Consider the following 55,392-nt stretch of genomic DNA (forward strand, 5'->3'; position numbering starts at 1 on the left):
AGTATTTGCTTTAGGTTGGGGGGTTGTCTGTAAGCGAGGACAGGTCTGTCTCCCAAGATCTGTGAGAGTAAAGGATCATCTTTCAGGATAGGTTGTAGATCTCTGATGATGCGCTGGAGAGGTTTTAGTTGGGGGCTGAAGGTGACAGCTAGTGGTGTTCTGTTATTTTCTTTGTTGGCCCTGTCTTGTAGGAGGTGACTTCTGGGTACTCGTCTGGCTCTGTCAATCTGTTTTTTCACTTCAGCAGGTGGGTATTGTAGTTTTAAGAATGCTTGATAGAGATCTTGTAGGTGCTTGTCTCTATCTGAGGGATTGGAGCAAATACGGTTATATCTTAGAGCTTGGCTGTAGACAATGGATCGTGTGGTGTGTCCTGGATGGAAGCTGGAGGCATGTAGGTAAGTGTAGCGGTCAGTAGGTTTCCGGTACAGGGTGGTATTTATGTGACCATCGTTTATTAGCACAGTAGTGTCCAGGAAATGGACCGCTTGTGTGGATTGATCTAGGCTGAGGTTGATGGTGGGATGGAAATTATTGAAATCATGGTGGAATTCCTCAAGGGCTTCTTTTCCATGGGTCCAGATGATGAAGATGTCATCAATGTAGCGCAAGTAGAGTAGGGGCGTTAGGGGACGAGAGCTAAGGAAGCGTTGTTCTAAGTCAGCCATAAAAATGTTGGCATACTGTGGGGCCATGCGGGTACCCATCGCAGTGCCGCTGACTTGAAGGTATATATTGTCCCCAAATGTGAAATAGTTGTGGGTGAGGACAAAGTCACAGAGTTCAGCCACCAGGTTAGCTGTGACATTATCGGGGATACTGTTCCTGATAGCTTGTAGTCCATCTGTGTGTGGAATATTGGTGTAGAGGGCTTCTACGTCCATAGTGGCCAGGATGGTGTTTTCTGGAAGATCACCGATGGATTGTAGTTTCCTCAGGAAGTCAGTAGTATCTCGAAGATAGCTAGGAGTGCTGGTAGCGTAGGGTCTGAGGAGAGAGTCCACATAACCAGACAAGCCTGATGTTAGGGTGCCAATGCCTGAGATGATGGGGCGTCCAGGATTTCCAGGTTTATGGATCTTGGGTAGCAAATAGAATGTCCCTGGTCGGGGTTCTAGGCATGTGTCTGTACGGATTTGTTCCTGTGCTTTGTCAGGGAGTTTTTTTAGCAGATGGTGTAGTTTCTTTAGGTAATCCTCAGTGGGATCAGAGGATAATGGCCTGTAGAATGTGGTGTTAGAGAGCTGTCTAGCAGCCTCTTGGTCATATTCCAATTTATTCATGATGACGACAGCACCTCCTTTGTCAGCCTTTTTGATAATGATGTCAGGGTTGTTTCTGAGGCTGTAGATGGCGTTGTGTTCAGCATGGCTGAGGTTATGGGGCAAGTGATGTTGCTTATCCACAATTTCAGCCTTTGCACGTTGACGGAAGCAATCTATGTAGAAATCCAGTCTGTTGTTTCGGCCGTCCGGAGGAGTCCACGCAGAATCCTTTTGTTTGTAGTGCTGGTAGGGGGGATTCTGTGGGTTAGTATGCTGTTCAGAGGTATGTTGGAAATATTCTTTGAGTCGGAGACGTCGAAAGTAGGATTCTAGGTCACCGCAGAACTGTATCATGTTCGTGGGTCTGGAGGGACAAAAGGAGAGGCCCCGAGATAGGACAGACTCTTCTGCTGGGCTAAGAGTATAGCTGGAAAGGTTAACAATATTGCTGGGTGGGTTAAGGGAACTACTGTTGTGGCTCCTTGTGGCATGTAGCAGTTTAGATAGTTTAGTGTCCTTTTTCCTTTGTAGAGAGGCAAAGTTTGTCTTGTAAATGGCTTGTCTAGTTTTTGTAAAGTCTATCCATGAGGAAGTTTGTGTGGAAGGTTGGTTTCTTATGAGAGTATCCAGTTTTGAGAGCTCATTCTTAATCTTTCCCTGTTTGCTGTATAGGATGCTGATCAGGTGGTTTCGCAGTTTCTTTGAGAGTGTGTGACATAGTCTCTCAAAAACCAGTGGGAGAACACTTTAACCTGTCTGGCCATTCTTTGACAGACCTGCGGGTGGCTATCTTAAAACAGAAAAACTTCAAAAACAGACTCCAACGAGAGACTGCTGAGCTGGAATTGATATGCAAACTAGACACAATCAACTCAGGGTTAAATAGGGATTGGGAATGGCTGAGCCATTACAAACATTGAATCTATCTCCCCTTGTAAGTATTCTCACACTTGCTTCTTATCAAACTGTCTGTACTGGGCTATCTTGATTATCACTTCAAAAGTTTTTTTTCTCTTACTTAATTGGCCTCTCAGAGTTGGTAAGACAACTCCCACCTGTTCATGCTCTCTGTATGTGTGTATATATATCTCCTCAATATATGTTTCACTCTATATGCATCCGAAGAAGTGGGTTGTAGCCCACGAAAGCTTATGCTCTAATAAATTTGTTAGTGTCTAAGGTGCCACAAGTACTCCTGTTATTTTTCCTCATTTTTGTGTAGTTTCCCCTTCTGAAGTTAAATGTTACTGTGGTGTGCTTCTTTGGTATTTATTCCCCTCGCAAGGATGTTAATTTAATTATATTATGGTGCTATCACTGAATGGTTCAGCTATAGTAAAACATACCAAGAACGATCATTCATGGGAGTTAGCAAGTGGTCACTTGTTAGAGGTGGTCTCTCTTCAAAGGTTTGCTGTAAAATGGGCATTTATACTATGTACTCAAAGGCTACAATTGGTAGCCATGTTTCAGGTTTAATTTGAATTGCCTTTTAAATGAACATTATATACACTATACGATACAGTACTGTACTATGGGTTTATTAATACAGTAGTACAGTACAGAAAAGTACACAGTTTCTCAAATGGGGGTTCCTGACCCAAAAGAGGGTTGCAAGCCTATTGTAGGGGGTCACGGTATTGCCACTCTTACTTCTGCGCTGCCTTCAGAGCTGGGCAGCTGGAGAGCGGCAGTTGCTGGCTGGGTGCCCAGTTCTGAAAGTAGCACTGCCACCAGCAGAAGCAGCACAGAAGTACGGAAGATTGATTTCTCCTACAGGTTTGTTTTTATGGATGGGAGTAAGAAAATGTGGTCGCTGGTTGCAGATGACAGGTAGTTATTCTTCAGTTAAATTATAGGGGGGAAAACGTTCCGTGGCCTCTGTAAGTAGTTGCTCATGAAAGGTGGTCTCTCTTCAGAGGTGGCTGCTAAGGCAGCCTGTATATTCTGACTGTATATTTACCTCTTGGACCAGATTCTGTGCTCCACTTAGGACTAAATCAAGAATTGCCTCTCCCTTTGTGGGTTCCAGGACCAGCTGTTCCAAGCAGCAGTTATTAATAGTGTCTAGAAACTTTATCTCCGCATCCCATCCTGGGATGACATGTACCCAGTCAAATATGGGGATAGTTGAAATCCCCCATTATTACTGAGGGTTTTTTAAAATTTTTATAGCCTCTCTAACCTCCCTGAGCATTTCACAATCACCATCCTGGTCAGGTGGTCGGTAGTATATTCCTACTACTATACTCGTATTATTCAAGCATGGAATTTCTATCCATAGAGATTCTATGGTACAGTTTGAGTCATTTAAGATTTTTACTATATTTGACTGGATGCTTTCTTCACGTATAGTGCCACTCCCACACCAGCACGACCTACTCTGTCATTCCTATATATTTTTTACCCTGGTATTACCATAGCCCATTGATATCTCATCCTTCTACCAAGTTTCTATGATGCCTAGTATATCAATATCCTCATTTAATACTAGGCCCTCAAATTCACCCATCTTAGTATTTAGACTTCTAGCATTTGTACACAAGCACTTATAAATTTTGTCACTTTTTAGTTGTCTGTCCTCCATGTGATGTAACTGAATGGGACTCTTTCATTTGACTGTTTCTCTTCAGTTCTCCCTGTACTTTATCAACTTATATCCTCTCCTCTCTAATAGAATACAGAGAATCCCCTTTAATAAATCTGCCCCTAAGGGATGTCTCTCTCTGAACCATGTGCTCCTCCGCACCTGTCACCTTTCATAGAATCATAGAATATCAGGGTTGGAAAGGACCTCAGGAGGTCATCTAGTGCAACCCCCTGCTCAAAGCAGGACCAATTCCCAACTAAATCATCCCAGCCAGAGCTTTGTCAAGCCTGACCTTAAAAACCTCTAAGGAAGGAGATTCCACCACCTCCCTAGGTAACCCATTCCAGTGCTTCACCACCCTCCTAGTGAAAAAGTTTTCCTTTCCCCCAGCCCTTAGTTTAAAAACACCTTTACGACCTTTTTAATTTTACATGCCAGAAATCTGGTTCCATTTTGGTTTAGGTGGAGCCCATCCTTCTTGTATACGCTCCCCCTTTCCCAAAAGGTTCCCCATTTCCTAATAAATCAAAATCCCTCCTCCCTACACCATTGTCTCATCCATGCATTGAGACCAACCAGTTCTGCCTGTCTAACTGGCCCTGCGCGAGGAACTGGAAGCTTTTCAGAGAATGCTCCCATGGAGGTCCTGGACTTCAATCTCTTACCTACCAGCCTAAATTTGGCCTCCAGGACCTCTCTCCTATCCCTCCCTATGTCATTGGCACTTACATGTACCACGACCACTGGCTCCTCCCCAGCACTGCACATAAATCTGTCTAGATGTCTTGAGAGATCTGCAACCTTTGCACCTGGCTGGCAGTTCACCATGTGGTTCTCCCAGTCATCACAAACCCAGTTATCTGTATTTCTAAAGAGCAAATTCCCCCATAACTATTACCTGTCTCTTCCTAATAACTGGAGTTCCCTCCCCTGGAGGGGTGTCCTCAGTGTGAGAGGGTACCATGGCATTACTGGGAAGAAGAGTACCAACTATGGGGTCATTGCCTTCTGCTCCAGCTTGATGTTCTCCTTCCCTGAGACTTTCATCCTCCTCAACAGCACAGAGGCTGTCAGACTGGGGATGAACCCGCTCTACTGGGTCCCGGAAAGTCTCCTCTATGTACCTCTCTGTGTCCCTCAGCTCCTCCAGTTCAGCTCCTCTGGTCTCCAGAGCCTGTACTCTGTCTCTGAGAGCCATGAGCTGCTTGCACCGAATGCACACATACGCCACCTGCCCACAAGGCAGGTAATTGTATATGCTGCAGTCAGTGCTATAACCTGAATATCCCCCACTCTGCTGCTGGACTTCTGTCTGCATTCCTTTACTCCTGCAGCCTTTTTTGGGGAGTGGAATGGGGGGGTTGTTGGCCTCAATTTAGAGAATGTTAGGTGTATCTCTCTCTAAACTCCCTTGCAAACTGCCTTGTTCACTAGTTCCTCTGGTCGCTTAGTGGCTGGCTATTTAGACCCGTTCTCCCTAAGAAGACCTGCCCCCTGGTTAATGGATCCTAAAAGGATGAAGGATCAAAGCCTCCTTAAGAAGGTCTCAGCCTTCCCAAGCAGACCACTAGGCACAGCACACGGCCCCCAAACAGACCATATTATACTTTAGTCAAGCAACATGCACACAAATAAACAAACTCACCACAAGATCACGTAGTTGCTCCTCCGTCACCTGGAGAATTCCCTTGCAAAACTCCCATTTGCTGCTCCTGTCCGCTAGCTCCCACTGAATCTTGTGCATGTTCCTGATAAGATGCTATTATATTAATTAACAAAGAAATATATATTTGCTTTTACACAATAATCAAATTCATCCATATGCCAATGAGAGAGATTTAAAACCAGTTATATGCATAAACTCACTTTCCTTAATAATATACAGTTTAAATAACAGTTAGACCTGGCCCAGCTAGGTTTTTATGCCTCTATACTTAATTGCATACTCAATTGTCTGTGTATCGTAGGTTAAAGTATAGTTGACCAGTCTGTAATTTATAAAGCACTTTGTCTTTTCTTCTTCTGATGCCCAGGGAACTTCTTCACTGCACACTGATATATTCTGGTGGCTCCAGTCTGTGGTATGCACCCTTAAACTGCTTATGCTGGTTAATATAACTAACATAATGAATGAGAGATGGGGAATGTATCACTTGATGACTACATGTTCTGTTCATTCCCTCTGGGGCACCTAGCATTGGTCACTGTTGGAAGACAGGATACTGGGCTAGATGGACCTTTGGTCTGACCCAGTATGGCCATTCTTATGTTCTTAATATGATAGACTTCTCCACATTTCTTTGTTTCCAGTAACCCAAATTTATACACAGATGAGCTCCGTTTGTTCACAATGCGATGGGGACCAAGCTATTGATGAAACAAGTTATGCTTTGGCATAGACTATGACAGATGCAGGGCCTAGTTTTCTATTCTTTTATTATTTTTCTTTTACTCATTTGTTAAAATAATTTTTGCTGTTTGTTTTGAGTTTCCCAATTCTTTAGCACAAATATACCTGTTTTAGATGCTTTTGCAGTTTTTGCATAAAGACATTATTTCTTACTTCCTTAACATGTGCATTACTAGTTTTCCATAATAAATATAGTGCTTGATGCTAAGACAGTGATCACAATGTTCTGTGAGATTAATTGCGCTCCTCCCCACCTACCACCAAGACACTCTTAACAAGTTAGCAACAGAATTTTTACCCAAGGTTCTTAGAGTTAATTTGTATGTTATAGCAATTAAACTTTGTTAATTATTTTAAAGCACAAACTTTTATAACAATACATTGTTAAACACAGCACAAAACAAAATAGTATAAAAATTAAAGCAAAATGAAGTTTAAATGAAGGTTTATATAACCCTTGAGGTTAATAAATTCTTATGACATTTGCTTGTGCTTGGGAGACAAAGACAGAAATCTGCTGAAATTTATTTGGTTAACTTTAACATTGTGCAACATAATGAGACAATATATATTGTTATAGCTTAAACACTTTGGTTATAAAATAATTTAACTATATTTTAATATTTAATAAAGGTGCAACCAAATTTATAACAAAAAAGTTATGATCTTATTAAATGTTGTTTTTGCATTGAGGCCTTTTCCCCCGTTTTAAAACATTTTATTTGTTTGCCGTTGAATTATTCTTTGAGACAGAAATATATGTACATATACTTATAAACTGACCCCATTTTGAACTTTGCAGAAAAAATGAAGTGGTATTATGAAGTGCAACCATAATATCAAAATAGTGTGGTACCACTAATGTTAAAAACATATATTTTTATAATTATGCGTGCAAAATTGATTTTGTTGCAACAAAACTGAAAAATATAGTAAAATAAAAGCAAGAAGTCACATGATCCACAAAACATAACACATAGGACAACATATGACACATAGGATTACTTACAATTAAAGACAAATGGTGCCAAAATTGTTATTTTTAAATATACAAGATGAAGCATTAAGAGTTAAAAAAGTTACTATGGCAAGGTATGCTACAAAACAAAAAGTTAAAAGAATTAAACAATTAGGCAGGTTGTTTTTTTTTTATTAAAAAACTTTTAATAAGAATTGATTAAAATCCCTATTTTATTTGCCCACTCAGTTGTATTAATTTAGTTAACTTAAGGCAACTTACATTACTTTACAATACTTTTACCTTAAGAATACTACTATACAGAAATAAGAAAAATCCATGTATATATTAATTAGTTAGTGTCTAGTTAAAAGAAAAAAGAGCAGTTTTAGGATCAAAAGCAAGTTAGCATTCTGTTGCTTGGCAACCATATCTTCTTTAGCTATTGATTTCCAGAAGGGTTAAAATTATTCATTTTACTGAATTTATTTAAAGTAAAGCTTTCACCTTTGGCATTTTGGTAATCTGTTTCTTTTAGTTTCTCGGTCTCTTTCTGCAATAGGGGTTTCTGTAATAACTATCACTTTTTAAATTGCAGGAAGGGAAGAAGTCACAGAATCGATATAGGAAAGGAAGTAGGCACAAGCCAAGGGAAATTAATTAATTCTGTGAGAAGCATGTCACATGCGTCTGACGAAGTGGGTATTCACCCACGAAAGCTTATGCTCCAATACGTCTGTTAGTCTATAAGGTGTCACAGGACTCTTTGTCGCTTTTTTACAGATCCAGACTAACACGGCTACCCCTCTGATACTTAATTCTGTGAGGGCATTCCAAAGCACAGACAGCAGCAGCGAGTTCAGCAAACTGAGCCATGTGAAGAATATAAAAGGAAAGGGGAGGATTTGACAGAGAAAGGACATAAAGAAAAAACTAGAACTGAAAGTAAAAATATTAGAGAGAGAAGGTTATGTCATCGGCTGGGAGAGGAGTGGTTCTGTGCATTTGGGAGGGGAGGGGGGAAGGAGGGCTGGGAGCCAGGACCTCTGGTTTTTATCCTGGCTCTGGGAGGAGTGTGGGGATTGCTACCTGTCCCTGCAAAACCTGTATTTGTTCCCCTAGTGCCTGCTGCTTTTGTCTGCACTCCAAATTGTTTACAGTAGTGCCCTTTCTTGCTTCGGTTAATAGATTGTGTGTCACTGTATAAACACCCATTTCTTTGTCTTCTCCCTTTTTTGCTTTTTCCCTCCATCTCCAATTTAAACAGATTACATACATGACTCCATGGATCACTTTTTGGATTGCCTTTAATGTGACCAAATCACTGCCATGGTCTGTTATGTACTGTATGATAACATGCTTTAAAACGTCCTGTTTCTCCCTTTCATTTGCTATGGCTTATATTTTTATATTTCTACTCGGTGTTTTAGCACAACATAGTGTTCTGTTGCAAATAGTGGCCACTTTAGCCTTTGCTTTATCTGGGTATTTTGCACAGAAAACATTTTACTTATAATTAATCTTTAAATATTCTTAAAATATGGCTTTATTATGGCACAGAAAGTAGTTTTTGCTTTCCATAATCTTTGTTAACCAGTTATTTGCCAAAGTAACACTTAATATAATTTCCCCCCGACTTGGCAAGGACTCCCAAAGTCCAACGTCTAGGAAACTGATACTCCAAATCCAACTGGCTAGCTCATGACCTCAGGACAAACGGGTTTGACTAATGCTTGGCTAATGTCCCCTGGCCTGGTTTGCCAAATTATTGATTAATGGTCTAACCAATTGATTTGACTACACTTATGGTTCATTATTAAGGGCTTGTCTGCACTTAAAATGCTACAGCTGCACCACTGTAATGCTTCAGTCCAGACACTATCTCAATGGGCGGGGTTCACCCATCAGCATAGGTAATCCACCTCCCAGAGAGCCAGTAGCTAAGGCAATGGATCAACTTAGATCAACTTAACAACGCCATACAAGGGAGTGGATTTTCCACCACCACCCCCGCCCGACTGACACAGTTAAACCAACCTAATCCTCCTGAGTAAACCAGGCCTAAGAATGTTCAAGGGACCAACTAAACAAGCCTAGCCAAATTTATTGCCTAAAGACAAAACAGCATAATATGAAGAAGAAACATACATACCCTCCTTCTGGGAAGCAATTCTTATCTCGCAGCATGTTCACCTTTCACAGAAGGTGTGCTTCAAAGATATGCCCTCAAACCCACTTCTATTTATAGTGTGATTGTTACAAGCTAAATGACCCATGTACGTCCAGTTAAAGTTTAAATGTAACCCACTAGTTTGTGCCAGCTTTGTCCTTGGTACCTCCCTATACTTTCCCATATCTTGTTCTGAATATTACATTCCAAGTGTTGATGAGCCAGGAAAGTACTCCCTAACTGCACTTGGTACAAGGTATTTATGCAGCTTTGCTTTGACAGGTTTCCTATTTTCTAATGCCAAAGCTGACTTCAGCTTTGCAGTGTTGTGGGATACTTGACATAGGTGAACAGAACTGTGGGAAGAGCATAATACAATCAGTTAACATAACTTCCCATCACCCATATACATAATGTATGTTATATTAATACCATGCACATAATACCTAGTAATGTAGTGTATGAGAAGCCAAAACAGATGTACTAGCTAACAAAATGATGACTCTAAAAAGGCAGAATGTGGACAGTGACATCGATCCTATTTTTGTTTTTAAAGATAGTCATGTCTTTTTGAGGAAAAAATAAAATTTAATATGAACCCCTCCTCGTACCATAAAAACCTTTCAGCATGTACAATTGTTTATTATTTTATACACATTTAAAATAAATGCCTATGCTCAAAGCGTGGAGAGCAACACCACATCTGTACTTAGCTTCAGGGGATTGACTAAAATGTTTGTTTTTTAAATTAAAATATAGAGACCATCATGTGCCACGAGCCAGTGAATTCAGAGGGCAAGACTAGCCCCTACCATTTACAGCTACAATCTTCATCTGTTTGGATTTACAGTCTGACAGCTAAAGTCACAAGCTATGCTGGGTCTGCTGGCTTCCTGCAAAAGAGTCTATACACTGTTCTTCACCCGCTCATAGATCCCATTCTCGTCAATGATCAACGGCGCATGAAATTCTTTGTTTTCCACATACTTTTCCAGACCCTAAAAGGAGAAAAATAGCTGCTGTTAAGAACCAGGTGACAACAGCCCAGTGGATTTAGCAGCATTAAGAATGGCTCTACCTGCCAACGGACAAGAGCTAGATACTTAACCAAGTGGGGTGAGCAAATTAAAGTGACGTGCCAGAGCAGAAAGCTTGGTTAAATAGTTAATGCTCTGGGCCCATCCGCATGACAACCTTTAACTGCAATATTGCAACCATCCTCTTAACCAGTTATAAGATACAAGGTTCTGTTTTGTCTGAAGGAGTGGCTCTCAGCCTTTCCAGACTACTGTACCCCTTCAGGACTCTGATTTGTCTTGCATACCCCAAGTTTCACCTCACTTAAAACTACTTGCTTACAAAAATCAGACAAAAACACAGACGTGTCACAGCACACTATTACTGACAAATTGCTTACTTTCTCATTTTTACCATATAATTATGAAATAAATCAACTGGAATATAAACATTGTACTTACACTGAAATGTATAGTATACAGAGCAGCAGAAACAAGTCACTGTCTGTATGACATTTTAGTTTGTACTGATTTCGCTAGTGCTTTTTCTGTAACCTGTTGTAAAACTAGGCAAATATCTAAATGAGTTGATGTACCTTCTGGAACACTGCTGCATACCTCCACGGGTACATGTACCCCTGGTTGAGAACCACTGGTCTAAACAGCAGGGCTCCTGCCATCACAGCTCTGGGAGCGTGTCCCATCTACCATGCTGCCCAAGAGTGGTTTTTCAGTGAGTTCTGGAGAAGTTTGGGCAGCTCTGACAAAGCGCTCCGAAGACATGTATGCAGAGCAGCATCTGCAGCAAGGTATTCTGGGATGTCCTCCTGCACAAGAAGGAACGGCCAAGCCAGAACATGGCTGGGGGCGGTCCCCATTTGCTCTGTCCCCAGTTGACCATATGGTACCAGTTACAGAAAGAAAACGTGTCAACCTGGGCCACCTTGCTGCCACGGTTCCTAGCCAAGTTTGGCCAATGCTGATTAGAGCAAGCCATGGCAGTAACCGGTTACCAGCTTGGTTAAAAGGCAGTGTGGACAGGACATAAGAGGTAAGTTGTACTGAACTGATGAGCATGTAATGCCAGCAGTCAAAGGGACTGCATTGCGTCCTGTGGACTGAATTGGTTCTTTCCAATAAATGCCAGCTTCAGATTCGCTGAGCTGGTCTTAATGAAACTCAAAGCAAGGGCTCTAAGCTGCACAGAGAATCCAGCAATACTCCCTTCAGCTACTGATGTGTGGCCTACATAAGAGCCAGCACCATCATGTACTGTAAGGTGTTGCAGAATTTTGATGCATCCAGTTTCAGTGGGACACACCAGTGACTGTAAGACTGTTCCGATAGCTGCAAACTAACTGCCATATTCACTAAGTAATAGCTGAAGGGGTGATATTTCCAGAAGGCCAAAGCACAGCTGCTTGCTCAGCAGATACAGAATGCAGATCCACTAGGCATGGGCAAAGTCAGGCCCTGACTAGACAAACACTCCACCTCCAGAGCATCAAGGATGTACCTTGCCTAACTCAGTAAAGCCTAGGTAACCTCACCGAGAAATTCTCGGTGTCTCTAATAAGCCAACTCTACCCCTCACTCCCTCCCCCTTCAATTACAGAATCTGCATAACCCCTCAGTCACCCGAAAACCTCATTAAGCTAGTTTACAAATGCATTTTCAGTTAGAAAGAAAGGGCGGGGGGAATAATACTTACTTCTCCACCATAGGAGATGAGAGGAGAGATTTCACACTGAATGGGCAAGTCGTTAGCATCCTTCAAACTAAGGCAGAAAGAGAAAAGTTGCGTTAAGAAACAGATGCTTCTAGTTGTGGTGACTATCAGTAAGAGCCCTGGAGAATTCAGCCCTTAAACACCAGCAGCCTTCAAGGTGCAAGCAGCTGCACTTTGTATATGCAGACTGTGTGTGTACACTAGCCCCTGATGCCAATGCAAGGGGCGAACACAGTATACTGAGGAACGAACATGGCTTGTACTCATGCACAGCCTTCCAATGCCTGGCTCATTCACAGATTCATCAAGCCTCAGCTGTGCATGCAGGATTAATGCTTGCTAAGCCTGAGACAGAGGCAGTGACTGATTGGGGAAGACCCAGTGAAGTGACATAGTGTGACCCTGTTCTCTTGTTCCCCATGATCAGCCCCTCCCCCATGTTATATCAGACTGCTTGTCTGTAAGGGTGCATGAGCTGTAGCCGTTTCAGGATGCCTCAGACTGTCTCTGGGGCATGCAGGGACTCCGGTCTAACATCAAGGTTTTTCTTAGTCTTAATTCAGAAGCTGGAGGTGTGTTTTATGCTTGTAAGTGGTGCATGTGCTGTTTGCTTTTTCTGACTGCAGCAATTGTTAGCAAAACTTTTTAGATGCAGCTCACCTTTTTTAACATGAAATTTCTACCAGGAAGCCACACGAGATGGAGAACTTCCCAAGCAGATATTTTGAAAGGCTTTAAAAAGTACTGATCTCCTGTCCACTGCTGTCCCATATTTAGTCACCATTGAGTGGTTCTCAGATCTAGTTTGCTCAATTTGTAAGTTTCTGTAAGTATCACCCCTGTACTTGAGGACCAGATACTACTTAGCATGAGTCAGGTGGTAGAAATGCAGTCCTCAAGCAGGCCCACATAGGGCTTGTCTACAGTTAAAATGCTACAGCGGCACAGCTGCACCACTGTAGTGCTTCAGTGTACACATTACTTACCCCAATGGAAGCTGTTCTCCCATTGGCATCAGTAATCCACCTCCCTGAGAAGCGGTAGCTAGGTCGACTTCCATCCACCTAGTGCTGTTTACACAGGGACTTCGGTCAGCTTAACACTGCTGCTCAGCCATGTGGATTTTTCACAGCCCTGAGCAATGTAGTTATGCCAACCAAATTTCCTAGTGTAGACCAGACCTAAATCAGTGAGGCTACTTCCAGAGCTAAGAGCTGCTCAACATGAGTTCGATGGCTGTGTTCTTTCTGTTTTGTGTTGAACAATGCTAATGCTGGCAGTGGCAGTCGTTACCTGATGCAGTGCAAGGGGGACAGAATCCTACTCTCTCTGGGAGGCAGCATGATCTGGGACTCAGGACACCTGGGTTCTATCCCGAGCTGTGCCACTGGCCTGGTGGGTGACCTGGGGCAGTCCCATCACATGTCTGTGCCCGTCTCCTGCCCCCCTTTGTTGTCTGGTTAGACTAAGACCTGCAGTAGGGCTTGGGCTGGCTCATTAAGTTTGTACAGCACCTAGCACAATGGGTCCCCGATCTCAGCTGTGGTCTTCCAACTGTTTCTGTAATACAAATATCAACTTGTACTGGTTCTGCAGGGCGGACGGTATCAAAAAGGGGTTCATATGAGAATTAAGTGGATTCTGGGTGATAGGAAACACGAGCAGTAGCCAAACTAAGATCTCTGGGAAGGGACTGATTTTTGGTGTTTGTATAGTACCTAGATCACATGGGTGTACCTTCTGGATTCTACTACAGTACAAACAGAAGGAGACCTCTCTTTAACCATACCCCATGTCAAAGCACAGCCAAGAGAGCCTCAGGAAATCTGTTTCTGTGACACTAGAACTCACGGCATCTCAGGACAGAAGTAGAGGAGGAAATATGCTGGAGAGGTTGGGGGAAGGGGAAAAAGGATGTGGTCGCTATGTGTGAAGGGCCGGGACATAAGCATGTCAGACTCAGCAATTCCACTCTTTATGTGGCCGGGCACGTGTAGGGCTATGCTGATTATTAAATGAGACCTCAGGAAGATCTAGCATATCTAGCAGTGTTCACTGTTGTGGCACCCTCTCCCATGCCTTACCTGTTAGGCGGGAATGGAAAAGTTTGAATTCAAGCTGCTGGACAAGTTGACCACAAGGTACTAGAGCACTCTCAGTGTGTTGCTCTGATGAAAGGTGAAGGGGTTGGATGTTTTCCCTTCGTTTACTGATTTTATCTTGCCCAGCTTCACAGTGACTGACGTCCTTATCACCTGACATAGATCAAGCAGTTAAAGAGGGGAGAGGTGTGTCTTTCTCTCTGCCCAGTTCTTAGCTCCCAAACACTCCATCTTCACCCGAGGGAATTCTGCGCCAAAAAATTAAAAATTCTGCACACAATATTTAAAAATTCTGCATATTTTGTGTGTCAAAATAACACAATAAAATCACATCATTTTCAATTATTTGCTGACAAGTATTAAATTACCAAAATAATTGAAATGGTGTGTGTTAGTTTGACAAATAAAATATGCATAATTTTAAAATTTTTAATGTTTTGGTGCAGAATTCCTTCAAGAGTACCAGGGTTTTGTGTGGCACCATCTGGGTGCAGGCAGCTCGGTGGAGGGGATCTGGATGCACAGGGGCTCGTTGGGGGGTTCTGGGTGCAGGGGGAATGGAACTCTGCAGTGGAGTCCCGGTGAAGGTGGTTATGGCTTGGGGGGAGGTGGGGTGTCTTGGTGCTGGGGGAGTGGGGCTCAGGATGCAGCTGGTTGGGGCTCAGTGTGGCAGGGGTCCAGGTATGGAGGGGCTCAATTCAGGGGATGTGAGACTGGGGAGGTGGGAGTTTGGGAGTGGGGAATTGGGGGGGGGGGGTCTAGGGGGGGGGGGGGGGGGGGGGGGGGGGGGGGTGGGGGGGGGGGGGGGTGGGGGGGGGGGGGGTGTCCAGCTGCATAGGGAATGGGCAGACAGGAGGAGCAGCTCCCCGTACAGTGACCCCTCCCCCAGTGGCTGAAGAGTCATGGGGCCAGGAAGTGGGGAAGGGGTCACTGTACAGGGAGCTGCTCCCCCTGTCTGCCCATTCCCTATGCAGCTGGACACCCCCCCAACCAAACCTTGCCCTGCCCAGACCCGGAACCCCCACCATTTTTCTGTGGAAAAGCAAAGAGAGAGGGAGAGAGAGAGAGAGAGAGAGAGTGTGAGTGTGTGTAGGGGGGGGAACATGTTTCTGCAGGCGTGCAGTGGTGCAGAATTCCCCCAGGAATAGCATTTAAATGAATCACAGAAGCAAGCAGCAAGTCTGAATGACCACTGTCTCCCAAAGAGTCCAAGGCAGACCTTCTCCCAAACATGTACAGTACAAGGCTCATGTGGCAAATAGCCCCAATTCCTAACGTTCTAAGGAAACTGTTTTCCAGTTAGTTTCCCTAGTGTGAGGCCTGAGATGATGAACACTGAAGAGGATGGTCTCCATTTATGGCTTGAAATACACAGACTCTCTGGAAGTACAAGTTCAAATGCCAGCAAGCTCAGCTGGGCCCGTACATGGTAGCTAGAGTTCCAGCCAGTCTCTGGTGCAGGAAGAACAGTTTGACAGAAGGCCACAGCCAACCCCTGCCTACTTTGCAAGGACCTGAAGAGCTCCCATGCCATTTTTACATGGTTCGTTCTCTCACCTTTTCCCAGTGTGTATCGGATTCAGATCCACTTCCTAGAGAGAAAGACAGCACAGCCACAGAAGGGCGCTGAAGTCTTTCCTGGCTCCTGCATCAGCAAAACTGTAAACCCAAATTCCAACTGCCAGGCTAAGTTCTGCCTCAAGTTACACCACTCAGTCTCATTGCTGAGAGGAGCAGTAGGAATTAACACACACAGGCCTGGACATGAGACAGGTCCCGGCAAGAACACAGAATATTATAAATCATTGATTTTGGATCTAGCTACCGTGAGAAGCAACAGATACAGGATTCTTTAGCAGGACATGCTCTCCGTTTCCCAGCATGCACCCTCGCTACCATTCTGTTAGTAGCTCCCAATCAGAAGCCAGTCACCATGAAAGCAGTGCACACCAACCAGTGCGAACTGCCACTCACCAGGCACCTGGCCTTGCAGTGAAATGCAGAGCCTGTTAGTACCTAAGCATAGCCCCATCACCATGCATGATGCACACAGCCTGGCACTGGATATTTACTTGCAATTGACATCAGCTGTGATGGCATCTGGCTTTCCACTTGTGAAGCTGTTACGTGGGAATAAATAAGGGTTAAAGAGGACGGAAACAAACTGAAACGGAACTAAACCAAGTTAGGAGGTAAAGCTGTTCATCAGCCCCTTCCTGGAACCCCCTAGTAGTGGTGGCTGCGGTGAAGAGCTGGTGAGGGGGATGGCCAGCAGCAGAGAGCACAATTGCTGGCAAGGATACATTATAACTCTAGCTGCTCCTTAGGATGGGCTGTGTGGTGGAGAACTCCAGTAACCTCTTCACTGTATTGAACAAACTCAGGCCAACTGCCTGAGCTGGTCAGGAGCCAGGGGAGGGCAGCTCACACCAGCAAAGTTGCGTGCAGCTACCCTTAATGCAGAGGTCGGCCTACAGGAGACTAGGTATACACAACTGATCTCTGCAGGTTGCACTTCCGCCAGTAGCAGTGGCCATGGACCACATGGCAGAACTCCACAAGCCATATTTCACTTGTGGGTGGCACTCTGACCACCACGGAGTAGTGACCAATTAGCCATCAGTTCCAGGTAACGAGTCTGCATAGGCTCTCAAAGGATCTGTTTGCTCGTTACTGAATGGTTGCACAGCGGCTGGGAACTATTTGCTAATATTTTCTCTGCTCTGAATCCATGGGATGAAAAGAATTCTCTTCAGTGTACAGACAGACCAGTCACTGTCCCCTACTCAAGACAGGTGCTCAGCTGAGTAACAGAACAGTACATCAACTGGACGACACGAGTCACAAGTGGCCAAGCCTCTCCAGAAGGAACCTTTAAACCCTGAGGGCAGGAAGAATGCTCCCCGGTAGGACAGCCAATGGGGCGCCCTGGTGTTCCCAAGGCTAGATCACAAACTGGGAATGAAATGTCTCTGCTCTGATCCCACCATTGAGACGGTAAAGGAGCCTGCTCTGTGAGGATGGAGCAGAGGTAGGGCAGCTAACAACAACTTACCGGGGAATCGCAGGGATGCGGGTGCCATTTTCATCCACAAAGTGGCCCCCAGCATTGAGGACCCAGCAATGGTGCAGCGACATGAGGGCATGTCGGGCAGTGGTGGGGTTGTCTTTCCCATTCTGACTGTCTGCATTCTTCAGAGGAGAGAACTCATCTTCACGCAGCACTTCGTACACCACAAACTGTCTGGAGCGGGGATAAGGCAGGGAACAGCTTGGTGTCAAAGAGAACAGCTTTGCTACAGATTCCCTTTATTCTCGCTTCTCTGGAGCTGAAAGGAAGCCTCCCCTCTTCTCTCCATCCCAGAGACTTGTCAGCAACCGGCAGCACAGATAATGCCAGTGGCGTCACAATTAGCTCCTCTGGGCCGAGATACTGCACCCACTCAGTCTGTAAAGTCTGTAGCCACTTAGGCCTTACAGCCCTGAGCCTGTGTCCCCTGCTCTGAGCGTGGGGAGTACAGTAACTCCTCACTTAACGTTGTAGTTATGTTCCTGAAAAATGCGACTTTAAGTGAAACGATGTTAAGTGAATCCAATTTCCCCATAAGAATTAATGTAAACGGGGGGGTTAGGTTCCAGGGCAGCTTCCCCTACTCTGCAAGCACCAGGGGCGGGGGGGCGGGGGGCCTCAACCCTCAGCCTGCCCACTCCACCCCTTCCCCCAAGCCCCCACCCTTGACCCGCCTCTTCTCCCCCCCCCCACCTCCTCCCCCTTTACTTCACACGCTGTGTCCTGGCTCCTCCCCCCTCCCTCCTAAACGCTGCAAGCCAACTGATTGCCACGTTCAGGAGGCAGGGGAGGGAGGGGGAGCCTGTGCACCGAGTCCTCGCTCCCCCCGTCTCCAAAACACGGCAAGCCAGCTGATTGCTGCCGGCAGGAAGCAGGGGAGGGAGGGGGAGCCTGCGCGCTGAGTCCTCCCTCCTCCCCCCTCCCTCCTGCCCAGGGCAATCAGCTGGCTCGCTGGGTTCGGGAGGCAGGGGAGGAAGAGGGCGCCTGTGTGCCGAGTCCTCACTCCTCCCCCCTCCCTCCAAAACACCGCAAGCCAGCTGATTGCCACCAGCAGGAGGCAGGGGGAGGAGGGGGAAGGTGCTGATCCGCGGGGTCTGCCAGCGGGCGGGAGGCGTGGGGGGGGAGGGGCGTAGGGAGGCTGCCAGCTGTGGAGAAAGCAGACAGCCAAACAACGTAAGAGTCGAGCATTGCACAACTTTAATTGGGTATGTTCCCTAATTGACCAGCAACGTAACAACAAAACAACATTAAGCGGGACAACTTTAAGTGAGGAGTTACTGTACAACACATTTTCCTTGTTGCTGGAGGTGGCTTTTGTCAGTCCAGAGACTACTCTGCTCTGACAAGAGCTCCATGATTCAGGCTGTTCCCAGCCCAGGCCAGGCTGTTCCCAGCAGAGGATGTGACTGAGATGGCTGGCAATGCACCAGAGGGAGTTCGAGAAGCTTCTCATCCCAATTCCAGGAGAATGGCCTATCTCAGAAGGTTTCTGGTCCCACTCCCCAACCTGAGGCAGGGAGTGACAGCAGCCCACAATGGGAGACCATGTGGGGGCTGGAGCGGGAAGCATAGAACTTTCCAACCCTGCCCTACTGCTTCCTTTCTTGGCTAAAGGGCAGTGCAGAGTGCACCAGACAGAGGTGACAGGGCAGCTGCCAGCCTGCAAGGAGGCAAACGAACAAACCAGGGAACAAAGCCTGGGCAGAACTCAGAGCAGGACTGGGCACCAAAACTGGCTCTTGCAGCTGGACCCCGAGTCTTTATCTGTACAGGCCAGTCACCACAGTCAGCCCTCCTCAACACTGTGCTGAGAGCCACGTCATCTGCATGTGACAGCGCAGCTTCCTACACGGTTTGTAATGGAATCCAGAGTGTAACTGCACTGGGGGAGGAGCCCTGTGACCAAGCCATGTTGTCCTTGTTGGGAGACCACTGCCGCTGAGCGGCCGAGTCCGTGCTCGGTTATAGCATACCAACACCAATACAGTAATTGCCAGTAACACCTGGCATACCCAGCTCCTCCTTGGAGCAGCCCCAGAAGAGGGTACAGCAATATTCTACCATCTGAGTAACAAGCAGCAGAGCCCAGGGCATACTTGGCAAACTGGAAGATGTCAAAGACAAACTTCTCCATCTTGATGCCATTCGGTTTGTCTGGCTTGACCAACTGCCCACTGGTGATGTCCACGTACGGAATCTTCTTCTGGGCCACGTGGTGCTTCAGCTGAGGTTCGTAAATGCTGGCAGGGCAAGAAAGAGGAGTCAGAACCTCCTACAGTTAGAAGGCATGGTCTAGCCGCCACTGTCCTCTAGTCATTCTGGCCAAGGAGCAGCTGGTAATGATGGGGGTGTATCGTCCTCCCAGCTGCCTCCTCTTTTGGTCCTCCAGCTGCCTGCACTTTGCTTGCCCTATGGCCAGAATACAAAAAACCAAACTCCCTACAACCTGCCCTCCTCCTGCTGTTGGTGCCCATTTAATGCCCCCTGGATCAAACCATTCTGTTCCCCTCTTCCCTAGCTTCTGGGAGTGTTGGCAGGCTCACAACCTTCTCTGCAGGTTGTGCAGCTGGAGTGGAGGAAGCCCAGGTACTCCAGTGCTTCCGCCTCCTGCTGAAAGACAGGAGAGCAGAGCAGAGCAAACTGTTGGACAGAGCACGAGAGGGTGACAAAGCATGATGCTGATACTCCAGGCCCGGTGCTGTGCACACGATGCTCCTGAGGGATTTGTGGAGGGGAAGAAGTTCATGTACAGGGCCAGATCTTGGCCCTTGCCTCAGTGCTTTGTTGGCTGCACATATGCATCCTAGTGCCTGTTATTAATCTTGCTAGACAGTCCAGTTGGGTTTCAACCCTTGCTAATTGTGCTTTAGTTTCTAGAAGCAGTTTTTGTTTTGTTTCCTTATTTACCTGTCAGTGACCGTCCCAGTCCAAATATTCCCAGCCCCAGCAGCCACCTCCCAGCTGCCCCACACCCACAAAACAATATGCTCCATTTACATTAAGAAGTGAAGCAATATTAACCAGTCCCAGTCTTGCCAGGGGCAGAGAATGTATAGAGGTGATGGAAAAGAGAATTTAGGGGGTTGAGAGCAAGAGGAACTATTCTAAAGTGGCGAGACATCTGGAGAATAACAGTGTGATGTCTGCTCCAAGGAGCGCCAGCTTTCGCTATGATGACCATGTGAATAGACATGCTAGAAGGCCACCTGAGGCTACAATAATGGCAACAATGCATACTGCAGCTGGTCCCTGCTCAGTAATGACAGCTAGGGCTTCTGCCAGTAGTGCAATATAGTCAGGGCAGTGAGGGACTGTGGGCCTGGGGACAGGTGTTACAATTCATTCCAGACATAATGGGAGAGCGTTCATCATGCCCGGACTCTCAGCCGTCCTGTCTGCAAGGATGTAAGTGGCTTTTGTTCCCAGGTGGCAGGGGGTCCCAACCTCACCGAAGCAGGAACCTAGTGAAGGCAGAGGTAGTTTGCCATTTTACCCACGTCACTTTAGGGCGGGGGTTTGGATTGCTGGTTCTGAGAGCTGTCTCTATAGCGAGAACAGCAGCAGCAGGGTACTTTACCTATCTTGCACACTGAGGTTGATTTCTACTTCCTGAGGGGTGCCACAAAGTTCAGAGAACAGCCTCATTCTGACCAGAGATGAAAGTCTCCTGCCTTCCACCATTTAGCTTGGACTTTACCACACATGGTGAGCGTGAACACAGCCACTGGGCTGCTGCTGAGGTAAGGTGGTTGTGAAGAAAGGGGCTAGGAGGAGAAATACTAGTGCCAGAAGGAGACACTCAGGCCCCACCCCTCATCCTACTTTGCTCTGGGAAAGCTGCAACCCCTGTAGTGTTTAACAGAGTGATATGCTGCCCAAGAGCTTTTGCCTGATTGCAATAGGACCAGGCTAGATTTCCAAGTCCCAGCTCTTCTCTTTGGCACTGCACTAATACACAGCCCCTGGTCCAAGCTTGCCCGTACTTGATAACATCTCTCAGAAAGGGCACTGAGAGGTAGTGATTGGCAATGTTGCCTGCGTTGAACAGCAGCCGGCCATCGGAACTACGTTTCTGTGCTGTGGCCAGGGAGATCTCGCTGTACTCCACCACCTGGTACATGCCATCCACTCTGCACACCACGCCCACTGGCTCCATGGGGTTTGTCTTCTCCACCACCTGCCCAGAGAACACACACAGGAGAACTCAGATGAAAGGGCATTTGTCCGGGAAGTCCCTGTAAGGGGGTGAAGTGGGTTACCACAGCCAGTGCAGAAAGGGGCACGAGTGGGAGCACCTCGCACAGGGGTTCACAACTTTTACACTGGCTTTTAGGTGATGCTTTTGTCCTTAGAAAGGAAAAAAAAGAGAGGATAAATCAACCCTCTTTATCCCAATCTGTTCTACAGCTCTGCCCCCTCCATCCAAGCCCTGTCCCCTACATGTGCTTCCCTGGCACCTGCCCCTCTCCCTCACAGGCTATCCAGTCCTCTGCTTCCTTCTCCCAGAAACATTGTTCTGCCAGGAGAGGATTTCACTCCCACAGACAGCTCCTCTCCTGTGGCAGCATCTGGTGCACCTAGGGTGACCAGACGTCCCGATTTTATCGGGACTGTCCCGATATTTCCTTGTTTGTCCTACGTCCCGACCGATGTGTGGTCAGGACACTGGACAAACAAGGAAATGCTCCGGAGCCCGGAAGTGCATGCGCCCCCCCCCGCCCGACTCCGCCCCCTCCTTCCCCCATTGGCTCCCTTCCCGAATCCCCGCCTCTTCCCCAGGCTCACCCTTCCTCCTCCCTCCGCAAGCTCTGGAGGGAGGCCCCGGAGATGCAGGGGAAGCGCAAGGCTGGGGTGAGTGAGAGTCCGGCCTGGCCCCGAGCAGGCAGGACTCAGTCGGGCGGTAGGGAGAGTAGGGGGGCGGCCCGCGGGGCCAGGTTGCGGCTGTTCTCCCCCTCTGGGCAGCGGGACTCGGGAGCAGCCGCTGCTGCAGCTCCCACTGCCGCGGGGGGAGGAAGCGGCCATGGCGCTCGGCGGCTGCGGCTCTGGTGCCCGGGCCCGAACCCCCCGAGCCCGGGCCTGCTGCGGGGACCCAGCAGCGCGCACGCTGCGCCCAGCCCCTGGCCAGTCGCGTCTGGGCTGCTGCCCAGCTGGTGCAATCCCGCGGCGGCCCCGGAGTGGGGGCAGCAGGCCCCAGCCCCCCCGTCCCGCTCGGGTCCTGCAGGGGAACGAACGGGGCTGGGCTGCCGATGCCTCCGCCCCGGGGCCGCCACGGGATTGCACCAGCTGGGCAGCAGCCCAGACGCGATTGGCCAGGGGCTGGGCGCAGCGTGCATGCTGCTGGGTCCCCGCAGCAGGCCCGGGCTCGGGCGCCAGAGCCGCAGCCGCCGAGCTTGGCCATCGCCCGCTTCCTCCCCCCGTGGCAGTGGGAGCTGCAGCAGCGGCTGCTCCCGAGTCCCGCTGCCCAGGGGGGGAGAACAGCTGCCGCCTGGCCCCACGGGCCGCCCCCCTACTCTCCCTACCGCCCGACTGAGTCCTGCCTGCTCGGGGCCAGGCCGAACTCTCACTCACCCTGGCCCCGCGCTCCCCCTGCATCTCCTGGGCCTCCCTCCAGCGCTTGTGGAGGAAGGGGTTTTTGTTTTTGTTTTTTTTGCCCCGCCCCCCCGCGTCCCGATATTTGACTTGGGTGATCTGGTCACCCTAGGTGCACCAGACGAAGGACAGAATACTGCTGTCTCCCTCCTGCTACGGGGACTGGCTCTGCAGTTGGTAGGACACTCCATGCTCACATTGCCCATGGAGAATCAACAGAGGACATGGAGCTGGGGAGAGAAAACGGAGCAGCGAGTGGCTTGCCCTTCGGGCTGCATTGCACAGGAGCTGAATGAGACTGTCTAGCCACACTGAAACAGGCCTTGCCCACAAGTGTCATCTGCGGAGGCAGCAGGTCTCCGACTGCTCTCTGTGGCAGGCTGGCCACTCACCTTGGTGCTGAACACTAGAGAATCTGGGCCAGCTATTGGAATATGAAAGAGCTCAGCTGCTGCCTTGGGCTTTCTAAAAACTTGGTCCCGGCTGTGGGTGCTGAGCTTTCTTAGACGCGGCTCGTGGGGCTAGCTCCCCCTTGTGCTCTTCGTCAAAAGAGGCTGGATGCAAATAAAAGTGGCTTGGCAGGAGGGGATTTCCTAGGAATGGACGCAGGCATGCCCTGAAGGCCCTTCCACTGAGATCTTTAGTTAGAGATGGATACGGTAAGTCACAGCAGACACGGCTTTATATCCCCAGAGAATCTGGTGTTCGGTAGTGGTGAGGAGTGCATGGGAAGCCTCGTGTGGCACTAGAGAAGAGTCTTACAGCGTAAAGCTATGTGTCCTACCACTAGGGCACTCCCCACACAGAACTACAAACTACCAGGTCCCTCCTTGGATGAGTCTCCTTGCCTGCATGGAATCTGAAGGCCATTCTGGTGCAAACTGAAGTGTCTAATCACAAGTGCTTTGGGAGGATCATGGGGGCTAGCACAAGCTGCACTGAGACATGGGCCAGAATCAAATCACTGCAGCCAGCCAAGCAGCAGGCAGTCACCCCCTCCAACACGACAGTACTCAGCCGTGTTTAGAAAAATCAGAACTCTGTAGAGGTTCACATATCCCCCAGAGACAGCATATGGTACCAGGCAGCACTAGAATGCGTATCAGGTATTGTATTATGTCCAGGCTTCCATTATAACCCATTATTTTCAAATGTCCATCACCTCCGGAAATATTTGCTTTTGTATGAAGTTTCCCTTGCCTGATCTCAGCCCAAACAGTGGAGTTTGAGCACAATTTCTTCCTCCCTTCAGTTTGGCAAAAAATGAGAAAAAACCCACAACGATTGTGGTCGACCTTCGCAGACTGACACCTTTCAAGCAGCTACTCCTCACTGAGTGTTAGAGTATGGCTACACTTGCAGCTGTACAGCGCTGTGAGTTAAACCTGTCTTCGTACAGCTGAGTAGGGAAAGCGCTGCAGTCTGTCCACACTGCCAGCGCACTGTCGTGGCCACATTTGCAGCATCTGCAGCGGCATTGGGAGCGGTGCATTATGGGCAACTATCCCAGCGTTCAGGTGGCTGCAATGTGCTTTTCAAAAGGGTGGGGGTGGTGTGGAGTGTGACAGGGAGCGGGGGGGAGAGAGAGTGGGTTTTTGAAGTGCTGAGAGTGTCAGCAGGCTGCCTTGTAAGTTCCGACCCCCCTCCCTCCTCCACCCCCTCTCACTCACTGAAAGCAAACAGCAGCTGTTTTTTTTCCTCATAGACCAGATAAGCAGCTGCTCAAAACGGAATCGAACCCCCTCCCTGCCTCTCTCTTCAAGCAAACATTAGCTGTGGGCGTTCCAAAGGGAGCCCCCCTGCCTGCCTCTACTCATTCACAGCAAACAGTAGCTGTGTTTGTTTTTTTGATAAGCAGCTCCCCAAACGGAGCCTCAGGAGTTCACAACAAAACAAAGAGAGGAAGCTTCAGTTAAAAGGATTATGAGGAGTTTCTGGAGGTCAATCACCGGTAATAAGGTTACTCCCCGTTAACACTGGAGCAGCAGCATCTCAGCCACTCCGCAGCAGCTGTTAATCCTCTCGGGGAGGTGGAGTACCTGCAGCACTGTAGCCATGGAGATACAGCGCTGTACCTGCCTTGCCAGTGTGGACGGGGAGTGAGGTATAGCGCTGTGGGTGGCTATATTGCGCTGTAACTCTCAAGTGTAGCCAAGGCCTTAGTCTCCAGCCTCACTTGCCAAACACAGTCCAATTGAAAACTGCACTGTTCAAAACCAGACGCCCAACTCTTATCCCCTGTACAGCTGTGGAGTTTGTGCAGCTATTTCAGCAAGATCCCATTTTTGCACATACTTTCAACCATGCAACTGTGGAAATACCTAGTGCAGGCCACAAAGGCAGCTTAATGTTAAATATGTTTGCTTTTTTTAAAAGGGGGAGAATTAAAATACTGCTCATCTAAGGTAAGCTTTGTGAGGGAACCTGGAGATTCCACCTTCTTAGTGTCAAAGAAATTGGGTTCAAAAGTGATTGCTAATATAAAGTTAAGATTGAGCAGATGATCAGCTGTGCCAGGGCCCAGGACACAAATAATGAATTCTTATTGGCTAGAGATATGTAGTGGCCAGGCAAATAAATTCCTCAAGGCAGAGATTTTCCAAAGCTGGCCACTGAGAGGAATTTAATGCACTCTTGCCATTAGTTTAAATGGGCATGGGGTAGCTAAGCCCATAAGAACATAACATAAGAACGGCCGTACTGGGTCAGACCAAATGTCCATCTAGTCCAGTATCCTGTCTACCGACAGTGGCCAATGCCAGGTGCCCCAGAGGGAGTGGACCAACAGGCAATGATCAAGTGATCTCTCTCCTGCCATCCATCTCCATCCTCTGACAAACAGAGGCTAGGGACACCATTCCTTACCCATCCTGGCTAATAGCCATTAATGGACTTAACCACCATGAATTTATCCAGTTCTCTTTTAAACGCTGTTATAGTCCTAGCCTTCACAACCTCCTCAGGTAAGGAGTTCCACAAGTTGACTGTGCGCTGCGTGAAGAAGAACTTCCTTGTATTTGTTTTAAACCTGCTGCCTATTAATTTCATTTGGTGACCCCTACTTCTTGTATTATGGGAATAAGTAAATAACTTTTCCTTATCCACTTTCTCCACATCACTCATGATTTTATATACCTCTATCATATCCCCCCCTTAGTCTCCTCTTTTCCAAGCTGAAGAGTCCTAGCCTCTTTAATCTCTCCTCATAAGGGACCTGTTCCAAACCCCTAATCATTTTAGTTGCCCTTTTCTGAACCTTTTCTAGTGCCAGTATATCTTTTTTTAGATGAGGAGACCACATCTGTACGCAGTATTCGAGATGAGGGCGTACCATCGATTTATATAAGGGCAATAATATATTCTCAGTCTTATTCTCTATCCCCTTTTTAATGATCCCTAACATCCTATTTGCTTTTTTGACCGCCTCTACACACTGCGCGGACATCTTCAGAGAACTATCCACGATGACTCCAAGATCTTTTTCCTGACTTGTAGCTAAATTAGCCCCCATCATATTATATGTATAATTGGGGTTATTTTTTCCAATGTGCATCACTTTACATTTATCCACATTAAATTTCATTTGCCATGTTGTTGCCCAATCACTTAGTTTTGAGAGATCTTTTTGAAGTTCATCACAGTCTGCTTTGGTCTTAACTATCTTGAGCAGTTTAGTATCGTCTGCAAACTTTGCCACCTCACTGTTTACCCCTTTCTCCAGATGATTTATAAATAAGTTGAATAGGATTAGTCCGAGGACTGACCCTTGGGGAACACCACTAGTTACCCCTCTCCATTCTGAGAATTTACCATTAATTCCTACCCTTTGTTCCCGGTCTTTTAACCAGTTCTCAATCCATGAAAGGACCTTCCCTTTTATCCCATGACAACTTACTTTACTTAAGAGCCTTTGGTGAGGGGCCTTGTCAAAAGCTTTCTGGAAATCTAAGTACACTATGTCCACTGGATCCCCCTTGTCCACATGTTTGTTGACCCCTTCAAAGAACTCTAATAGATTAGTAAGACGATTTCCCTTTACAGAAACCATGTTGACAATTGCTCAACAGTTTATGTTTTTCTATGTGTCTGACAATTTTATTCTTAACTATTGTTTCGACTAATTTGCCCGGTACCGACGTTAGACTTACCGGCCTGTAATTGCCGGGATCACCTCTAGAGCCCTTTTTAAATATTGGCGTTACATTAGCTAACTTCCAGTCATTGGGTACAGAAGCCGATTTAAAGGACAGGTTACAAACCTTAGTTAATAGTTCTGCAACTTCACATTTGAGTTCTTTCAGAACTCTTGGGTGAATGCCATCTGGTCCCCGTGACTTGTTAATGTTAAGTTTATCAATTAATTCCAAAACCTCCTCTAGTGACACTTCAATCTGTGACAGTTCCTCAGATTTGACACCTACAAAAGCCGGCTCAGGTTTGGGAATCTCCCTAACATCCTCAGCCGTGAAGACTGAAGCAAAGAATCCATTTAGTTTCTCTGCAATGACTATTGTCTTTAAGCGCTCCTTTTGTATCTCGATCATCAAGGGGCCCCACTGGTTGTTTAGCAGGCTTCCTGCTTCTGATATACTTAAACATTTTGTTATTACCTTTGGAGTTTTTGGCTGGCCGTTCTTCAAACTCCTCTTTGGCTTTTCTTATTACATTCAAGCAGTTAATTTGGCAGCGTTTATGCTCCTTTCTATTTGCCTCACTAGGATTTGACTTCCACTTTTTAAAGGAAGTCTTTTTATCTCTCACTGCTTCTTTTACATGGTGGTTAAGCCACGGTGGCTCTTTTTTAGTTCTTTTACTGTGTTTCTTAATTTGGGGTATACATTGAAGTTGGGCCTCTATTATGGTGTCTTTAAAAAAGCGCCCATGCAGCTTGCAGGGATTTCACTTTAGTCACTGTACTTTTTAACTTCTGTTTAACTAACCCCCTCATTTTTGCATAGTTCCCCCTCTTGAAATTAAATGCCACAGTGTTGGGCTGTTGAGATCTTTGAAGCCTCAGGGGCCAGACTGAGCCAAGATCTTGGAAGCCTTTGCATTTTAGTATTCCCCTTAGCTAGCAGTCAAAGAGGCATGGAACCACTCCTAGCAGATGTGTTTGCATGCATGGGATACAGCTGCTTTGTTCTTCTAAGCAAGCCATGTCTGAACATACAAGATTCACTGCTCCTTTTAACTGTCTATGTCCAGTACACAGAGCTGGCCAGTGCCATGAAGGGTTACCTGCTGAGCAAGAACGTCAGCAGCCTAGATATGTAGAGTACCTTGCTGGAATTCTGACAGCATCAGTTATTGAAGAGGACTGGAAGTCATCAGTCTTTGTTTACTGCACTGTTATGACTGCCTCACAGCCTAATACAACATCCTCTAATTTGTTCATGAGGGCAGTAGACAGAGTGACTGGACTTAAGTAGAAGTGCAGTGGAGGGGGAAAAAGCAGAAATGTGTTCTATCACCTGCCTATAAACCCACTGCCTCTGCTATCAGGAGAGAGTGCATGCACTTCACCCTGCAGACTACTGCAGTTACATCCCAGCAGCTTTTCTTTTCCAGACTCCCAGACCCTGGGCTCATTGAGAGGGAGTGGAGAGCTGCCGTTTCACTGGATTCCCCCTACCCTGGACCAAAGCACTTCCCTTCTGCCCTCCTTGGCCAGCAGGGCACTCCAGCTCTGCCTCCCCGCAACCCCCTCCTACTCAGGGAGGTGAAGACTAGGGAACTAGTTCCTCATCCCTCTCTAGGTGAGAGCCAAAGAGTATGGTCGCTCCAGTGCGCACCCCCTTCGGCACAAGAGAAGGTAGAGACAGACCCCCAGGCCCTCTAGGATAATTAGGGAAACTGTACCCCAAAGGGAACAGCCAGGCAGTGAGCTGACATGTTTGCCCCAAGCAGTCCTTCCCCACTGAGGACAGGAGTAGCCACCCCTGCTCTAAACCACTGCTGCAAAGAGATAGCACAGGTGAGCGTTTGCTTGTGGGGAGGGGGAAGATTTAAAAGCATTAAGCCTTTGGTGGAGAGAAACAGAACTGATGTGAGGAGTCAGTGGTGCAGCAGGGGTCTGGAAGCAGAGAAAAAGAATTTTGTGCACATAAATGAAAAACTAGCCCAAGACACAAGGGAAAGAGAAAGCCAGTCAGCAGGGACATGACAAGTGTCTGGAGAGGGAAGCATGGTAGGGTGCTTAGTAGTATTTATTAAGTGGGTGGGCAAGTGGTTTTTTGCTTGGACTGGAAAGGTTTCCTGACTGCTCTTCCTAGCAGTCTCCAGCAGGTGAGAGGCTTGCTCCAGAAGCACCGATGTGGACTGTGCCCTTTATCTGGACTTCGCATTGCTAACCTGGCATCCCCAGGAATTAGTCTTTCATTATTTAATTAGCCCAGAGAGTTTACATTTGTCAGGATTTTAGCTGGACATCCCAGAAGCCCACTGCTGGGTTAAGGTTCACCAGTTTCCCCAGGGCAAGCTCCACCCATACACTACTGTACCCAAATATTTTGTATAGACCGGGGTGGGCAAACTATGGCCCGTAAGCCACATTTGGCCTGCCAGCCATTTTAATCCAGTCCTCCAGCTCCTGCTGGGGAGCAGGGCCTAGGGCTTGCCCTGCTCCAGTGCTCCAGGTGGGGAGCAGGGTCGGGGGCCACTCTGCACCGCTCCCAGAAGCAGCAGCATGTCCCCCCCCCCGGCTCCTATGCGTCGGGGCAGAAGGGAACCACGGCCAATATGAGCTGCGGGGGCAGCGCCTGTGCGTAGGAGCCGGAGGGGGGACATGCCACTACTTCCAGGAGCCACTTGAGGTAAGCACTGCCCGGAGCCTGCCCCCCCCCCCAAGCAACCTCTGCCCCCCCACATACCCCAAACCCCCTCATGCCCTCTGAACCCCTCAGTCCCAGAGCACCCTCCTGCACCCCAAACCCCTCATCCCCAGTCCCACTCCAAAGCCCTCACCCCCCCATCCACAGCCCTCACCTCCCCATTCCCCAACCCCCTATCCCAGCCCTGATCCCCTTCCCGCTCTCCAAACTCCTGGGTCCAAGCCCGGACCACCCTCCTACACCCCAAACCCCTCATCCCCAGAGACCACACCCCCAGCCAGAGCTCACATTCTCCTCCCCACACCCCACCCTCCCTGCCCAGCCCAGAGCCTGATCCCACACCCTGAATTCCTCATTTCTGATCCCACAGGCAGAGCCCTCACCCCCTCCCACACCCCAACCCCAATTTCATGAGCATTCATGGCCCGCCCTACAATTTCCATACCCCAATGTGGTCCTCGGTCCAAAAAGTTTGCCCACCCCTGTTATAGACAATACACATAGCAACACTTGTAGTTACAGTGCCTACAACTTCCCATTGTATGACCCTGTTTGCTTATAAATTTGCTGAACTTAACCAATTTAGGCTGAAGTTTTCCATGGCGGCTGTCTCTTATTAAAAGATACAGCACAGATAGCTCAGTGGTTTCAGAGAACAGGGAGATATGTTCTGCCCGTGCTCAGTGAAGTCTTGCAGCCATTCCCCAGAGAAGTGCTAGCAGCTTATGTAGGTGGGGGCATCATAATGCTGGAGTCTGGGAGGTGCCTTTTGCTCTCCCTGTGAGAATTAACACAAATCAGGCCAAACAATTCTTTGAAGAGTCCATCTGCACCAACCATAGAATCTCAGGGTTGGAAGGGACCTCAGGAGGTCATCTAGTCCAACCCCCTGCTCAAAGCAGGCCCAATTCCCAACTAAATCATCCCAGCCAGGGCTTTGTCAAGCCGTTTTTCAAACTTTGGCTCCCGGGCCATCAGGATAAGCCGCTGGCGGGCTGAGATGGTTTGTTTACTGCGAGCGTCCGCAGGCATGGAGGTAAACCTAAGTAAACAAAGTGTCCCGGTGTGCCAGCAGCTTACCCTGACGGGCCGGGACAGCAACTGGTGGGGAAATTTTTTGGGGGGGAGAAACTGGGGGTCAGGGGAGTAACCCCTGTGACCAGCCCCCACAGGACCCCACCCCTAGTCTGGGACCCCCACACTCTCCCCATCCCATCCCTTCCCACCTTATCTGGGGAGGATGCCTCTGGCCTGGCTGGAGCTGCTCCGGCAGGCAGGGCAGCGCGGCCGCAGCGTGCTCCAGCAGGCCAGATCAGGCAGCACGGCCACAGCATGTTCCAGCGGGCTGGGCCGGGCGGCACGGCTGCAGCGTGCTCTGGCAGGCCGGCAGCGTGGCCACAGCCTGCTCTGGGGGGTGGGGCTGAGCAGCACGGCTGCAGCCTGCCAGCCCCGGAGCTGCAGCTGCTTTGGAGGCTGGGGGGAGAGCAGCGTGGCCAGAAGCGGAGAGACTCTGGCCCCGCCTCTTCCCTTCTGGGTCTGCTGGCTGTGCTGCCTCTCCTTGCCCCCTCTGTTGGGGGGAGGGGCTGTCTCTCACCTCTCCCTCTCTATAACCGTTCATAAGCCGACCCCTTCTCTGGTGCTTCCTTTTTTAAACCATGCTCCATCCCTTCACAGCCTCGACATGCCAGGCTGACCATGTGCCATCCCCAGACAACTGAGCCTACTTGATCCCAGGCTGCTGGGCCTGAGCAAGACTTCCCTACAATTGCTTCTTCCAGAAGCCAGGGGTCTCTGTGGTGCAGGGTACAATGATAACAGCTGACTTGTGTTTTCAATGCTGCCAGGTCCCACACCTGCATGACTGTAATGCAAAGGGGTGAAGGAGGACAAAGAAGAAATGCAGAGGGGAAGGGGGACCATGCGCAGAAACAGAAGGAGCCGTAACCGCTAAACCTTCAGAACCTGAACTGAACTTATTATTGGTTAGTCCCACCATTTTTCTGCTCTGTAGCACATAGACACATTTTACCCATGGTCTAGCTATTTCCTCCTTAGTAGCAGGTCAACAAAGATATCAGTTATGCCATTACTGGTGCAGTGAATCTGAAGGTCCTGACCTTGCTGATGTGCCATGAGAGTGAGCTAACATGGTTTTACAGGATGAAGTTTGCATTTAAGTTTTAAAAAAATTGGGAAATTACATTAAAAATGTTAAGAAACTTGTGATTACAAAATTGAACATGGTCATTTGGAAGTGCCAGAACTATGGTTTCCCAGGAAACTTTTATTTAGCCCCCTGTGCATATACCTTATGATGCTTCTTTAATTACACGATCATACTGTTTTCTCCACATCACCCCTGCTTCATTCAGTGCACAGGACAGACCTGGTCTGGGGATGAGTCAAGGCTGTGGTCTGATGGACCTCTGCCTCAGCTGTTGCAGAAGGTGGGAGATTGTAGTGAATGAAACAGGGGGTTTCAGGAAAAAAGGTAGCTGAATGCTGCTCTGGAAACAGGATTTAATCCTTCTCTCCCAGAGAGGGTGGATTAGGTTAAAATTGACTTTAACTGTGCTTTGCATTTGTACTTTAGTTATTTTCTTAAATAAAAGTAGATTCTCATTTTTAAATAAATAGATACAGTAGATAGATGGGTACTTTGTGCTAAGAAGGACACACTATCAATATAAATTTAAATGACAGCTGAACATACATTTATTCAGATTCTTAATTTACTTTGATTGTTAGAAAATGGTGAAAGATGTATTTCTTAATTTGGTTGAGATCTGTGTCAAACTGCATTTGGATGGAAATAGGAATTCAATTTAAAATGCACAAAAACATTTTAAAGTTGTTTTTTTTATTAAATACACCTCTACTTCGATATAACGCTGTCCTCTGGAGCCAAAAAAAAAAATCTTACCACCTTATAGGTAAAACTGCGTTATATCGAACTTGCTTTGATCCGTCAGAGTGTGCAGCCTCCCCCCCCGGAGCACTGCTTTACCGCGTTATATCAGAATTAGTGTTATATCGGGTCACGTTATATCAAGGTAGAGGTGTATAAGGTAATTTTATTTAACTATATAAAAACAAATAAGTAAGGTTGCCCACAGCCGTATTTTCCAAATTATTAGGCACCTAAAGATGCACATACACGCCTCATAGGATTTTTGAACACCTAGCTTACTGAAATCAACTCCCAGTTGATTTCTCAACTTTGAATTAACTAGTCCAAATGGAGAAAGTGTTCTCTGTAACTGCTAGCTAAACTGAAGGCAAAAGCAATTAAGGCAAAAGCTTTTCTGCACAACAGGAACTGAAATACAAGCATCTGCTCTTCTGGAAAGCCTGAAATTGATACTTAATGTACTTTATGATACTGACATTTATAAATTTAACTTTTGAGATCACCTCAGATTGTAAAAAAGCAGCACCCTTTAATTGATTGAAGTTTGAGAGCTCATTGATCAAGCATTTATTTAAATGGTTTTAATAGATCAAAGTAAGTTTGGGCCTCAGACTGTCAATTTCAACTTTAATTGTATACAAGTATGGATAATTTGGATCACTCAATGATTGGCTGTTCTGTTCATTCCCTCTGAAGCTCTGGCCTGTCAGAAAACAGGATACCATCGGTCTGACCCAGTATGGCTGTTCTTATAGGTTTGTTTTTAATCATTTTAACCTAAGTCTGATTTTTTGCAGGTTGGCACTAACTGTGGTCCTCATTTTCTAGGTATTTGACTTGAGATCGTGGGGTCTGATTTGCAGAGTGCTCTCTCACTCTCAGTTGCAAATGAGATCAACAAGAGCTGTGCTTTCAACATGTGAAATGTTATGAAGTTCTAAGTACTCTGAACAAAAATCAGGTCCTAGGCTGCTCAAATTGGGCACTGAAAGTTAACTGACACTTGGCTATAATCTGTGCTTTAGTTCCCCAGCTGTAAAACGGGGATATCACCCACTCATCTCACAGGGGTGAGATACCACATTCAGTAATGTCTGCACAGAACTAAGACTATGAGGAGAGCACCACAGAAGAACCCATGAGTAACTTATTCTGTATTTGGCAGGATTTGGACGGCGAACAGTAAACACATGGGCTATGCACTGAATGAGGACAAAATCCTCAATACCCGTTCAACGTGCATCATCAATCCTGTGCATGGACTGAGGTGGGGTCTTGTGGTAGTAGTATGTGATCAAGTAATTAACAGCTGTACTACATACACAAGAGGACTGGATTAAGGGTGCACAGGCATCTCCTAATTTGAGTGATTAACTTTGCAACCCTAATATGTTTAATGTAATTCTGTTGGATGCACTACACAAAGAGTAGGTGCCATGCAGATGGCCAGTCCACTAAGGAGCTGATGCCTGAAATAGCAACAGCCACCTACTCTACTCCCCGCTCAAGGGAGAGCTTGAGTAGCTCAGCCATCCAAAAGGACCAACTGGAAACAAGAACACTGAAGCAGGGGCTGGATCGGGGCAGCTCAGTGAGCCAATACTGCTCCCCTGGGGCTGAATCAGGCTCCAGAACCTAAACTTTATATTAGAGTTCGATATCTAGCACTTGAGAAAAGCTTCACAATACAGACCACATATAAACAGAGACATTGCCACCTGCCTGGGTGCACAGGCTTTCTGAAACATAGCTCAAGAGGACTATTCATGCCTCTTAACCACAAGGCCATGCTGAAGCTGAAGTCTAGGGATTATAATTTAAACAAACTATCAGCTATTCATCTGGTCATCAAGTTATGTGAGAAAGGAGAGGCACTGTCCTATTATGGAGATGTGCAGTCTCCTGCCAGTGGCATCACATGGTGCCATGCACAGAGATTGGAGCGTACCACATCCAATCCCTGATTACAGGGGCTAACGTGGTTGCAGCCTGAAAAAACAGCACCACACAGCATTCATTGCTGTGAGTGCAGTCCCAGCTCCGCTAGGATCTACAGAGCCCATGTTGACGGAGGAACCAGAAGAGCCTGGATACAGCCTTGATGGGGAGTGAGCTGCTGATGCCAGCCAATGGTGCGATTATGACAATTGTGCCAGTGTATTCAAGGGTGTATGAGCCAGTTCCTCTGCCCTCTCCACCCCACTGCAGCCCCATTACCTTTGCACCACACTCAGCTCCCTTCTGTATGCAGAACCCAATGAACCTGGGGTCAGCCACCTTCACTAAGATGTTGTCAACGCAGTACATATGGATGCTCCAGATGCCTCGCTGCTCCATGTCCTCCACGATGCCATGGGCGCCAAGGGCTCGGTACAGCCCCCCATTGCCATCTGGTGAGGCGAGAACACATTACTGCACCAGAAGCATACAGCAGGAGTGAGTATTTAAGCCAGTCCCCAGCTGGATGCCACACAGGGATTAGCATGTTCCTAGAGATTGAGGGAAGCTGCCAGGGGAACAGACTAGACTGTAGTAAGAGGGGCCACGGTGGGGACTTTGGCCTCCTGTGAGCACACCCCAGCCCAAATATCCTCTCCCCTGGTCTGTTTCCCTGATGCCCTGTTCCATCCCATCCCTCAGGCTGGGGCCTGGCACTGACTCTGCAGCAGAGGCTGGGCCAAAGAGAAGCCATGACACAACCCTGAGTGGCCAGCACCAGTCTGTCTGCTCTGTGGGGGAGGAGGAGGAATAGTCCTAGCAGGAGCAGCATATGCAGGGAATCAGGGGGGAAGAGGGAACTACACAAGACAGAGGTGTCTATGGGGAAGGGGCTGTGCCAAGGTATGCAGGATGGAATTGTGAAGATCCTAGGGTTCATTGCAACACTGAGATGCCAAGTCGGGGCAAGGACTCCACTCAGCTCAATAAAAATGTCATTGGGCTGCAGGGCACCAATTGCAGGAAGGATCGGACTAACAGTGGCTTTTATTCCAATAGGACCAGGAGATACTGAGCCCCTCGTCACTACTAAAGCCCTGCAAAGCCTCTCTTCCCCCTCCCCATTCACTTATGAACTAAGCAGGCTCTTTGGCATCTCAGTGCTAACTCCATCCCCAAGATGACGGATGAGTGATAGGGCACAAGCCACTCTGTGCAAATTCACTCCCCTGTCCCAGAGGGAAAACAGGAACCCAGCTGTGCTATAGCAGAGCAAACTACTACACCTAGATAACTAGGCAGAATACTAAGAGGGTCACTCCCCAGTTTGCAGGCAAGATGCCTGGCTTTATTAGAGCCATATTTGTCTAAGGGAAAGGGACAGGCAGGCACTTACTGTTGTGATACAGATGTTTAATGACACCAAGCCTGCAAGTTGCTTTCTGAAAGGCCAGGTCTGCCAGATCTATGAGGATAAGCAGAGATTCTCTGCTGTTTCCTAGAACCAACCTTTGCACAAGTCACCCTCAGAAGTCCCTAGAGCGAGTTTTATCCCACTTACGTATTTTCTGTCCCTCCCATCTAACCTGTCCTCCTGCATGACGTTCTGGGGTGAGGGAAAGGGGGTGTCCCTAGGCTGCAGTCTAACAAGCTCCTTCCCTCCCACTCAAAGCCTCTTCAGTCCAGCCATTTCTGTGACTCCCCTCTGCTCAAGATCAGCCAGAGCAATACTGGAAATCCATGGGAAATTGGGGGATTGTTGCTGGATTTGGCACAGACCATGAAACATTTTGTAAGTTCAACAGGATTCCAAACAAAGCAATTCTGCATCTAAAAACACCTGTGAGCTGCTGGCTACATGTGTCTGATGGAATGAGAATGAACTTTCACCCCACCATGGTTTACCCTACCTCCTCAAAGCTTCTTATCCCCATCACCCTCCAGATCAGTGTTTCTCAAACTTTTGTATTGGTGACCCCTTTCACACAGCAAACCCATGAGTGTGACCCCCCTTATAAATTAAAAACACTTTTCTTGTATTTAACACTATTATAAATGCTGGAGGCAAAGTGGGGTTTGGGGTGGAAGCTGACACCTCGCAACCCCCTGTTTGAGAACCCCTGCTCCAGATCTTGCATTTGAGACCTTCCAATCTGAACGACCTTGATGCCCCATTCAGAGCCTTGCTGAATCCAGTCTGCTGGAGAGGTTTGCTCCCCTAAACTCCCACTAATGGGCTTTCAACAGCACAGACCTGGTGCCATGGAAACTTTGCCCTTCTCTTCCAGAAAAATCTTGCCATCAAACCCCATAGCAGGCAGCATCCCTTGCTGGAAAAAGATCACATTTTTCTGCTTTAAACCAAAGTAATTGTGCTTCAAGAAGAACTCCTTTGTAGATTCCATTGTTCTGCCACTTGTCATGATGTACCTGCCACAGGAAGAAGAGAAAAACCCAAGTAAATAGGGAGACAATCAAACTCGGCTCCTGTCTGATCTTCACACAGGATTGCTTTTGAAGCCCACGTAGAGCACTCGTGGGAGAGAGATCAGGACCCCCTGGGATCAGGATGTATCTCAGAACAGCTCTCACTCACATCTAACAATGAATCACATCAACATTTCACCTCTGACCAGTGAGCTCTCTGCAGCCACAGGTTTGGCAGCAATTGTCTGAGTGGCCATGTCAGGGACCTACGGAGCCAGGAGGATGGTGCTGGTGGTCTCCATGAGCTGGGAGGAGCCCATGGTTAGAACAAACATGCAGGAGGAAGTTGTATCTGCTGCGATATGATCTACTGGCACTAGGGAGGAGGAGGACTAGCTGCCCCAAGCCAGTGAGGAACGTCAACACAGGCCTTGAGCAACACTTCCACTGACAGCAACAGACACTGGAACCTCCTTGAGCAGCATTGGACAATGCTTTGCTGGGTAATTTGGCTGGAAGACCCTTTGTCAGCAGCATCTGGCACTGCTGACTTACTGGCCCTTGAGCCCCATTGTTGCTGGAGGAGGCTCATCTCCTGACCTTTTGGGGTTCTGCTTGAATAGGCAGCACAGAGAACTAGAAGGATTATGGCTCAGGTTCTAGAAACACTAGCAATGGCTACAAGGAATATGGTAAATCAGTGCTTGATGCTGACCTCCCTGAATGCCCCAGCCAGGATACCAGAGAGTCAGACCCCAAGCAGAGATCAACTGTAGAGGATGGGAGACTATCCCAGAGGGATGAGGATGCACAAGCATCTTAAAAAGGCAAGGCCACAGTAGTGCCTGCAACCAGCGATTAGAAAAACCACTTTCAGAGAAGACTGAACTAACAAGAGGGAGCTAAACTAGATCAGTTCATCCTGTTACTTCCCTGGTCAAAGAGCAGCTACCTCAGAATGAATTTAAGGGCAGCTGGAGCCATCCCCCTTTACACCCTTCAGTCCCAGCAGAAGTTATGGAAATGCACTGTAGACCCAGACACACTGCTCACTGGAAGTTTCTGAACCCCCCCCGGGCACGGGCACATTTAGAACATCGGTTTGCTTTTTTGACTGCCGCTGCACATTGAGTGGATGTTTTCAGAGAGCTATCCACAATGACTCCAACATCTTTCTTGAGTGGTAACAGCTAATTTACACCCCATAATTTTATATGTATAGTTGGGATTATGTTTTTCCAATGTGCATTACTTTGCATTTATCAACATTAAATTTCTTCTGCCATTTTGTTGCCCAATTACCCATTTTTGAGAGATCTTTTGTAGCTCTTCGCAGTATGCCTGGGTCTTAACTATCTTTAATAATTTTTTATCATCTGCAAATTTTGCCACCTCACTCACCATTTACCCCTTTTTCCAGATCATCTATGAATATGTTGAACCAGACTGGACCCAGAACAGACTCCTGGGGGACACCACTATTTACCTCTCTTCATTCTGAAAACGGATTATTTATACCTACCCTTTATTTCCTATCTTTTAACCAGTTACCAATCCATGAGAGCACCTTCCCTCTTATCCCGTGACAGCTTACTACGCGTAAGAGCCTTTGGTGAGGGACCTTTTCAAAGGCTTTCTGAAAATGTAAGTACACTAGGTACACACTGGATCCCCTTGGTCCACATGATTGCTGACCCCCTCAAAGAATTCTAGTAGATTGGTGAGGCATGATTTCCCTTTACTAAAACCACGTTGACTCTTCCTCAACAAATTAAAAACAATATTGTCAGACATATAGATTAACATAGTTTCAACCAGTTTGCCTGGTACTGAAGTTAAGCTTCCAGGCCTGTAATTCCCTGGATCACCTCTGGAGCCCTTTTAAAAAATTAAAATCATGTTAGCTATCCTCCAGTCATCTGGTACAGAAGCTGATTTAAATATGTTACAGACTACAGTTAGTAGTTCTGCAATTTCACATTTGAGCTCCTTAAGAACTCTTGGGTGAATACCATCTGGTACTGGTGACTTGTTACTGTTTAGTTTATCAATTTGTTCCAAACCTCCTCTAATGGCCTCTATCTGGGCCAGTTCCTCAGATGTGTCACCTAAGAAGAATGGCTCAGGTTTGGGAATCTCCCTCACATCCTCAGCCATGAAGACTGATGCAAAGAATTCATTTAGTTTCTCCGCAATGGCCTTATTGTCCTTGAGTGCTCCTTTAGCACCTCGACTGTCCAGTGGCCCCACTGGTTGTTTAGCAGGCTTCCTGCTTCTGATGTACTTAAAACAAAAATTTGCTATTACTTTGAGTCTTTGGCTAACTGTTCCTCAAATGCTTTTTTGGCTTCCTAATTGTATTTTTACACTTCACTTTATGCTCCTTTCTATTTTCCTCACTAGGATTAAGCTTCCGCTTTTTAAAGGATGTCTTTTTACCTCTCACTGCTTTTTACTTTGTTGTTTAGCCACAGTGGCTCTTTTTTGGTTCTCTATGTTTTTTTTAATTTGGGGTATACATTTAAGTTGAGCCTCTATTATGGGGTCTTTAAAGAGTTTCCACACAGCTTGCAGAGATTTCACTTTTGGCACTGTACCTTTTAATTTCTGTTTAGCCTCCTCATTTGTGTAGTTCCCCTTTCTGAAACTAAATGCTACAGTGTTGGGCTGCTGTGGTGTTTTTCCTGCCACAGGGATATTAAATTTAGTTATATTATGGTCACTATTACTAAGTGGTCCAGCTATATTCACCTCTTGGACCAGATCCTGTGCTCCTCTTAGGACTAAAACAAGAATTGCCTCTCCTCTGGTGGGGTCCAGGACCAGCTGCTCCAAGAAGCAGTCATTTAAGGTGTCTAGAAACTTTATCTCTGCGTCTCATCCTGAGGTGACATGTACCAGCCAACATGGGGATAATTAATAATGGGGTATTTCAATTATTATTATTATTGAGTTTTTTTATTTTAATAGCTTCTCTAATCTGCCTGAGCATTTCAGTCACTGTCACCATCCTGGTCAGGTGGTTGGTAATATATCCCTACCGCTATATTCTTATTAGAGCATGGAATTTCTATCCAGAGACTCTATGGTGCAGTTTGATTCATTTATGATTTTTACTTCATTTGATTCTATGCTTTCACATATAATGCCACTCCCGCAACCAGCATGACCTGTTCTGTCTTTCCAATCTATTTGGTATTACTGTATCCCATTGATTATCCTCATTTAATATGAGGCACTCTAGTTCACCCATTTTATTATTTAGACTTGTATGTGAAGAAAGCCACAGTGTGCAGAGAACCACCATCAGCTGAAGGCAATCTCTTGGGATTCTTTCATGGCTTTTCCTGGGATTTTCCCTTGCTTTCCAAATTTGTGTCTTTTCTCCCCCATTTTTCTTCACAGGCTCTAAGGGTGCCTGATGTGCCAGGCTTGTGACAGAAACCACGGAAAGGAATCCCAAAGCTACTTGTTTACAATTTCAGTTCTCATTGGGTGTGTGACATACCAGGGTACAATCCAGACCAATGACTAGATGCGTCACTCCTGCCCTGTAACCTGGGCTGCTCTTTACAGCAGCAAGGCATTGTAGTCTCCAGCCTGGCCCACTCACAAACAGCCTTTGGCATGTAAATCACTCCCAGCAATGTCTGTATGTGCTGCTGCCAGCCAGCCACACCTTGGCACCTACCAGCTTTGGTTATGCGGCAGGGTGACCCCAACACAGCCCCAGTCCTGGATCATTCCCCAGGAATATATGTCCTGTACTGCCCAGTCCTCTCCTGAATAGTACAAATATGTTAAATCTGTTACTCCTTTAAAGGAATAATATGCACATAACTTGTTAGCCCAAATGGAGTCACCCAGACCCTTCAACTTGAGCGTGCTGGATTAGATAATAAACTGGTTTTACTGTTTATTCTACAGAGAGATTTTGAGTACAAGTTACCAGGTATAAAAGTCCGAATGCTACAAGAGGTAAAATGCTTACTGGTGCCTAACTAATCTATATTAGATTGGAAACAAATTTCTTTTGCCACATGCTTTCAACAGTTTTACTGACCAAACTCCAAGTCAGGACCCCTCCCCCAGAGTCCAACAGCTGCTTCCTTTGTCTCTTTAGTTGCAGTGAATGTGATGGGCAGCGAAGAGAGTTGTCTTGGTGTCTGTCCCTTCTTTCTATAGTCCTGTCCCCACTTTGAGAAGCATTTCCAGCTGGGAACAAGGCGACAAGCTGTCGGTGTGGAAGGAAAATCCATGCTGTTTCTTCACTAAGATGTAGATTTTTGCCCTGCCCCCTTTCCTGCCAAAGAATGGCCACTTGGCAGGTAACTGTCCAGCCTTGTTTACACATGGATCAGGCATCAGCTTGCACTTTGTCTCTGAGAAACTTGTAGGTCACTCCCTAGACTTCTCCAGAAGGCATACTTTGGTCATGATTTCAGCTTGTTTATATATGAAGTTTATAGTTTCACACATAATGCTGCTATTTGTATTTGGCCATGATAATGATGATCAGCAAATTATGCATTTTTCAATCAGTGCACCTCAAACTGGGGGTCCTGACACAAAAGGGGGTCACAAGATCACAAAAAATATTGCCAAGAGGAAGGGGAGTTCGGGGTGGGGGGTACAGCAGCTGCCGCTCTCTGGCCACCAAGCTCCAAAAGCAGTGCCACCACCAGCGGCAATACAGAAGTAAGGGTGGCAATACCATAAGTATGCTCCTATGAGCATCTACAGTAATTTGCTATCACTTTGGGGGGGGGGGGGGTCATCACAGCCTGAAATATTTAAACCAGTTTTAAATTATACCTTACAATGCATACTTTGTAGATGGTGAACAAAAGGTGTATATTCTGTCTACACTGGAATTAGATACCCCTGGCTGGCCCATGCCAGCTGACTCAGGTTCACAGGGCTCAGGCTGTGGGATCATTTAATCACAATGTAGACGTTCTGGCATGGGTTGCAGCCCGGGCTTTGGAACCATCCCACCTTGCAGGCCCAACAGCCAGAGCCAGCTGGCACGGGCCAATCATGGGTTTTTAATTGCAGTGTAGACACACTCAAATACCTCCTGAACTCAGACACCTGACATACGATTTGGAGAGCAGCTCTTTGAAAAGGCTCATCACCCCCACCCATGAGAGTGATGGCCCAGAAAGGTCACAGTCCACATCCTTCTTGAGCAAGGCTGGGAAGACCAGCTTAAAGACCAGGAAAGAAGAGAAACAATGGCAGACACCCATCTCCCCCACCCAGAGGGGAGAGGATTGAGGCCTGGGTCTACACACAAAAATTAGATCCATCTAGCTACCCCACTCAGGGCTATGACAATGTCTCACCATGAGCACAATGATTAGGTCAATCTAGGTACTGTCTCTCAGAGGTGGATTTAACTAATTGACACAGAAAGTATCTACACTACAGTGGCACATCTGCAGCACCACAGCTGTGTCGCTGTAGCACAGATATACCATTAGAAGAAGGCTTATAATGGAAGTCTGGTTGCAATCTTAACTATGGCATTACAACTCATAACTCAATACTTTGCCTGGGTATAGTGTCTTTCAGTCACCAATGCCTTGCAGAACAACTTAGATGGGCAGACTCGGGCCACAGCTACATTAAGGAAATTCACATGGACATGACTGCCTCTATGCTGTATCACCAGTGCAAACCTCTAAAACAGACATTGCACCAGTGCAGCTTAAACTTGTAATTTACTGAGAGCACAGCCTCAGCATAGGCTGCTCTCTGCATGGGCACACCATGTCTTCATTAGGGCTTTGTGCTAGTGTATGCAGTTATACAGGTTAGACAAACACCTGCCAGGAATGTTCTAGATCAGTCATTGCCAACCTTTTTAAGCACATGATCACTTTCTGAATTAAAGTGAAACCCAGGATCTACCCCGCCCCTTCTCCAAGGCCCCACCTCACCACATTGCTCACTCTCCCCCACCTGCACTCACTTTCACCAGGCTGGGGCAGGGGGTTGGGGTACAGGCTCTGGGCTGGGGCCAAGGGGTTCAGAGTGGGAGGGGGCTCAGGGCACAAGCTCTGGGAGGGGGCTCAGGCAGAGGATTGGGGTGCTGGCTCTGGGAATGGGCTCAGGGCTGGGACAGGGTGCGGGGCTGCACTGGGCAGCGCTTAGCTGGGGTGGCAGCGCAGTGGAGCTAAGGCAGGTTCCCTGCCTGCCCTGGCCCCATGCTACTCCTGGATGCTGCTGGCACATCCCTGCAACTCAGGGCCGGCGGGGGGGGAGGGGGGAGGGAGGAGGGAAGGGAGAGGAGAGAGAGAAGGAGAAGAGGAGGGGCTGGAGGGGAGAGAAGGTGGCTCTGTGCACTGCCCATCCCTGCAGGCACCATCACCGCAGCTCCCATTGGCCACAGTTCCCCATTCCCGGCCAGTGGGAGCTACAGGGGCAGTGCCTGCAGGGAGGAGCAGTGCCTGGAGACCCCCTTTCCCTCCCCCTCCCCACCCAATGCAGGGATGTGCCAGCTGCTTCCAGGACCAGCGCTGGGCCAGTGCAGGCAGGGAGCTTGCCTCAGCCCTGCTGTGCTGCCAGACTTTTAGCAGCCAGAGACTGTGGTTGACTGGCAGAGGCTCTGCGATCAACCAGTCAATCACAATCTACCGGTTGGTAACTACTGGTCTAGGTAATACTTAGTCCTGCCATGAGTGCAGGGAACTGGACTAGATCACCTCTTGAGGTCTGTTCCAGTCCTATAATGCTATATCACTGCCAATTGCCTTCATCTAGGAAAGGCCAAGGCAGAGATTAGTTACCATGCCCAAGTTTACACAAAGGAAATAGAGCCAGGACCAGAACCTAGAACTCTCCCCCAGACCCCTGCTGCAGACAAACCAGACTACTATCAGGATGGACTGACAATGCAAACCCCTTACCATGGAATGACACACTTAGTGCCATGCTGTTTTTCAGCCAGCTGCTGTAGTTTCAGGATGCGCTCTGCTTGGATCTGGAAGAGCGTTTTGTGGGATGGCAACCCCACATCATACATTCCCTTGGGATAAGAAACACCCAGTCTCGTCCCCTGTCCACCAGCTAGGAGGAGGACAGCTACTTTGCTCTGAGAAATCTGATGGAGACCTAAAGAAAGAAAAAGAAAAAAGTGACTAAAAGCTTTCCCCCTGCAGAGGGGAAACCATGTGATGCCTTCCAGTTTATGAACAATATCATTGGAACCATAATCCTCCAGCACCCAAGCTGGCTGGCTCTAGGGAGGAAGGCAGCACAGCCAATCCCAGTTAAATAAAGGCTCTCCGGTTATTGGTAGGGGGACAGGATGGTCTGAGGGAACATGTGTACTGCTCTGTTGACTGGCTCAGTCACAGCAAAGGAGCTCTGTCTGGAGGAGACAAGGATGAGCTTCAGAGCAGCCCCAACAGCACTAGACTAAGTTCTGGGCATGCTTGTGGCGTTTACCCCTCACCCTTCTTGAAAACAGCCAGCTCCTGTCCACCAGGATCACACCACTCCACCCAGGAGTGGCCTTGCGGAGGGGCAGAGAGATTATCCTTTGGGGGTACAGAAGCTCAGCTGGCAGTTTCATGTAGTAAATGTGCAGGAAGGATCTTCAAATCATCCTGCTGCAGGAGTGTAATCCAGGCTCAGCCAAGTCTCTTTAGATTTCTATTTACCCCAAAATCATTGGGACACTCAGTGCTGGGCTTCACAGAACCAGGAAGACAGTTGTCCTCACAACTCCCAGGTCTTGCAGAGATCACAAGGACAGCCTAGACCAGTGACACATGTGGCTCACTAGCCTCAGTCTGAGTGTCTCCTGCAGCTCTCAGTGTTTTAACATGTGCTGCAGATTTAATTAACCAATCAGGATGCTTTTACTATGTTATTAACCAATTGTGTTAAAATACTTGGTCAGTCATTTTGTTGAGCACACACACACACACACACACACACACAGTGTAACTCCTCACTTAAAGTCATCCCTGTTAACGTGGTTTCATTGCTGATCAATTAGGGAACATGCTCGTTTAAAGTTGCACAATGCTCCCTTCGAATGTTGTTTGGCAGCCGCCTGCTTTGTCCACTGCTTGCAGGAAGAGCAGCACATTGCAACTAGCTGGTGGGGGCTTGGAACAAGGGTGGACTGGCAGCCCCCCTATCAATCAGCTCCCCGCTCCCCTAAGTTCCCTGTGCAGCAGCTGCCCAGCAGGCTAGCAATTGCTGCTGTCCCTCCCCGCACTGCCATGTGCTGCTCCTGCCCTCTGCCTTGGAGCTGCTCCCTGAGACTCCTGCTTGCTGTGCGGGGGGAGGGGAGGAAGAGGGAGCCTAATGTCAGGGTGTCCCCCTCCCCCTGCTCCTGCACCCCGCTTACCCCCATCTTCCATAGAGCAGGGGGGGGGGACACGACAGAGGGAGCTTCCAGGCAGCAGCAGCCTCAGCAAACTGATCTAATTAACAAGGCAGTGTACTTAAAGGTGAAATGCGCATCTCTCTCACATACACAGTGTGTGTGTCTGTCTGCAATGCTCTCTCCCCTCCCTACATTCCTGCTGCCTTGTAGACAGAGAGTTAATCTTTGAGGGCTCAACCAATTGCTAGATCATTTAGCAGTAAGGCATTCCCTGGAAAATATCCCACCCTCTGTGAAACTTGGTTGATGTGGAGGAGTCAATCATCATCACAGTGTACCAGTATTAAGTTGTTGGTTTAAAACCTATACTGTCTGTATATATTTTATAGTCTTGTCTGGTGAAAAAAATTCCCTGGAACCTAACCCCCACATTTACATTAATTCTTATGGGGAAATTGGATTCACTTAACATCGTTTTGCTTAAAGTCGCATTTTTCACGAACATAACTACAACGTTAAGTGAGGAGTTACTATATATATATAGCAAATATTCTTGATACTGTTTAAATATGACTATATAGTACTATAGTTAATGAAACAATGAATACACACTACTGTGGCTCTTGAGTAATGCTGATCACTAATTTAGCTCCTGAACCACTGATGTCAGAGTATCATTAGCCCAGACTAACCACATGATAAGGAGTGGTAAGAGGTGGCCAATCCAGCATGTGTTCAAAGTACTATACAAACATTAACACAACACCCAAATCCCTTGTGAGGTACATGGCTTTATCTTCATTTGGGATTTGCCCAAGGGCAGAAACCAGGGCGGATGGGAGGGAAGTAGAGTCAAAAACAGAATTCCCAGACTCAGATTTCTAGCCCAGAACTTAATTCCCTAGACAATGCTGCCTGATCTAAGATAAATGCAGTCTAGCAAGTTAACACGGATAAGGAACCTGTGCATTCCTATTGCCTAACTGGCATTTCAGTTATGCACCCTTCTTGTTGCACCAGTGTAGATTTTTGTATTTAATAACCCACCCCCTGAATACTATATTACTTACAGAACTGAGTATGTAAGTTAAAAAAAATAATCAAGATTGCACAGCTAACATGGAATTTTCCTATTTGAAAGTTTAGAAAGGAATTCAACAAACAAAAGGAAGACAGAAAGAAGGGAAAGAGTACCTATGTGTTGCATTAGAGAGAAGCATGGCCTAAACATAGGAATGAATGGGAGCCACAAATGCTGGAGTTCTAATCCCAGTTCCGCCAGCGGCTTGGGTAAATCTGTACCTCATTTCTTCCCCCCTCCATTCCCATATTCTAGTACACATGCTCTCATCTCAGAGGAGTTGGTATAAATGCTATTTTGTAGGTGCATAGCAAAAGATACTGAGCATTTAAAGTACTAGAAGAATGTCAAGCATTAGGAGTGCTAGGTTGTATGTGGGGCCAAGACATGAAGCAGTTATTCACAGAGGGTTTGTATATGCTAGATGTTACACAGCTAGGCAGTTCTATCACAATAGCTTCAGCAACAGAATGTGCTCAGTTGTGTAGCATACATGGGTGGCTCTACTCCCAAGAGTGAGAATTCAAGACAGTTCTGAACTTGTACAAAGAAGTGCACATCTTCAAGCAATGTCCAAGCAGGTGATGTGACAGACCAAAAGAGAATTTAAAGTTACAAATAACTGGAAATTTAGGGATTTATATAGCACTGTTATGAAGAGTCTAGGTCTAAATTTTTTTGACTATGGGAGCCTAAATAGGTGCTTAAGGCACGGTAGTTATCAATAGGATTTGTGGTGAAGGGTTCAACTTCAATGGGAGTTTCAATCTTCAGCACTTCATAAAATTTAACCAATTAATTAGGTGCCCACCCCATGCACGGAGACATTGGCCCTTGGCTCTCTAGCTGTGCCACAATGTAATTGAAGAGTTTGGGTTTCACCTATTGCCACAAGACTCCAAACAATGGTAAAGGTAAAGTCAAATACATTTCAATTTAGAAAGCTATGCAATCATTTTTCAACCCAACAGTGACTGTTCTTCATGTAGTCCAGCCATTGCCTAAGCATATTGTGATGTCTGCACCTGGATTTTCTATCTGCAAAAATGTTTGTCCCCTCTTCGCAAACAAAGTGGTTGGACCAATTCACAGAAGTTCATTTTCCAAGAAAGCTTTGGTTTCAGTCAAGTCAAATTTCAGCAAAAAGGAAAACTTTTGCAAGAGTAAAAGCATTCAAATAAGGCAAACCTGAACCAGTCAATTTTATGCAGCTAAGTTGTGATCTTTCCAAACTGTGTCTACATTTACAAGACAGCTACCTAGAATAGTACACAATAAAGAATCCACAATAGCTGGAAATTGTTTGACAATGCGATTTTCAGATCAGTAGCCCTCACTGAGGAATGTCCACTTAAGTTTGAGTTGTGTGAGAAGTTTTTTGCATGTAATTAGTGTCCAGATTCTCCTACCCTCCCGATGGAAAAAGTATGTCACCCTCTTGATACAGCTACCCCCAACCCCACTTTGGCCCAGAAGAGTTTAGAAAGTTGCAGGTTTCTGCAGACAGGCATTTATAATGAAAAGCCTTTTGCAACATTAGAGCTTTCTCCACCAGCAAAAGCTATGTGGTATGGCTGTTTTTCCTGATAGCAAACAGCTGAGAGTTTACAATGAACCTCCAAAGGTTAAATGCTTCCTGGATAACTTCCTGCTTGGACTCATGCCTCAAACTTGTTTTAAACATCTGTTAAGGAATGGAACAAAGGGTGCCACACATCGAGGCGCACTGGCAGGACACCATATGCATAGTAACTAGCATGTCAGTGCAAAGCTTATTAGTCTGTTCAGTTATGCTCTCCCCACTTTACCCAGCCACACCATAGTGTCATACCGAGACAGCAAATAAAACAAGCAGGGCCAAAGTGTCCCCCATACTCTATAGACACTAGTTGTGTTTCGATACATTAATGCCAACTCTTTTATGGCACATTCCATCGGTCAATCCGAAAGTGTTGCAAAGGTGGTCAGTATCACAGTCCTCCTGTTACAGATGGGGATATGGAGGCACAGAGAGGGAAATCAACGCACCAAATCACCCAGCAGCAGAGCTGGGACCAAAACTCAGCTCCCTCAAGTCTCAGTGAAGTGCTCTACCCACTACATTTAGTGTAAGCTTTATCCTTCTATTACTGTTACATAGCAGCTACAAGACTCATTTCACAATCACTCCTGCTGTCTCTTTATCTAAGCTATCATTCCAATCCTAGCCTTCCTAGGGATGTCTACATTCTCGGATATGCAGCGTTAATGCTGCCTTTTCACACGGAAGTGCGATATTTGAAGGCAGCAGATCTTAGGGCTTAGCTACACTTGCAAGTTAGCGTGCATTATAGCAGCCCTGGGCACCCTAGCTCACTACCTGTCCACACTGGCAAGGCCCGTACAGCGTTCTGACTCCAGGGCTAGAGCACTCCTGGTACTCCACCTCGGGGAAAAGATTAACACTTGGTGCGCATTGGCTGAAACGCCCAGGTGTCAGTGTGTTGCATTACTGCACTCTGATCAGCCTCCAGAAACGTCCCATAATCCCCGTAAGTCAAGTGGCCACTCTTGTCATTGTTTTGGAATCACTGCAGGCATGCCAATATGCCCTTTGAAAGCTCTGTTTCTGACAGCCGGCATGCTTATCTACTCCGAGACAAAGCAATCATTACTGTGGAATGCTGTGTGTGAGAGAGGAGGGGGGAGGGAGAAAGGGAAAGAGTGTGTCTGTTGCTGTCTGAACTTACAAGACAGCATGCTAACATGCTCTCAGCCCCCCAAAAACCCACTCTCTCCCCCCACATACATACAACACACTCGCTGTCACACTCCACCCCACTCATTTGAAAAGCATGTTGCAGTCACTTGCATGCTGGGATAGCTATCACAATGCATTGCTCTCTGTGGCCATTGCAAGAGCTACTAATGTGGCCATGCCAGTGCACTTGCAGCTGCCAGCGTGGACAGATTGCAGCGCTTTCCCTACTGCGCTCGACGAAGGCAGGTTTAACTCAAAGCGCTCTACATCTCCAAATGTAGCCATGCCCTAAGCTAACACTACAACTCTGCTTCCATTATAACCCTCTCCCAGTTTTCACACACCACTTCCGGGGGGTTCTGTTGTGGCTAAGATATTACACGCCTGGACTCCGTCCACAGTGATTTGTCTTCCACTGAGCCACATCCATATGCCAGCTTGCATTACTGGTGAGGGGGAAGGATCATTAGTATTTACCCCTCCTTCTTTACAGCACAATGTTCTTCACTTCATCTGGGTTTGATGTTTGTGGCACTTCACATTTGCGCACAAGCATGTGACCGGCCCTCATAGAGGAACAGCCACTGGAACAAGTTTAAACATATTTATGTTAATGAAATCTAAAGCTGAGAATTTAAAGAAAGAGGCTTGTGCCCAGCGCAACCTTTTCGGGCCCCAGGGTCTGTCATTGTTCACAGAGCAGCACCCGGGAGAAGGGCTCGCAGGAACGGAGGTTGGATTTCCCGAGATGCTTAGTGAAGGGCTATTAGAACTGAGCGGCCCAGGGAATTCCCAAACAGCTTGCCACCACTGGCCGCCCAGCTCAGCTGCCCTCCGCACTGCTAAGGCTAGGGTGACCAAACAGCAAATGTGAAAAACCGGGACAGGAAGTGTGGGGGGGCCAAATAGGAACCTATATAAGAAAAAGACCCAAAAATCGGGACTGTCCCTGTAAAATCAGGACATTTGGTCACAATAGCTCGGGCTCGGGGCCTGCTGGAACGCAGAGGAGACCCCGGGCTCAGCCGGATGCTAACGGGGGAGGCCCGCTAGTGTATGGTCGGGCAGCAGCATAGCAGGGACAGCAGAGCGCACCGCCCCCCCAAGGGCTGCGAACAGTGGCATCCGAAGGGGCTCCCTCCCGCCACGGACCTCGCCAAACGCTAAGCGGCGCCCAGAGGCGGGGAGCCAACCTGGCCCGCCGGGGGAAGGACGCGCCCCGCGTTGCCCCCGGGGCCAGGAGCACCTGTCGCAGGCTACTGGGGAGGAACGCCCCCAGCCCGTACCTTCGCGCTCCCACTCGGGGAGCTGGTCCGCGTCTCGGGTGGCGCTGCCCAGCACAGCCCGCGGCAGCGCCTCCATCCGCCCGTCCACCTTGTCGCGGTCGGCCGCGCCCGCGCCCTCCATGGCCCGGCGGAAGCAGGCGCCCAGCGCCTCGCAGTCCAGGTTCTGCAGCTCCTCGCACAGCGCCCGCCGCTCCGCGCCGCCCAGCTCAGCCCAGAAGCGCAGCAGGTGGCCCTGCCCGGCCGCGGCCAGCCGGCGGCGCAGCACCTCGGGCTCCATGGGCAGTGAGCGTCGCCCAGCCCCGGGCAGCCCCAGCCCGCGAACCGACGGCGCAGCTCACGGCTCCCAACCCGCATGCACCTGGCCCACGAGCCCGGTTGCTACCCGGCTTCCGCTCCCCCAGACCTGAGTACGCTCCCCGCTACAGCGCTCATATAGGCGGCTAAGCCCTGCCCCTCACGGCCACCAATCGCTGCGCTCAGGGGCGGGCTGCCTCGCCGTGTCCGCCAGGGCCACGACGCGCCCACTGACCCTGACTTCACGTTCGGCGGCGGGGACGCGTCCTAATGGCTGAGAGCCCACGAGGGGCGGGGTCACAGCCACCTCCACCCAATCTCTTCCTGGGGCACGTGGCAGGCCCTAGCGTATGCGGAAGGGAGCCGCTGCCGTCCTCTGCCAACTCCGCAGCTGTTTGCCATGGTGATGTTTGTGATGTCACATACACTCAACGTAGCCGACTCGCGGGGCAAACAAAGTCTTTCCCCCAACCCCGCCTCCCCTCCCCTCCCCCACAGTACCTCTCCCTGCTACCACCCAACCCCTCCCCCCTCCAGCCCTTCCCCTCCAGCACTGCTCCCTACTCCCACGCAATCCCTCCCCCTTCCACTTCCCTCCCCCACTGTATCGCTCCCTGCCCCACACAACCCCTCCCCCTCCACTCCCTGCTCCCACCCAAACCCCCTCCTTTACCCTCCCCTTCTGCATAGCACCACTCCCTGCCCCACCCAATCCCTCCCGCTTCCACTTCCCTCCCCCCACCTCGCTCCCTGTTCCCATCCAACTCCTCCCCCCCAGCACCGCTTCCTGCCCCACCCAAACCTTCCCCCTCCCCTCCCCGCCACCCCTCCACTCACTTCCCCCACAGCACTGCTCCCTGCTCCCACGGCACCGCTCCCTACCCCACCCAACCCCTCCCCCTTCCACTCCCCTCCCCCACAGCACCGCTCCCTGCTCCCACCCAACCCTTCCTGCCTCCACTCCACTCCCCCCATAGCACTGCTCCCTGCCCCCACCCAACTCCTTCCTCCTCCACTCCCAGTCCCCCACAGCACTGCTCCCACCCAACCCTTCCCCTCCCCCCACTGCATCGCTCCCTGCTCTCACCCAAACCCTCCCCCCTCCACAGCACTGCTCCCTGCCCCCACCCCACCCCTAAAGCAGCACTCAAGGACAATAAGGCCATTGTGGAGAAACTAAATTAATTCTTTGCATCCGTCTTCACGGCTGAGGATGTGAGGGAAATTCCCAAACCTGAGCTATTCTCTTCAGGTGACAAATCTGAGGAACTGGCCCAGATAGAGGCCATTAGAGGAGTGTGATGATGCGGCTCTGGCGGGACCCAACTGAGAGTGCCAATTCAGGACAAATTGCTAAAAACAGGACAGTTACAGCCCAAGGCTGGGGTTTTTCCACCTCTAAGGCAAACCAAACCAGCCAGACTAAGACGACTTCGGTCTCACCCCACTGGCTAACCACAAGTCACACAAGCAATTCCCTAAGACACTCCAGTTTCCCAGTATCACCACCAGTGCCACTCGTTATGGGGACAAATGGTTATGAAAACGAATACCCCAATAAAAGAAAAAGGTTCTCCTGATCCCATAGGACCAAGCCCCAGACCCAGGTCAATATACAAATCAGATCTTACCCACAAATCACGCTGTTGCCAATCCTTTAGAATCTAAAATCTAAAGGTTTATTCATAAAAGGAAAAAGATATAGATGAGAGTTAGAATTGGTTAAATGGGATCGATTACATACAGTAATGGCACAGTTCTTGGTTCAGGCTTGCAGCAGAGAGAGAATAAACTGCAGGTTCAAATCAAGTCTCTGGAATACATCCCCAGCTGGGATGGGTCATCAGTCCTTGGTGTAGAGTTTCTGTTTGTAGCAAAGTCCCTCCAGAGGTAAGAAACAGGATTGAAGACAAAATGGAGATGAGGCATCAGCCTTATATAGCCTTTCCCGGGTGTAAGAACACCTCTTTGTTCTCACTGTGGAAAATTACAGCAAAATGGAGTCTGGAGTCACATGGGCCAGTTCCTGCATACTTTGCTGAGTCTCAAGGCATATTTGCCTTCTCTCAATGGGTTCATTGTATAGCTGATAGTCCTTAATGGGCCATCAAGCAGGCTAGGCAGAGCTGACACCAACTTGTCTGGGATGTCACCCAGAAGCATAGCATAAGTTTGAAATACAGACAGTATAGAGCCAATATTCATAACTTCAACTACAAAATTGATACACACATATAGACAGCATAATCATAACCAGCAAACCATAACCTTGTCTTAGACACCTCATTTGACCCCCTTTATACAAGATTTGGGTGCCACTACAGGACCTTGGTTGCAACAATGATCTATATGGTCCCTGATTATATCAATATAATCACAAGGAGGTTTGGAACAAATTGATAAACTAAACAGTAATAAGTCACCAGGACCAGATGGTATTCACCCAAGAGTTCTGAAGGAATTCAAATGTGAAACTGCAGAAATACTAACTGTAGTCTGTAACCTATCATTTAAATCAGCTTCTGAACCAAATGACTGGAGGATAGCTAATGTGATGCCAATTTTATAAAAACGGCTCATAGATTAACATAATTTGTTGGGGAAGAGTCAACGTGTTTTTTTTTAAAGGGAAATCATGCCTCACCAATCTACTAGAACTCTTTGAGGGGATCAGCAAGCATGTGGATAAGGGTGATCCAGTGGACATAGTGTACTTAGATTTTCAGAAAGCCTTTGACAAGGTCCCTCATCAAAGGCTCTTAAGCAAAGTAAGCTGTCATGGGGTAACAGGGAAGGTCCTCTCATGGATTGGTAACTGGTTAAAAGATAGGAAACAAATGGTAGGAATAAATTGTCTGTTTTCAAAATGGAGAGAGGGGGTCTGTACTGTACTGGGACCAGTCCTATTCAACATATTCATAAATGATCTGGAAAAAGGGGTAAACAGTGAGGTGGCAAAATTTGCAGATGATACAAAACTACTCAAGATAGTTAAGTCCAAAGCAGACTGCGAAGAGCTACAAAAGGATCTTGCAAAGCTGGGTGACTAGGCAACAAAATGGCAGATGAAATCCAATGTTGATAAATGCAAAGTAATGCACATTGGAAAACATAATCCCAACTATACGTATAAAATGATGGGGTCTAAATTAGCTGTTACCACTCAAGAAAGAGATCTTGGAGTCATTGTGGGTAGTTCTCTGAAAACGTCCACTCAATGTGCAGCAGCAGTAAAAAAAAGCTAACAGAATGTTGGGAATCATTAAGAAAGGGATAGATACATACTGCAGATGTGCCCCCCCCACACATACACACCCTCTCAAAAAAGATATATTTGAATTGGAAAAGGTTCAGAAAAGGGCAACAAAAATTATTAGGGGTATGGAACAGCTTCCGTATGAGGAGAGATTAATAAGACTGGGACTTTTCAGCTCAGAAAAGAGATGACTAAGGGGGGATATGATAGAGATCTATAAAATCATGAGTGGTGGTGGAGAAAGTAAATGCAGAAGTGTTACTCTATTTACTGTAACTCTTGTTCTGCTTCATTCTCCCCCGCCCTTCCATATCCCCCACTTGGTCTGCTTATGGCATGTTTGACCTTACACTGTAAGTCTTTGGGGACCGGACCAATTCTTTACATGGACAGCACCTGGCACACTTTGGGCATTCAGACAGAACTGACCATCCACTATGAATTCAGCATTTCTGAGGCAGAGCGCACAGCCAATGGTTCCTGTCAAACAGCCTCCTTGCCATGCTATAGGGTTACATTTAATCCAGCCACCAGGCTACGGAGTTTGGACCTGGGCTTTTCATTCTGGTCCGACTCTAATTCAGACAATCGCAGCCAACGAACCTGGGTGAGCCATGAGTTCAGTCAGGGAGAGGGCGGTGGCGTCTGTGTCATGAATGAGCCATCTACAGCAGTGATCTCAGGGGAAGGATGGGTGGGGCCCTGCAATGTGCATAGCTACAAGCAGCTGTGTAACAAACAAACCCCACCGCAGCCCAGTTCCTGGCAGGGGTGTGCAGCCAGTCTGGGTGTGCGGTCATACCACATCACTGTTGGCCTGTGCCATTCCACCCAGTCCCTGCCCTTCAGCTTCGCCACACTACCATTTCATATCCTGCCCCAACACTTCATTCTCATTCACCCCCACATCCCACAGCCCAGCATTTAGTAGTTAGCCCCTGCACCACCCCTGAATTTTCTGCCTCCTAACCTTTAGAAGTTGCCCCCTTTCTCCATCCTGCAATGTAGGGGTTGGGGGTTCCTGGAGAGTTCCTTCCTCCACAGGCATCTAGCTCCCCTGTCCCCATCAAAATGGTCACAAGTGTTGGCCAGGGGGCAGCTGCAGAGATGGCAAGAATACCCATGGCCCTGGGGGTGGCAGCACACAGAAGCATTCCCAGCCCTGCAGTGCCAGCGGAGCACTAGCTACTACATGTGCTGAAGAAACAGGAAACTTGCGATGTCCAGGAGCTCTGATTGGCTGCCCTTTCACAGGAGGTGGAGGCATGGGAAAGGACAACCAATGGGGCGGGCTGTTCCCCACACCCATAGAGGGGTCTGAATATGGAGAAAGGTCTGTTAGGTAAAAAGCAAGTCCTTACTCACCTCTCCAGCACCCGAGTT

At 47.8% G+C, this 55,392-nt stretch overlaps 1 protein-coding gene across 4 annotated transcripts; it reads right to left on the reverse strand.

Annotated features, from left to right (window-relative positions):
* Positions 1–8,797: 8,797 nt before the first annotated feature.
* Positions 8,798–50,852, reverse strand: LOC113405055 (UDP-N-acetylhexosamine pyrophosphorylase-like). 4 transcript variants are annotated; one of them, XM_026655398.2, is made up of 11 exons: positions 50,460–50,852; positions 43,920–44,124; positions 36,833–37,008; positions 35,975–36,043; positions 34,858–35,030; positions 21,294–21,487; positions 19,407–19,550; positions 17,296–17,484; positions 16,313–16,360; positions 12,121–12,187; positions 8,798–10,391 (listed from the first exon to the last, which is right to left on the reverse strand). In XM_026655398.2, exons 1-11 carry the CDS (start codon positions 50,734–50,736, stop codon positions 10,299–10,301), a joined length of 1,635 nt encoding a protein of 544 aa, XP_026511183.1. In that variant the 5' UTR covers positions 50,737–50,852; the 3' UTR covers positions 8,798–10,298. The 4 variants fall into 4 exon arrangements, 3 of the variants coding, with proteins under 3 accessions (XP_026511183.1, XP_026511185.1, XP_026511186.1); XM_026655400.2 differs by lacking the exon at positions 35,975–36,043; XR_003899868.1 differs by lacking the exons at positions 8,798–10,391; positions 35,975–36,043 and adding an exon at positions 14,223–14,393 and having other exon boundaries at positions 12,120–12,187.
* Between the last annotated feature and the right edge of the window lie 4,540 nt (positions 50,853–55,392).

Source organism: Terrapene carolina, unplaced genomic scaffold (genome assembly GCF_002925995.2).
Source record: "Terrapene carolina triunguis isolate 2854851 unplaced genomic scaffold, T_m_triunguis-2.0 Scaffold210, whole genome shotgun sequence".
NCBI classification, from domain to species: Eukaryota; Metazoa; Chordata; order Testudines; family Emydidae; genus Terrapene; species Terrapene triunguis.

What these genes read in the sequence shown, in the direction of transcription:
- LOC113405055 (XM_026655398.2), bottom strand. Translation starts at nt 50,736, where the DNA reads ATGGAGCCCGAGGTGCTGCGCCGCCGGCTGGCCGCGGCCGGGCAGGGC. An exon ending in CAAAGTTTCCATGGCACCAG is followed by an intron (nt 36,044 to 36,832) that starts GTCTGTGCTGTT and finishes TTATCCTCATAG; the next exon opens with ATCTGGCAGACCTGGCCTTT. An exon ending in TCATCTCCTATGGTGGAGAA is followed by an intron (nt 10,392 to 12,120) that starts GTAAGTATTATT and finishes TTCTCCTTTTAG; the next exon opens with GGTCTGGAAAAGTATGTGGA.